Source organism: Lactuca virosa, chromosome 8 (assembly GCF_052849685.1).
Source record: "Lactuca virosa cultivar CGN04683 chromosome 8, Lactuca_virosa_CGN04683_v6, whole genome shotgun sequence".
Lineage (NCBI taxonomy): Eukaryota > Viridiplantae > Streptophyta > Magnoliopsida > Asterales > Asteraceae > Lactuca > Lactuca virosa.
The window spans coordinates 125,639,522-125,711,610 of record NC_136433.1 but is presented as its reverse complement, the minus strand read 5'-3'; the positions used below and the strand labels follow the sequence as shown (position 1 = coordinate 125,711,610).

Sequence of the window (72,089 nt, the reverse complement as noted above, 5' to 3'; positions counted from 1 at the left end):
TTGTTCCAATTCCCTCTTTATTTTTATGTTTTCTTATTCATGCATAATATGCAATGGGGACATTGCATAAATTAAGTGTGGGGTAGGGGGTTGATTATATTAGTTACATTAGAATCCTAATTTAGGCTTAATTTTTTTCAAAAATCTTGCATAAAAAATTGCTTAGGACTTAACTTAGAAAACTATGGTAAAAGTAATTAGGATTCCATGTTAGAATTATGTTGATGATTGCATGAAGACCCAAATGTTTAGTTGAGCCTATATACATTTTAGTGCATTTATGGCCTCCTTATTCTAGTGAAATCATGGGACAAAAACATGACCTCGCTTAGTTTGAGGGATGCAATATGTTTAGCATCGTGTACCAGAAATGTATCCAGGAAAATTTTATTTTTAACCAATAAAGGTTGAAGTTGAGCGCCCCTGCTTAAACATGTAGGTTTTTGAGTGATAAAAAAAAGTGAGGTACATGTAAAAATATAAAAAAAGAGAGAGAATTACAAGGAAAAGTTTGAAGAATTTTTTGGAGCATAAAAGTCAAAGTATGAAGATCAAAGATAAAAAAAATTCTGAAGAAATTCAAAAATTGAAGATACCCAAAAATCAAAGATCAAGTTGTCAAAGAAGTGAAGAACTCCAAAGAGCTTCATAGTGGTATCATAAATTGTAATTTTCTAGATTATGTATGCTTGGGTTGCTCAACCAAAAATACCTTGAGGATTAGGAAGTTTTCTGCGGATGGGTTCGGAGGGATGCATAAAATGAGCATTTTTCGGAATAAGTGGGCGAATGTTTATGAGGATTGTGAGTATTTAGAGTATTGGGAGGTCGTTAGGAAAATTTTAGACACAATGCATGCGTTGCGGTCTTGGCATAATGGTTGGGTTCAATTGGAATTGTCTTATGTGATTCTAGTGTGCTAAAATTCGGTTTTGCTTGGGGGCAAGCAAAAGTCAAGTGTGGGGTATTTTGATATGTGCATATTTAGCCATGTGTTTAGTATAGATTTTATCAATTATTTGCATAATATGGACAAAAGGTACTTAATAATGTCTAAATTATATTTTCAGTCCAGAAGACATGCTTGGAAGCGAAAAGGAAGAAGGAGAAGCAATCAGAAGCTGGAGAATGAAGAAAGAAGAACAAACCTGGAGCTACTCGGCGAGTCCAGAAGCTACTCGGCGAGTTCCAATGAATGTTCGCGAAGTAATGTCCAGGAATCCTTGCCGTACACGTATTTCTCAAAGGAACTCGGCGAGTTGGATACCTACTCGCCGAGTTGCCCCTGTTTTGAGATAATTATAAATAGAGGATCTAATTCCGAATTAGGGAGTTTTTTGGCATCTCTGGAGAATTACTTGCGACTAAGGAAACCCTTGGAGACCAGAAGAACCCTACTCTTTGATCTTTAGAAGACTCAAGGCGAATTAGGTTAAATTTTCCACTTATTCTTAGAAGTGAATCATGTTTAGATCAACTAAATTCGTTTTTATCTTTTCTTTTACTGTAATCATGAGCTGAATTTTCGTAGTTTCTGTTTAGGAAAGACCAAATTACTCCTATGGTTTGATTTATACTTTGATTGATTGATTATTGGTGATTTATTAAGTTAAATTTGTTAAAGACCCTTATGCATTAACCATAACTATTTTCTGTTAATAGGAAGACAATTAGGCTGCATGAACATCTCTTAATTGTTTACGTCATATGATTTATGTGAACACTTCATTATATGCCTAGGATTAGTGAATATGAAACTAGGATTAATTAGAGAATGGGTAAATTAATGTGTGAGCTTGTTTGAGACACCAACAAACAAGAGGTTAGTTGAATTACTAATTTGATTAACCAATTACAAATCTTATTTAATCCAAATAATTGAACTAGGAAGTTAATTAGTTTAAACACTTGATCACTGCTTGAATTGATTAATTTCCTAAGGGTTGGTAATAGCGAATGCGAATCTAATCACTATAGTTGGTAACCAATAACAACTAATTTATTACTTTACCATAAAATTAACCATAGGAGTGAATTGGTTGGACCTAAACAGAAACCCTTTTATCAAATTTGATGAATTTTTACTTGTTTTAGTTGATTAGTTAATTACGTGTTAGGTGGTGTGTTTAAGTTTCTAGTCTTGTAAAACTAGAGAAAACCCTTTACTTTTATTACTTGTTTAGTTAAAATTAGTTATTAGTTTAATTTCCATTCCCTGAGTTCGACACCCTACTTATTCAACTATACCACTAAAAGATAGGTTCACTGCCTTTGTGTGCTAAATCTATATTTTTAGAGTAGGAATAAAACCAGTGCATTTTACGCACATCAGGCTTCTTACATAAAGGAGTGTGATGCTTGCCAAAGAACGGGTAATATATCGGCAATGAATGAAATGCCCTAAGTGAATATTCAAGTTTGTGAAATCTTTGATGTATGGGGTGTAGATTTCATGGGAACATTTCCTTCATCCAAAGGCAACAAATATATACTAGTGGCGGTGGATTATGTGTCAAAGTGGGCGGAAGCACAAGCATTACCCACTAATGATGCAAGAGTGGTGGTGAAATTCTTAAAGAAATTATTTTCAAGATTTGGAGTGCCTAAAGTGTTAATTAGTGATCGGGGAACCCACTTTGCTAATGATCAACTAGCAAAGGTGTTGCACAAATATGGGGTACACCATAGATTTTCAACACCTTACCATCCACAATCAATTGGGCAAACCGAAATTACAAATAGGGCACTAAAACAAATATTGGAAAAATCGGTGGGGAATAATAGAAAAGATTGGGCGGACAAGTTGGATGACGCACTTTGGGCGTTTAGAACCACATTCAAAACACCCATTGGAACCATATCTTATAAACTAGTGGATGGTAAAAATTGCCATCTACTCGTGGAACTTGAACATAAAGCCTATTGGGCTTTGAAAACATGCAATTTTGAGCCACATGAGTTGCGTGCAAATCGACATTTGCAAATGAATGCCTTGGAAGAATTGAGGAATGAGTCTTATTATAACTCATTAATTTATAAGGATAAGACCAAAAGATGGCATGATGCAAGGTTGAAAGGAAATAAAGAGTTTGAGGAAGAAAAAAAAGTGCTATTATACAATTCAGAACTTAAACTTTTTCCGGGAAAATTACGCACTCGTTGGACCGGGCCTTTTTCAGTTAAGCATTTCTATCCTTATGGTGTGATTGAGTTATGGAGCAAAGACGGATCGAGCTTTAAAGTCAATGGGCATCGGGTTAAGAGATACGAAGAAAGAATGCCACAAGACGAGAGAATTGAAGAAGAGTTGGACTTGGAAGAAACCGCACCAACATAGAGCGGAAAGGAGTCCAGCTAAAGACTCCTCAAAAAGAAGTGCTTGGCGGGAGGCAACCCATTACGAGAGTTTACTTTCTTTTCCTTTTCCCATTCTATTTTTCGTTTTTTATTTTTCGATATTCTTAGGATTTTTCTATCCAATTCTTCCTAATTGTCTACAAATGATTGCTTGAGGACAAGCTAGGCATGAGTGTGGGGTGTGGTGTTAATATTTTAAGAAAAGTTTTTAAGACAAGTTTTTAAGAAAAGTGAAGTTTTTAGAAAAATTTTCAAACACATTAACAGACTTGCCGAGTTAGGCCACCTACTCGACGAGTCCTTACGTATCCAGAAAAATGGACCCGCGACATGACACAACGAGTCGGTACCCTTACTCGACGTGTCGGTCTTATTTACTGAAAAAAATAATTTTACAATTCGGTAAAATTAGGGTTTTAACCCTAATTGAAACATCATTCTCATTCCACACAACAGCCGTCTCTACACGCCGTTATAAACTCTCTCAAGCTTTCATCTTCATTCTTCTCTTGATTTCTCCAAAATCTTCACACAAGGTAACAATTTTCACTCCTAATTCTGTTAAAGGCTCAACCTTTAGATGTTATATGGTCCTAATTTCTGGAAAAAAAACCCGTTTTTGAAAGTACATGATTTCTAGGGTTCTTAAATTTGACATGTTTTGTTAGTTGTTGATCGAAATGGTTATGAATTAGTGTTTAGGATACCTTCGTGGACAAACTGTTGGATAAGGTGTCTAAGTCCATAACTATTTCTGGTATGTACTTGACCCGACCCGGCATGGTCCATTTAGGTTGCATGGCATCATGCAAGTGGATAGACTAAATGAGAGAAATAACACTTGTGGTTTATTAATATATTATAAGTTCTAATATATTAATAATATTATTTAATTAGTATTGATCAAGAATTAATCTAGAATTAATTAAGTGATCAAAAAGGAGACTAATTAAATATATGGGTTGATTATGTAAATCATCCATAACTTGTATAGTGGGCTAAAAGGCTCCATGGATTAGCAAGTTAGGTTAAACCCATTGGAGGCTCCATGGGAGTTACAAACCCATGGGTCATGAAAATGAAGAGTCATGTCACATTAGGGTTTACATGGTGTAACTCTAGATGTGACACACTATATAAGGAACATGATACTCACCAAAATCGGCTACACACTAAGAGCAAGAGAGGGCAAGCCGATTTTTACAAGTGTTATACATTCTCAAAGTCATTCCAAGAGCATTTGGTGTTGTGTGAAACATTTGAGGCATCACACTTGGGGTGCTAGGCTCTCAAGGTTTGCAAGGAATCAAATCAACAACAAGGTATGTAATTCTAGCTATCTTTTATGATTAAAGTTCCCCATGTATGCTAGATAGGATTATGAACCTTGGAAAAAGTATTTTGCATGTATTTTAGACAAACATAGATCCAAGGTTTTCTAGGGTTGCATGTACACTTAGGAGTGTTAGAAATGCTCAAAACCCTTCAGTGGTACCAGAGCCTAGGTTTGTTTGTTTTGATACTTGATAAAAAATTGTGAAAAAAAACTCGTTTTTATGCATTCTGACGCATGAACTCGCCGAGTCCATGGGGGGACTCGACGATTCCATGACCAAACTCATCCTACTCGTCGATTAGGTTCTCGCACTCGACGAGTAGAAGCCCTTGAGTGCAGTTTTTCGAGTTTTGCTGCTGGAAATGGACTAGAAACATTACCCTAAACTGTTTTGGTGTTTTAAAACTTGTTTTAGTTGGTGTAATGGTTGTTCTAATCCATTTACAATGGCTAATATCAAAATTACATGATTATATGTGTTCATATGTTCTTGAAATTTTGATATGATTAATTCATGTTCTTATGAGTTCTTGATAGATCATAGGAATTACTTGTTTAATGCTGAATTCATGATCTTTATGTGTTTTAATGGAGTCCATAACTTGTCCTCAAGTTATGGATAACCAAAGGTCTTTTTGTATTAATTCCATTAAAAGAACACACAAGTTACAAAAATGAAGAGTCTTCATTTTAATAACTCATAAGTTATGAATTGAAAGGTTTTGTTAAGTTACAAAACTTGCCCTCAAGTTTTGGAACATGTAAAGTCATCTTAATAAACTTTAGTTCCAACCCCTAGGTCTTTAAAAGTTAAAATTCAACCCTTATACTTTATAATATTATAAGTTTAATAATATATATATATATATATATATATATATATATATATATATGTATAAGATCAAGTCGTTTTACCATTAGTAGGCCTCATTCACGAAGCCGGTCTATAAGGGGGGTATAAGGTTGTTGCCTATAAAATGGCAGCTTAATGGGTGTCCACTCTCACCCACCGCTTCCCTGACTGGTGGAGGGTCGTTAGCCAAACGGGTAGGACAATGACTTAAAATTCTCATTAAAAGTATAATGATTATTATAAAGTAACTAAATGTTTTATAAATTCCCAATCTTAGTTACTTTAGGAAAATGTGAATAAGGTGCTAACCCATGAAATTACACTTTGCACTTTGATTAAGTCGTTAGTGGAGCGTGTGTGGTTAACCGGCACACTAACTTGGACTTAACAAGGTAGGCAAAGGGTGACTTAAGGTTTTTCATAGGTCGGTGGAGCGCCTGTGGTTAACCGGCACATCGATTAAGTGAAAAACATTAAGGGTACCAAGTAATTTGTATGGTTACTTCACACCTTGTTTTATGATCCTCGGTATCCCAGTCACAGAACCTGAAGGGCACACTCGAGATTGAAACATGCCATTGAAAAGTTCAATGAATCTCAAAAGAATCTAGGAGTTTCTAAAAAACCAAATAAAACCTAATAATTTATATTTCGTTTTCATGGTTGAAATTGGTGAATCGTCATTCACCTACCTTTCAAATATCTTTTAGCTTAGATTACGGCATCCCTCTTCTAAGTTATAATATATTGTGATTGGATCCTAGCCTTAATATTACATTTGGGTGTTTTATTAAGGACTATCTTTATATCTAAACTAAACTTGTCTTTTCTTCTTTTCATATGTCTACCAACAATGTTGCTCCTGGCTCAAACCCTACTGGCTCCTTCTCTCTCATGAACCTTTGTGGGAGAGTCATCTTTGATGGATCCAACTTTACAGATTGGATCAGGAACATCAGGATGGTCACTCGGTATGAGAAAAAAGAATATGTTCTTGACAAGGAACTTAAGGTACATGAGCCAACTGCTACTCCTGAGGAGTTTCCTGAATATGAGGCACATGAAAGAGATGCTACCAAAGTGGCATGCATCATGATGGCCACTATGACAGCCGAGCTCCAAAAGTCCTATGAGGACTACTATCCTTTTGAGATGCACCAGGATTTGATGGACCGCTACCATCAGAGTGCTCGTCAAGAGCGATATGAAATCAATTCCTCCATGATAACAACCAGGATGAAGGATAGTGAACCCATCACGGGCCACATGCAGAAAATGCAAAGGTATGTGGACCGTTTGCTGAAACTTAATGTGAACTTTCCAGAGGAGTTAGCAATAGATATCATTTTGCACTCCTTACCATCGTGTTATGATCAATTCCGCATGACATACCACATGAACAAGGAAGAAGTCACCCTCAACAAACTTCAAGGACTCCTGAAGACCGCAGAATCAGGTCTTAAAGGTAAGTCAGTTGTTACCACTCCTACTCCTACTCAAAACTCCGCACCTGTCCTGGCAATAGGGAAAGGTAGAGGGAAGAAGAGGAAGAACCCTTCGAATGGTACCAAGGGTAAGACCCTTGATGGCTCCTCTTCAAGCGGAACCAAGAAAGGTTTCGTCACTCCTTCTGTTGACCCAAAAGAGGTTGAATGCTTCTATTGCCATGAAAAGGCACACTGGAAGCGGAACTGCCCGAAGTACCAGCAAGATTTGAAGGATGGGAAAGTGAAACCCAACCATGCAGGTATTTACACTATATTATCTAATAACTCACCTTATTCTAACTCTTGGGTCCTTGATACCGGTTGTGGTATTCATATTTGTTCTGATTTGCAGGGACTAAGAAGAAGTGAGAATGTGGAGCATAGAAAGATAAACTTGATTATGGGAAATAGGAAAGTTTCACCTGTCACCAAGATTGGAGTTTATACTTTGTTGCTAAGTAGTGGGTTTACTTTAGATTTGAATAAATGTTGTTATTCGCCTGAAATGGCAAGAAATGTTATTTCCTTTCACGCTTTGTACAAACAAGGGTTTACCTTTTCTTTTGATAATGAAGTTGGTGGAATAAATGCTTTCTTTAATAATGTGTTTTATTTTAAAGCATTACCTTGTGATGGTGTGTATGAAGTTGTGTCTGTTGTAGATAATTTAGGAAATAATGTGTTGTGCATTGATTCTACTAATGATAATAACTTGGATAAAGCATCATTATGGCATTGTCGTCTTGGACATGTAAGCAAGAAACGCATAGGCCAACTCCAAAAAGATGGAGTCTTGGAGTCATTTGACCTAAATTCAGATGATAGTTGTGAATCATGCTTACTTGGAAAAATGACAAAGTCACCCTTCACAGGTTCTTGTGCTAGGGGTGAAGGTTTGTTGGATCTAGTACACACGGATGTGTGTGGACCCTTCAAAACTGCCACAAGGGATACTAATCGTTATTATGTGACTTTTACAGATGATTATAGTAGATATGGATATGTCTACTTAATCAAGCATAAGTTAGAGACTTTCGATAGGTTTAAAGAGTTTAAACAGGAAGTAGAGAATCAATTGGGCAGGAACATTAAGATGCTTCGATCCGATCGTGGTGGTGAGTATCTTAGTACAGAGCTCCTCGACTATCCCAGGGAATGTGGGGTTGTCTCACAATTGACACCTCCCATGACACCACAATTGAATGGTGTAGCTGAGAGGCGTAATCGAACCTTGTTAGACATGGTTCGTTCCATGATGAGTCGAGCTATGCTACCAATCTCATTCTGGGGGTATGCCTTAGAGACTGTCGCCCATATCCTTAATCTGGTCCCTACAAAGAAGGTTGTCAAAACACCTCACGAGATGTGGACTGGAAACGTTCCTAGTCTAGTCCACATCAAGATTTAGGGTTGCGAAGCTTTCGTGAGACGCGAGACTCACGACAAGCTCGAACCTCGAAGTGAGAGGTGTATTTTCATCGGCTACCCACAGAAATCCTTTGGTTACCTCTTCTACAGACCTAGTGAGAATGTGGTCTTTGTAGCAAGGAGGGGTGTCTTTCGAGAGAGAGAGTTCATAAGCCAAGGAAACAGTGGGAGGCAAATTGACCTTGAAGAAATTCAGGAGTCAAGTGGTGAAGGAACCTCAAACCCTAGCAGTCAACTTGAGGAGGAAACTCCTGTTGATCCAATTGACGAGTCTGTACCTCTGAGGCGTTCCACAAGGGCTAGGAATACACCTGAGCACTACTATGGTTTCCATATTACTGCGGAAGGTGAGACACTTATCAGTGATGAGACATTGGTAAGTCTGGATGAACCTAACAGCTATGCGGAAGCCATGGCAGGCCCCGAGTCTGCTAAATGGAAAGAGGCAATGGACAGCTAGATACAGTCCATGTATGACAATCAAGTCTGGGACTTGGTTGACAATGTACCAGGTCGCAACATAGTTGGGTGCAAATGGATCTTCAAGAAGAAGACCGACATGGATGGTAATGTACACACTTATAAGGCACGACTGGTTGCAAAGGGCTTTTCTCAAACTCCAGGAGTTTATTATGATGAGACTTTTTCACCAGTAGCCAAGATTAAGTCTATTAGGGTATTGTTAGCCATTGCTGCATTTCATGACTATGAAATATGGCAAATGGATGTCAAAACCGCTTTCCTTAATGGAAAGTTGGCTGAGGATGTTTACATGAATCAGCCAGAGGGTTTTGTCAGTACAGAGTGTGGAATCTTTGTTTCGATGAGAAAGTCAAAGAGTTTGGCTTTTCGAGGAGTGAAGATGAATCTTGTGTGTATGTCAAGGCTAGTGGGAGTATAGTTAGCTTTTTGGTACTGTATGTGGATGACATACTACTCATAGGGAATGGCATCCCAACCCTGCAGGAAGTGAAGTCCTGGCTTGGGAAGTGTTTCTCTATGAAAGACCTAGGAGAAGCTGCCTATATTCTAGGGATAAGGATTCTGAGAGACCGGAGTAAAAGACTAATTGGACTTAGTCAGAGTACATACTTGGATAAAGTGCTGAAGAGATTCAGCATGCAAGATTCCAAGAAAGGAGAGTTACCCATCCAGAGTAACGCTAGATTGAGTAAGACTCAGAGCCCGAGTACCGAGGTTGAGATAGCAGAAATGAGTCGAGTACCTTATGCTTCTGCAGTAGGCTCGATCATGTATGCTATGACCTGCACTCGTCCTGATGTAGCCTTTGCTTTGTGCATGGTTAGCAGGTATCAGGGGAACCCTGGTAAGGCTCACTCGACTGCGGTAAAGAACATTCTCAAGTACCTGCGGAGGACTAAGGACTGGGTCCTTACCCTTGGTGGGAGTGATGACTTGAGAGTTGTAGGGTATAGTGATGCTAGTTTCCAGACTGATAGGGATAATTTCCGCTCTCAGTCGGGCTGGGTATTTACCTTAAACGGAGGAGCAATCTCTTGGAAAAGTTCCAAGCAGGAGACAATGGTTGATTCAACTTTCGAATCAGAGTATATAGCGGCAAGCGAGGCAGCAAAGGAGGCGATATGGCTAAAGAACTTCATTGGAGACCTTGGAGTTGTACCAGCTATAAAGGAGCCCATAAAGATTTTCTGTGATAGTGAAAGTGTTGTTGCCTTATCAAAGGAACCAAGGGATCACGGGAGATCCAGACACATTGACAGAAAATACCATTTCATCAGACATCGTATAGAAGAAGGACTCCTCGTGGCAAAGAGGGTATCATCGAATGAGAACCCGGCAGATCCCCTCACGAAGGGACTGGGTAGGGTTAAGCATCTCCAGCATGCAAGGAGCATAGGGTTGAAGGATGATATTAGTTTTAGTAGTTAGATAATTTTGAAATTTGTAAAGTGTAATTGACATTTGATGATGAATAAAAGTTGTGTTTATTTATGAGTAAAGTGTTGCTATCTTTTGTCGATCGTTTACTATTATTTCATTTGCATGTTTTGACTTCCAGAATATTTATGTTGTGTTTTACATATTATTCAAATTATCCACAGTCAGTCATATGTTGGAAGTAGATATGAATTAAGACAGTCATGAGTTGGTTGTAGAGGTCTAAGATGTTGGACATGGCATCAACACTCATGAGTGCTCATAAGTTCTGAGTATTGGATTCAACCCACGCTTGCTGGTATCACTTCATGGAATTTATCTCGAGTGATCGCGAGATGGTAATATCATATAAGTTTTCAAACCTAGAGATATGACTTGTTGTCTATGAGTTGGTTATGCATTGATCGTGCGAAAACGCATTGGTAACTCGATGTTATAAAACGTGCGTTTGTGTGTGATTCAACAAGTAGTAAAACAAGCATATGAGTCGAAGTTTATCTGTTCCTTCTTGGATTAGAAGCGATATATGGGCCCCTCGATGATTTTGTTTTGACCTATGTACCGGGCCCGGTCAGAACTAAGTTGATGTGTTCAATTAAGTTCTATGTCAAACAAATCGGAAATCGGGAAACAAACTGCTGGAGAAAAGTAAGACATTGTTCCATGTATTTGTCTGGCTGATATCTAGAACAAAGGATTATATGATCACTTATCTGAAATGGCGTATCATCATCTTCTCGGTTCCGAGAGACCTTGAAAAGAGATACGATTGTTGATCGGTTCCTGAAGTCATACTTGTAGTTATAGTTATTAGACTTATCCAAGTGGGAGACTGTTGGATAAGGTGTCTAAGTCCATAACTATTTCTGGTATGTACTTGACCCGACCCGGCATGGTCCATTTGGGTTGCATGGCATCATGCAATTGGATAGACTAAATGAGAAACACTTCTGGTTTATTAATATATTATAAGTTCTAATATATTAATAATATTATTTAATTAGTATCGATCAAGAATTAATCTAGAATTAATTAAGTGATCAAAAAGGAGACTAATTAAATATATGGGTTGATTATGTAAATCATCCATAACTTGTATAGTGGGCTAAAAGGCTCCATGGATTATCAAGTTAGGTTAAACCCATTGGAGGCTCCATGGGAGTTACAAACCCATGGGTCATGAAAATGAAGAATCATGTCACATTAGGGTTTACATGGTGTAACTCTAGATGTGACACACTATATAAGGAACATGATACTCACCAAAATCGGCTACACACTAAGAGCAAGAGAGGGCAAGCCGATTTTTACAAGTGTTATACATTCTCAAAGTCATTCCAAGAGCATTTGGTGTTGTGTGAAACATTTGAGGCATCACACTTGGGGTGCTAGGCTCTCAAGGTTTGCAAGGAATCAAATCAACAACAAGGTATGTAATTCTAGCTATATTTTATGATTAAAGTTCCCCATGTATGCTAGATAGGATTATGAACCTTGGAAAAAGTATTTTGCATGTATTTTAGACAAACATAGATCCATGGTTTTCTAGCGTTGCATGTACACTTAGGAGTGTTAGAAATGCTCAAAACCCATCACAAATCCCTGAGATAAATTTAGAGTTTACATGACTCAATACAGATCGAACCACAGCAGAATCTGATTTGTTCATCGGACACGCCGTGTCTGTCACTGACTCGACGAGTCGAGTCGTGTTTGTCAGAATTTATGTTTTGATATTTTCTGTATTTCGTGGTTTGTTTGTGTTGTTTGTGTTATTTTGCAGGAACATGTCTTTCAGAAGGGGTCAAAGCTCCCGTGGGAACCAAAAATCCCATCCTTGGTTAAACTTTCCACGGATCAATTCCGAATCGACTATGAGGAAGTGGAGGAAGAGGTTGGAAGAGCTGAAAAAGAAGGAAATCAATGTCACGAATGCAATTGATTGGGAGTGGCTTGGACGAGTGCGTTATGAGGAAGAATTAGCCCTTTATTTGGTCAAGACATTCACACATAATGGGGTGTCAATAACCTGTGACGGATGGAACCGGTTATTCAGAATTTAAGAGCCGGTGTACCAGGAATTGTGCTGTGAATTTTTCTCCACCATTTCTTTTTGTGGAGGAAATGATTATTATAGTCTGGGGAACATTGCATTTTGTCTTGGTGGGGAATACCACCATTGTAGTATGGTGGAGCTGGCTTGGAGGCTGGGAATTTATGACCAACAATTGGTCAACACTGGTGCATTTGGTACTTTTCTTGAACATTGTCACCAAGTTTTTCCGGATGGTGTTAGGGGTCCTATTTGGTGGAGCACTATTGCTAACAAGGTTTACATCCCCAAGTCTGCTCAAGAGGGGAGTATCAGATCACCCACCCACCGACTAATTCATCGCCTCATCGCAAGAACGATCAACATGCGGAAAGACGACGATAAGGTTCCTAACCTTGATGTGTTTTATTTGTGGAGTATTATTACTCCAAATACTTTTTGCAATCTCCCGTATTGCATGGCATCCTATTTATCCGAGGGAGCAGTCAAGGACAGGAAGACTTCCAAAATCAATGGCGGGATGTTTGTGACCCGCCTAGCAAGGTCGTATGGATTGATAAACGCAGGGGCGTGGGATATGTTGACAGTGGTTCCGACTCCTCCTTTTAATCCCATTCTTTTTAGAAGAGCAAGAATTATTGAAGATTATGGAGGGGGCCACTATGCTATTCCTCATGATGATCCGGTGATAGAACCCGAGGAGCCGGGTAGGCGAGTGAGAAGACGCCAAAGAGAAGACCATGATGAGCCACTGGTGATCCCGGTTGATGATGAAGTACCAATGGATTGGTACAATGTTGAGATGCGCCGGTTACAAGATGATTTGGCTAGGGGGATCAATTTTAGTAACCAATCACACATTCAATTGTTTAATCATTTCCAACTTCCGCATATTGATGGAGGAAATTATCCGCATATTCACACATGGGAGGAGCGGATAGAGGCAAGAAGAAGTGGAGCAAGCGGAAGCGGAGCACGTGATGATGATGGAGACGATGATGAGGAAGAAGAAGAATATTGAATGATCCTTTTTATTTTTATTTGGTTGTGTTGAAAACAATTTTTATTTGTTTGTTTTTGTTTGATTTTGTTTGGACAAGTAGCTTAGGATTTGCTTTTGGTGTGTTTTCCTTTTATTACATGGTTTGTTTTAGTCTTTTCAGAACTTGGAAAAAGGGTTTGCACACAAAGGGTCTCGAGAGTGATAGAAGTATCGAGTCTAGGCGAGAGAGAGAGAATGGAGTCCGAGTTTAGAGTCCGGTCAAGAAAAGAGTTGGAAATTGTCTAAAAACTGAAGGAAAAAAATTGGAGAGTCTCAAGTGATCAGTTTCCAAACACATCAGAATCGACTTTTGAGCAGAATATAAAATTTTTCACCCAGCGATGGACTCGCCGAGTGCATTTACTGACTCGACGAGTCTCAGCGTAATTTTACGGATTCTGCCTTTTCGCGCTACTACTCGGCGAGTCACATACCGCACTCGACGAGTTGATACGTATTTTACCTCTCAAGCTTATGATTTGATAATTATTTCACACGGCAATTAGATGAACTTATAAAGATCAATTCCTAAAGATTTCCAAGAGTCTTTCCTGCATTTATTTTTAAGAGCCATGAACCACACAAGAGATGACGCCCAGGGCATGGATGAGTTGTTCCCATACCAAAGTCAGCTGAAGATGGAACTCAAAAGAAGAAATTTCAACCTCGCCACTACTATCCCAGGGGAGTTTGTTCCAATTCCCTTTTTACTTTTGTTTTCTTTATCATGTATAGCATGCAATGGGGACATTGCATGAATTAAGTGTGGGGTAGGGGGTTGGTGACATTAGATAACTTAGGATCTTAATTTAGGCTTAATTTTTAAAAAAAAAATTGCATTAATATTGCTAGGATTAATTTAGAAAATTTTGGTAAAGCAATTAGGATCCATGCTAGTATTATGATTCTATGAAGACCCAAATGTTTAATTGAGCCAATATATGTTATAATGCATTTGTGGCCTCCCTTATTCTAGTGAAATCATGGGACAAAAACACAACCTCGCTTAGTTTGAGGGATGCAATATGTTTAGCATCGTGTACCAGAGATCTATCCAGGAAGATTTGTATCTTAACCAATAAGGGTTAAAGTTAAGCACCCCTGCTTAAGCATGTAGGATTTGAGTGAAAAGAAAAAAAAGTGAGATATACATGTAAAAAGAAGAGAGAAAAATTACAAAAAAAATTGAAGAATTTTTGGAGCTATCAAGTTTAAAGTTTGAAGATCAAAAATCAAAAATTCTGAAGAAATTCAAAAATTGAGGATACCAAAAATCACACAAAAAGGTGATGAATTCAAAGTACAAATTGAAGATCAAAGATCAAAGAAAGTGAAGAATTCAAAAGCTCCATTGTGGTATCTAAAAGTTGTAATTCTCTAGATTATGTATGCTTGGGTAGCTTTACAAAAATACCTTGAGGATTAAAAAAGTTTTCTGAGGATTGATTCGGAGGGATGCATAAAATGAGCGTTGTTCAAAAGAAGTGGGCGAGTGTTTATGAGGATTGTGAGTATTTAGAGTATGGGGTGGTTCCTTAGGAAAAATTTAGACACAAATGCATGCATTGAGGTCTTGGCATAATGGATGGGTTTGATTAGGATTGTTTTATGTGATTAAAATTCAGTTACGCTTAAGGGCAAGCAAAAGTCAAGTGTGGGGTAATTTGATATGTGCATATTTAGTCATATATTTTGTATCAGAATATTAATACGTTTTGACTATTTTAATGCAATTATGGAACAAAAGATGCTTAATTACGTTTAAATTATATTTTCAGTTCATAAGAAGTGCTCGGAAGCAAAAGAAGCTATCAGGAGCTTGGGAATGAAAGAAAGAAGAAAAGAGCCAAAAACCAAGAAGGACTCGGCGAGTTGACCCTTGACTCGACGAGTTCCCACGAACATTCTTGAAGCAGAAGAGTCATTGCCTTGCCGTACACGGGGATTTAATGAGGGACTCGACGAGTCAGTCCCTGGACTCGACGAGTCGCCTCTAATCTATAAAAAGGGGCTTTCAGATCGATACCCGGTTTTTCTAAGAAATCCCTGGAGGAGAAGCTACGATTAGAAGACCTGCTAAGGTGCTAGAAGCCAGAGAATCAACCCTAGATCCAATTTTGAGAGGAATCAAGGCAAATTCAAGTCTATTCTTACTTATTCTTTAAGTTGAACTATGTTTGAGTTACTTGACTTCGTTTTTTATCTTAGTTTTACTGTAATTATGAGCTAAAACTATTATCTTCTGTTTAGGATAGATGACTTTATGATTATGGTAAGATTTTATGGTTGGATTGATTTAATTTGGTGATTATGTTTTGCTAACCTTGTTAAAGAACCTTATGTGTTAACTACAACTATTTTTTTGTTAATTAACTAGTATATTAAGTTGCATGACCATCTCTTAATTGCTAATCTCATATGATTTGTGTGAAAACATTGTTATATGCCTAGGAATAGCGAACATGAAACTAGGGTTAATAGAGAATAGGTAAGTTAATGTGTAAGCTTGTGTGACGAACCATCAGCAAGAGGTTAATTGGACGACCAATTTAATTAACCACTACAAGTCTTACTTAACCCGAATCAATAAACTAGAAAACCTATTAATTTAACCAATTGGCCACTGTTTGAATTTATTTGTCTTCTAAGGATTAGTAATAGGGAACATGAACCTAATCACATTAATCGGTAGCCAATGAAAAGTTAATCCATTGCACTTGCCATAAAATCAGCCATAGGAATAAAGGATTCAAAACCTAAACAGAAGTCTTCTTTATTATTGAATTTAGTTGATCTTTGCTTGCTTAGTTGGTAGTTTAAGTTTTAGTTAATTGTTTAAGTTTCTAGTCTTGCAAAACTAGAGAAAACCCTTCCTTTTATTATTTGTTTTTTAGATAATTCTAGTAGTTAGTTCAATTTGTCGTTCCTTGTGTTCGATACCCTGCTTGCTTAATTATACCACCAATTGAGAGGTACACTGCCTTTTGTGTGTTAAATTTATATTTAAAATGTAGGATTAAAACTAGTTGGTTTTACACACATCAATAGATCTATATGGGACTGACAATCCTGCACCTAAGTTGTTAGCTACAGCTAGACCAGCAGGTCTGGGGTGACAATTGTCTAACATTCGGATGCCTGAAGAACGTCGCAGCAGGCTAACTACGCTTTTAGCATGGTTGTAATAACTCACATGGAGTATTAATAATACATTTGGTTTACGGGGCTAACATACATTCAAATTCTTTTGTATAATAATAAAACTACATGATACTATTTTTGAAGTACAACAATACTTACCTTTTTGGTCTTAGGGTTTTAAGACTACAACTCATTTTTAAGAAAATATTAGATTTTATGGAAACATACACTATCATTTTACAAGGAAAGGTTACAAATTTTCTTGCATACAAAACTCTTATGAACTCACCAACTTAATTGTTGACACTTTTTCAAAACTGTTTGTATTCTCAGGGAATCGTTAAACAAGGTAATTACAAGGTTGTGAGGATGGACGTTACAGCATCACACTATTCATTTTGTCGTAATGTAATTGGAATTGAAACAAACAACATTTGGGTACAATGTAATTTTCCCAATTTTAATTATGATGGTTGTGTTGCTTTGATCACTATTATTCATTATGTTATGATAATGTTCGTGAAGTCATCCACCCTCAGAAGTTTCTGCCATTCTGGTTTGGAGGTGTGACAGATTGGTATTAGAACATTGTTTATAGTGAACTAAGTATATCAAACCATGTAAGATATCCAACTATAAATACAATGGGGCTAAAACACTCTGACTAAAAAGTATACTTTTAAAATATAAAGATATTTTAGTAAAGTACTAGTGCATACCTACATACTAGAACTGTTTCATAACAAGAACCATATAAAAGTATTAAGATAAGTTGAAAACTACGGGTAGGCCTAGGTATTATGCAATCAGATTTTGGATAAATAGACCCTGATCAACTATATTTATCCAAGATGTGAGTAACATGTGCTTGGGAATAGTCGTGGTGAACAACAATTCTAAAACTTACCAACACCCCATAGAAAGAAACTCTATGAACCAAACATAAAGTTTAAAATACTATAAGAGTATTTTATGATACTATAGAACCATACACCTAGATTCTTTATGTGTCTCTTACACCTCTATTCTTGCACAATTGACATAACCAAACATATAGTTGAGACATTCTATTTCGATAATACCCGATTCATAACCATTATCGAGTACTTACCATCGTTCCACCTTTAAACTTTATGGCAGAAGAATGCCACCATGCAGGAGTAACAGACGTGTCGGCGACACACCAGTACCCACACCAACACCAACTCCACCAATGGACCCTGCTATGTTCCAAGCCGCTGTGACAGCCGTAGTGGCAGCCGCCATAGCACAAATCAACGGAAATGGGACGAATGGGAATGGAAATGGAAATGGGAGCGGGAACGGTGCCAACTGCTTCAATCTAGGTGAAAGTCAAGGGCACCAGCAGATGTACTCCTACAAAGAATTTATGAACTTCAAGCCTGGAACTTTTCACGGCGACGGCGGTGTTGTCACCTTGACAAGATGGTTCGAGAAAATCGAATTCGTGTTTGAAATTTGTTCATGCCCGGACGAACATAAAGTCAAATATACGGCTTGTACCTTCGGTGAATCGGCCTTATCCTAGTGGAATGTCCATTTTAAAACTCTGACCCTCGTTGTGCCCAACTCCATGAGTTGGGAAGACCTGAAAGTCATGATGCTGGGAGAGTACTGCCCACAAAGCGAAGTACAAAAACTGGAGCAAGAACTTTGGAACCACACCATGACGGGCTCTGATTTGGCCACTTACACCGCCAGGTTCAACGATTTGGCAGTTCTGTGCCCCGGGATGGTCACCCCGGAAGCCAAAAAGGTGGAACGCTACATCTGGGGACTATCCCCCAGATTCAAGGAATGGTAATATCTGCCAACCGAAGCACCTACAACAGTGCCAAGCGTTTGGAACAAACTCTTGTCGACTAGGGAGTCCGCCAGGGCATCATGCCCCCACACCTGAACAAAAAAATATGGGAGATAACAAGCGAAAGTTCAGGAATAAGAAAAAGGGGCAACCTGCTCAAGAGCCTAGCAAAAGACAACAAACCATGGTCGTCCATGCCGTCACCATCCCTGCTACCCCAGCACCAGCCAAACAATATGATGGGAATCTGCCAAAATGCAACAAGTGCAACTTCCATCACAAAGGATCCTGCTGAGAGATGCACTACAACAATTGCAACAAGAAGGGGCATACCGCCCGTGTCTGTAGGGCGCCAGCACAACAGACCGCCCAAGCCACTAATGCTGGGGTGATCCAGGTGTGTTATGGATGTGCTGAGACGGGGCATTTCAAGAGGGAGTGCCCGAAGGCAAAGAACAAAAATGTCGGGGGGTGTGCGAGGGGTTTTGGCAATAGGGCATGAGTAAGCAATGAAATAGCCCACTATGTTTACCGGTACGTTTCTCTTCAATAACTCATATGCATTCATACTTCTCGATAGTGGTGCGGAGAGGAGCACAGTCAACACCTACGACAGGTCTTAGAGACGCTAAGGGTGGAGAAATTGTATGCAAAGTTTTCGAAGTGTGAATTTTGGATTCGAAAGGTGGACTTTTTGGGGGCACGTGGTCGGCGAAGAAGGGATACATGTGGATCCCTCCAAAATCAAGGCAATTGAAAATTGGGCAGCACCGAGGACACGGACTGAAATTCGCCAGTTTTTGGGTCCCGCTGGCTACTACCTAAGATTCATACAAAATTTTTTCAAAACTGCAAAGCCACTTACTAGCCTAACCCAGAAAGGAGTGACCTTCAGCTGGGAGGATAAACAAGAAACTGCCTTCCAGACACTAAAGTAAGCTTTATGCAGTGCTCCGATCTTGTCACTTCAAGAAGGGACGAAAGACTTTGTAGTCTATTGCGACGCATCCAAACAGGGTTTAGGTTGTATACTCATGCAACGGGGAAAGGTCATTGCCTATGCCTCGAGACAACTCAAGACTCACGAGGTCAATTACACCACACACGACCTAGAATTAGGATCAGTAGTATTTGCCCTAAAAATCTGGAGACACTACCTTTACGGTACAAAGTGCACAATCTTCACTGACCATAAGAGTCTCCAGCACATTCTCAATAAAAAAGAACTCAATATGAGACAACGAAGATGGGTAGACCTGCTAAATGATTACGCATGCGAAATTCGCTATCATCCCGACAAGGCCAACGTAGTAGCAGATGCTCTAAGTCGAAAGGAGTACTCGGTTCGCCGAGTAAAATCATTAACAATGACTATCCATTCACATCTGACCACCCACATCAAGGAGGTGCAATTTGAAGCCTTGAAACCTGAGAATGTTGCAAGTGAAGCCTTGCAGGGAATGGATAAAAACCTTGAGGTCAAGGATGACGGAGCTCGTTACCTCATTCACCGAATCTGGACACCGAGATTCGGCGGGTACAGAGACATTATCATGAACAAGAACCACAAGACCAATTACTATGTTCTTCCCGGGTCTGACAAGATGTATCTAGACCTCAAGAAACTTTATTGGTGGCCAAACATGAAGGCGGATATCGTTACTTATGTGGGCAAGTGTTTGACTTGCGCCAAGGTCAAAATAGAATACCAAAAGCCCTCGGGTTTACTACAATAGCCAGATATACCCGAGTGGAAGTGGGAGCGGATAACCATGGACTTCATAACTAAACTGGCCAAGACAACTGGTGGGCATGACACCATTTGGGTAGTCGTCAATAGGTTAACCAAATCCGCGCACTTCTTGCCAATAAAAGAGACAGACAAAATGGAGAAACTAACAAGGATGTACATCAAGGAGATTGTATGACTATATGGTGTGCCAATATCCATTATCTTTGATAGAGATAGCAGGTTCACCTCACGATTTTGGCAATCACTACAAAAGTCCTTGGGGACCAGGCTTGACATGAGTACAACCTATCACCCACAAACCGACAGGCAAAATGAGAGAACAATTCAAACATTGGAAGATATTTTGAGAGCTTGTGTGGTAGACTTCGTTAAAGCTTGGGATACCTATTTACCACATATCGAGTTCTCATACAACAACAGTTATCACTCGAGCTTTAAAGTTGCTCCATTTGAAGCCCTCTATGGGCGCAAGTGCAGATCACCTCTGTGTTGGGCTGAGGTGGGTGACACGCAGCTAACAATAGGACAAGTGCCTAATAGCACACTCACCGGCCCTGAGATCATACGGGAAACGACAGAGAAGATCGTTCAGATCCGTGAACGACTAAAGGCATCTCAGGACCGAAAAAAGAGTTATACGGATAAAAGACGCAAACCCTTGGAACTTCAGGTTGGTGATCGTGTGTTCTTGAAGGTATCACCTTGGAAGGGAATGATACGTTTTGGAAAACATGGAAAACTAAATCCAAGATACATAGGGTCATTCGAGATTCTTGCCAGGATCGGCCCGGTAGCGTACAGACTTCGGCTACCACAGGAACTCAGCAACATGCATCCCACCTTTCATGTGTCCAACTTAAAGAAGTGCCTATTTGATGAGACCCTCGTCATTCCACTTGATGAGACAAGGTAAACGAGAGTCTCCACTTCATCGAGGAACTTGTGGAAATCATGGACAGGAGGTCAAAAGAATAAAGCAAAGTCGCATACCAATAGTAAATGTCCGTTGGAATGCCAAGCGAGGACCTGAATTTACTTAGGAACGAGAGGACCAGATGAAACAGAAATACCCACATCTTTTCCCCAACTCTTGATAACCTACTCGGAATGCTAATTTCGAGACGAAATTCCTTCTAACGTGGGGATGATGTGACAACCGTCAATTTTTGGTCAAACAAAGTTAATAAAAGTCAACCAGGTCAACTCGAATCGTGTTAGAATTTTAGGAAAAATGTGATATTCTCTAATGTTTATAATGTACCATTAACAAGTTATAATACAAAGTACCACTCTGGTTTCCAATTATCGAATATAAACCCTAAATAAGGTTAGTATCGTAACAATTCGGTAATTCAATTTTATATTATTTAGGTATAATTAATATTCATAACTCTATGTAGTGGAGTTCATAAATCTTATACTACATGGCAAATTCATAACAAAGGCCACAAACACAAATTTTTTGTGAAGTCGTCACCAAATGCGACAAAGTCTATACCCAGCTAAACACCCTAATTTTTTTTAAAGGTAAGAACTTTGGAATCCAACCTAACTTTCATGTAACACATTATTATTTTTAATAATAATGATTTTTATAATAATTTGAGTTTTTATAATTCAAATTAAATATTTATACATCCTTTATACCATATTTTTATTTATAAAAAATCATCATTTTTATAAAAGATGCCAAGTGCTATATAAGTTTGACTTTTTTTTTTATAAAAATCACTAGTTACAATGATGTTCCCCACCAGAATCTCAGTAAGAGAGCATGATACTTGTGTATAGATCTATACGGGACTGACAATCTCACACCTAAGCTATTAGCTACAGCTAGACCGGCAAGTCTGGGGTGACAATTATCTAACATTCTGAAGCCTGAAGAACGTCGCAACAGGCCAACTACGGTTTTAGCATGATTGTAATAACTCACATAGGGTATTAACAATACATTTGGTTTACGAGGCTAACATACATTCAAATGGTTTTGTATAATAATAAAACTACATGATACTATTTTCAAGTACAGCAATACTTACATTTTTGGTCTTAGGGTTTTAAGACTACAGCTCATTTTTAAGAAAATATTGGATTTTCTGGAAACATACAGTATCATTTTACAAGGAAAAGTTACAGATTTTCTTGCATACAAAACTCTTATGAACTCGCCAACTTAATTGTTGACACTTTTTCAAAACTACTTGTATTCTCAGGGAATCGTTAAGCAAGGTAATTACAAGGTTGTGAGGATGGACGTTACAACGTCACACTATTCATTTTGTCGTAATGTAATTGGAATTGAAACATACAACATTTGGGTACAATGTAATTTTCCGAATTTTAATTATGATGGTTGTGTTGCTTTGATCACTATTATTCATTATGTTATGATACTGTTCGTGAAGTCATCCACCCTCATACGTTTCTGCCATTCTGGTTTGGGGGTGTGACAAAAACCAACCATTTATATGAACACAACATAATGAAAATGAGCTCAAATCCTAGATCTATTAAGAATGAACCATAAAGGTGAGAACTTGGAGACATACAAAAGTCTAAAAGATGCATCAAGAGATGGAAATGAGTTTGCTAGCTGATCCTTTGCTCAACAAAGCATTTCTTCTACCTTTAAATGACTAAAACACCAACAAAAGCTCAAAAGACAAGAGGAGAGGCTAGGGTTCGATAGAGTATCTTTTGGAGGTGATGGAGACTGAGGGTGGTCAAAACCCTAGCCCTTGTATTCCTTATATAGGGTCCAAAGCCTGAAACTTAGGGTTTTATGTACACAGTGGTGGCATGCCAAGGCAAACAAAACACCACGTCAGGGCACTATTTAACCAACACGCCTTGGTAAACAATGATCCACATTGTGGTCAGGACTAAACACTCCCGCATATTCACTCAATAAACATAAGAATAAAGTACCTGAGGTACGGATGTTACATGTGGTGAACGAAAAAAATGTTTCGTTTATATATATATATATATATATATATATATATATATATATATTAGGTGCATGTCCGTGCGTTGTGCATGAGTAAAAGTTGGTTATCATAGATGAAATTGAAAACTTTAGATCTAATCTGAATATACAAAATTATTTTTAGATCGTTCATCACCATACATATCATATATTAATAGTTATCATATATTAATAATAAAGTTTACAATCACAAAATCGAGCACAATAACAAAATAATATTTTTGAAATAAGTTATATGAATATACTAATAATAAATCCATGATTAGGTTCCAAGTATGCCACTTTTAAAATAATATACATGGATACGATTTTGAAAATGAAAAGTAACTAAAAACCACATAAATGGTATATGATTCTAAATAAGTAATAAAATAAATCTTCAAATAAGTATAACTAGGGAAGGATCTCCCGTTGCGAGAGTTAGAATTAAAAATTAGAAAGTCTTCCCAGAAATACATAATAGTTTACAATTCGGAATATTTTTTTTGTTTGGTGCATTACTAATAATGCAATTGTGAGGGATAGAAAGTTTTATAAAGAAATTATGACATCAACCTTCTTGAAGATCTCCAAGTGGTAGCACATAATCTTGTGCCTGCATTTTTGAAAATACCTCGTTAAAGCGAAAAATAGGTATATACTTCCATTTAGCCAAATCATGGACTTACAAAAAAAAATAAAAAATTGCATTTTGCCCAAACATGGGCTTTATAAAAGCAAAATGCCCATTGTGGACATTTTTGCCCTTTTGTCCCATAAGGTACGCTCAATGATCCGATCCAAATGATTTTACTTAATTTCTTTGTTTAGCAACCTCTCTCTGCAAACCTGACTCCAAGTGTTTCTAAATGACAAACCATAAAACTTCCCATCAGAACATGTCTGTTTATAGCAAAGTTACTTACAATATGGATTTCTTCTAAACAGTCTTACTTTCATCTTTAACATCCCGATTTGCACTAAATTTACAACTCATTGCTGTTTCCTATCCAAAACAAAAGCCAAAAAAGAAAAAAAAAGAAAAAAAAATTGTCAATTCATAATTGAGCGCAATACACAATCAGAATTGACTCTCATCTCTCTGTTGACTCTGATGACAGCCCCACACAAATTGCAAAAAACAACAAAATTCACATTCAATTGTTCATCTTCATCCAATATTGCTATCATGAGTTAGTCAGCAGCTGAACGTTCCAGGATTTTGGGAATTGAATGATAATATGATGAATATAATTGTCCTGCTCTATCAAATGCATCTTCAAGCCACACACTATGCTGCATGGCGATGGAAAGTATATAAATATGATAAATTTTACAAAAAAAAAAGTAGTAATTTGAATAAAATATATGTACCTCAAGTACCATATGGAGCAACTGGAATGCAGCACGCATCCCATTGTCTCTTGTGGTGAATCAGAACTCAATAGAAAGAAATTCTTCTGTGGACTCCAATGAACAGTTGATCAAATGATTCGTACAGATATGATACGTAATTTTGTAGATGTGATGAGTCAAACCCCTTTACAAACACACACTCAAAATTAATATTTTAACTTGTTAACAATATCCAAGCAAGAAGATGGCACAAAGAAACAATACAAACAGACCAAAAAATACAACTACCAGCTACAAAACATAAACTTGCACCTAAATAGAAAAAAAAAACAATTATAGCCACAAACTTTAGGAGGGGACTTTTTCAAGAGGTTTAACTTGATTCGGGATGTTTTTAGTTTTAGTTTATGCATATGATGCCCCAAAGTTCCTCTTTGATTCCAACCCAGCATAAAAAAATGATGTTGATATGTCAAACAAAAGAACAACAAAATATGTGGGTGTGTAACTGTAATTACAGCAAATCTCCCAATAGATACTTAACAGAAACTTCTCATAATGGCCTAAAGTAAGAAAAAAAAATAACTGTGAAAAAAAATATGATAAATTTTGACAAATGAACTTTGTAATTGCCACCTGCAACATTGAAAATGAATTAGTAATTTAGAATAAAAAAAAGCCAACAAACATATGAACCATGAGTCTTGTTGAAATGTCGTAGTAACATGTTGTGAGCAATATCTTGGGAGAGCAGACATGGCTTGCTTAAAGTAACATCAACGAATACAATAACAGTAGAAGAGCATTTAGTGGAGAAAACTTTCGTTACCCACCTGAAGAAGATGGTGAATTGGGCGAACCATTGAGATTTTTTGAATTGTCTCCACCTTTAACATCTTCTTTGTTGTACGAATCACCAAAATCTGCTATAAAAATCAGTAAAAACAACGAACTTAAGTCAACTTGGATATAAACAAGCCTGACATTAAATTATCATTATTTCAAGCTTAGATTTTCATGATCTTTGATGAATCTAAATTTGAATTTCCAAACAAAATTGGGGCGGGAGCTAAAACTGTAGGTATCCATTCCAATAAATCACTCACTCCTCCAATCCAATGACTCACACAAGTTAAGAGCAGAACAATAAGTAATTAATTAATCTTCTTCGCAATCTCAACAACTAAACTTGTACGCTACCTATATACATAATCAACAATAGAAGGTGAAATAAACAAACAGTTAGAAGGAGCATATGGCACAATTACCAGGCGATTCCACATAAACAACTGATATAAAACTACAAATACAAAATTTCCAGTTTTAATTCCAATCCTATGCAAATAGCAAGAAAGTTACGACTGCCAATTCTGAGGGACCCTCGCTACCCATGATTTCGTCAAGATATAATAACTTAAGCAAGCCTTAAAAATGGAAAACCCTGATGAAATAAGAAGAAAGGAATCAATCAAAATAGATAAGATAAACCCTTTTGATTCAAATTTCTGATAATCAGGTGCCTAAACTAACGAAAATTAAACCGAGTTATCTCCATCTATTATGAAAATTTACCTTCTGAGTACTTTTTTTACCTCTGGATAGTACTCAAGACCATAAAAGCATCTTCAAATGTTTTTTTTGTTGATGATGCTTATTGATTACCGGATAATACTGGAGACCATAAGGAGTAATTTAACATCCCAACCCAAAGTTAATTTACCTCTGGATAGTACTGGAGACCATAAAAGCTTGAAAGCAAGAGATAAATATAATCTTTCCATGCTTCTCTTGATGACCTTCTAATCTTCACAGCCACCATTTTTCCATCAGGAAACATCCCTTTATATACACGATGACAACCACATTTCCCAATCAAATTCTCTGTAATTAAAAAGACGACTTTTAATCACTTTTGCTAACTTTCTTGAAAATCTACACTGAAAATCAAGAAACTCAGTAAAATTACCTGACGCAAAGTTAGATGTTGAGGAGATTCCGACCTAGAATCTGACGCCATGCTTTTAGGGCTAATTTCACTATCCAACGACGTTGTTCTTGGAGTCCCCGGTTTCGAACTGTTCGGCAGGTTCATCGCCCACTTCACCACCGACATCTTTCTGGTCTCCATTGCCGACAGCGTTAACACGGTGTTTGCTCGGAGAAAAGGCCATCCGGATCTTTGATGGGAAAATCGACAGTGTTGTTTAGGTCGAACCGTTAATCGGGGAGAATACATTGAAATCGAGAATTCGACCCTTTTCAACGCTTTTGTGTTGTTGGAACAACTCGATCCCTAAATAGAAGGCGGGGCTAGGGAGAATACGATAAGGGGAAGCAGTGCCATAACGTATCCTGTTGTTCACCTCGTAATTGATATATAGCCATTGATAGATTGATAGAGGGTACACAGGTAATGATTAAAGGTGAGTGATCTGGGCAACTCCAATTTAGCGATTTTGGTGTCTCTGTCGACGTTCTTATGAAGAAGGTGAGCAGTGGGGAAGGCAAGAAGTAGATATAAACCCTTGCAATCAACAAACGTTTATCAATTTAGAACCACCGGGGAAGAAATTATACGACTTCTTGATTTAGGGCTTTTGGAAGTCGATGGAGAACGGGAGCCGGTGGGTTTTTGGGAAAATGGGAATCGGTGGATGATAGAATGAAAAGTGGAAGAATGGTGGAAGCAGCTAATGTAATTACCACACACAGACATTGACCTGATGGAAGGTAGAAGAAGGTTTGAGGAGGGTTAGCGGTGGATCGGTGGAGTTCTGATTATAAGTTGAATTACCTGGAGCCAAACGAATGTGCGGTTGAAACGGTGAATGGAGAAGAGCCCACCAAGGTATCATAGCTCAAGGTGAATAGAACCAAATTAGTCCACCAAGGTATCATATAATAGGACATCTACTCCCCTATAGGGAAGGTACCACCCAATACATTCCTCAATTGACACTTCTGAGGTATCATGGTCTAGAAAATGTTCATTATTTCTTTACTTTCTTTCCATTTTACTTTCTTTTTAGCTTTTAATTTCCACGATATCTCATATCATCATTTATAATAGAATAGGTTAATAGTAGGATATAGTTTGAAAAGTCACATTTCATATATCAAACATTAGTTTTTCCAAAACATTCTTTGCTTTCAAAAACATTATTGCTTTCAAGTCATTCTTTCAAAACATCATTTACGAAAGCATTTGATGCTTTAATTTCAAAACATTTCATATATCAAATCATTGGTGTTTCATTATCATAAAATCATTTTTCCATGTACCCCAAAATCGGAAAATGCCAACACTTACTCACCTTAATCACAAGAAGGCTAGCTAGTCCTCTTCTAGTTCTTTTCCTTAGAGCAACACTCTTCGAACACTACTTATACAATATACAGACATAACTAATTAAAGTTACAAAATTCCCCTCATAGGTTCCATTACTAAATTTTATTACTTCAAACTATTCCTCATGTAAAACTATGAATGTAGGCGAAAACCATGCATAAATCTAAGTCCATAGGAAAAAGTTATAAAGAAATGAGTGGCAGTCTCTCAAAAAGAAACATGGCCCGTGTGATGGTTTTCCTTGCCAAAACATGACCATGTTTTGGGTTCTTGACACACACAATGCAATTTTTCTCAAAATAACACTCTACTTTGCATAACTCTTGAAGACCCTTTTTCCATTCGCTTTGCACCACTTGTATGGGCTCTCACACATGATCATGATGCATTTTCTCATCCTAAAACACCTCATTCAATTCATTAAGTTCTCACTGAAACCATTTAAGAAAATAGGTTCTCAAATTCCATAATAAGGGTTAAGCAACCAAATGTTAAATTGAAACCATTTCCCAAATTGGCCTTTTAGGCCAAAACAATAACTAGAGTTAGAACCTTACTAGCATCCATTCATGTTTGTGTTCCAATATCATTTCTAGAGTGTCCATTCATGTTCATGAATGCCATTCACTTATTAGATGTCAACCATTATGTAGTTACCCGTAGATTTCCCAAAATGCCCTTATGCCCAATTATTTCATAAATTCAACTATAGATCACTCAAGCCTTCATTGTCTTGCATTCAAGTCATATTTTTAGTATCAAATCATGTTTATGAGTATCATATGTTCATCAAATGCTCATATACAAAGGATTCCACTATTTTCATTCCAATTCTCTCTCTCTCTCTCCCCCCCCCCCCCCCCCAAAAAAAAAATACAAATTCATGCTTATACTTGATTCTAACATCATGGATGAATTTGAGCATTCTAATTGGATTTTTTGCTATCAAAATATCAAATAGGTCACATAATCCAAACCCATTTCATCATCAATTTCAATGTCCCCAATTTGGCTTTTCTAGGGTTCATAACGGTTTTCACCCAAATCCTCAAAACCAACAATGGGATGATTGGATTGAGATTGAGATCATCAAAATTAACAAAAGTAGGTTAGAAACCCAAACTCTAACCATAAGAAGTAGCTAATTTAGACATTAGGGTTTTCCCTAAACCTTGAATTTTAATTTTAGAGATGGAAGAGGATAGATTATACCTAGCAAGCTTTTGATTCCTCTTTCCTTTGCTAGAATGCTTAAATCTTGACTTGAATCAATTATTGGATGCAAAAAAGAAGATAAATGTAACACCCAAAAAATCATAGTAAAAAATTTCATTTTCAACACTATTTAATAATCCATAAATCATACAAAACATTGTTTCCAAAAATATAGTCATCAATCAGAGTATCCCAAAATCATTTGTCAATAAAATATCCAAGGATGATGTGCAGAATCATGCCTTCGCCTTGCCCCGATCATCTGATGTATCTGAAACCATGAAATCAATATGTAAGCCTAGGTTAGTGAGTTCCTCCAAAATACCCCCACATAAAAATACATATACAAACATGCATGTTGGTCCACAGTCTCCCGACTGGATTAGTCCCTAGCCTATAGTCTCCTGACTGGATTTCCCTTGGCTAATATTCTCCCGACTTGATTGCCCTTGGCCTACAGTCTCTCGACTGGATTGCCCCTGGTTTGTTGGCCTACAACATAAAGCAGTACAACCTTAACCACCCACACTATGTCGACATATGCAACAGATAAACGTATAACCAGCAAATATAGGTAATCATATATATCTATCAATCTAACATATCACTACAACATAGCATCTTCATATATACCAAGATACATATCACAACGTCGTGGGTTGACGTTGGTGCCTTCGACCCACGAGTACAATGAAGAAAACTCACCTTAAAACCGAAAAGATAGTTGAACTGATCACTGTTCCAAATATCGGGTATGCAGGTCACTTATACAACAAATGGGGACCAAGCCTCAATCTACTATACAAGTTACACCATTTGACCTAAAGTTAAACTTGGTCAAAGTCAACCATCAGCTTCCAGTTGACCTACGCCATGCGTACAAGATGCTCTACCCCCGCGTAGAGCATAAGGCAATAAAACGGGCAGAAAGGAGGCTACACGCTGCGTAGCCTGATTTATGCCATACGTAGGGCGCTGATGCCCAATCCTTCCATTAAGTGCTTAATATAGAAACACACCATGTCCAACTCTCAGATCTGGACCTAAAAAATGTCCTAAATGATAAAGTTCCAATCTTTATGAAATTGCATGGCTTACAAGGACTCAAGGGCAAACCCTAATCTCATTACAACTTCTAAATGCCAAAAACTTATGCATGGATGGTTGGAAATAGCCAAGATCTCATTTTTATGACTTAATATCATCAAATACATCTACTCAAATGGACCAAAGTAACGGGACAAAAAGGGCATAAACTTTTGCAGCCTAGCTAGATTTAACAAAGGAAGCATAAAGGTACAACTTTATACCTTCTGGAGATGAATGGAAGCCAAAAGTGTTGGATTAGTGTCTAAGCCTGTAACCATATTTGGTAAGTACTTGACCCGATTGTGCATGGTCCTTTTGGGTTGCCTTCACCAAAGCAACTTGACTGGAGAAATAATAGAGAAAGAGGTTATTATGATTTATTAATATGTTATAAGAATAATATATTAAAGGAGAAATCATATTTGTTTAATTAATATCGGTCAATAATTAATTAAGAATTAATTTTGTGATCAAGTGTAATTAATTAAACTAGAGGGGCTGAATTGTAATTATGTGATAGTTACAAAATATGGTAATGGTTATCCTAAATATGGGTTGAACGAATTCAAGGAGATAAGGATCCTTGAAATCGTCCAAAGGATAAAGGATAAGGGATTTCAAGTCTTATCTTATTGTTACTTGGTGGGCAAGCAACTAGATAAGGATAAGGACTGAAACCTTAATCTCTACACCTATATAAAGACCCCTAAGGCTCATGAATTCGTCCATGCCTTCACAAGGGGTCCTAGGGACGAAATTCTATACCTCTTCCCTCTCTCTATTACCTCTCCATTTGCTCTTGGTGTTTGTGAGCCATTAGAGGCACTACACTTGTGGTGCTTGCTTTCAAAGACAAGAAGATTCAAGATTTAAGTTGTTATTACAATATAACAACAAGAGGTATGTAATCTAACCTTTTTGGTTAATTTCGAAAATAGTAAGCATCATTAGGGTTTTATTATGTGTTCATAATGTTGTATAACTAATAGTGATAACATAGATCCAACTCTAGGGTTGCATGCACACATAGGATTGTTTGTACAAAACCCATCAGTGGTATCAGAGCCTTTGGTTAACTTGTTTTCAATTAGTATTATTCAATTGTATGAACTTGACATATTAGGGTTTATTGCCAATAAACCCTAGGAGGCTAGGATTTTCGAGATTAGGGTTTGCAAACCCTAATTTGCAAAAGTTTGAATAAGATTTTCAAACCCTTTCCTTAAACCTTTAAATTTCGAAATCTAGGGTTTGTCTTAATCCCTTGATTTTCGAAATTGGCCTCCTCCCCAAGATAAGATCCTAAATTTTAGGGATTTGGATTATCCTATATCTTGTAATTATCCTTTAATGGTTATATATGGTAATTAAAGATTTTGAATTATCCTATCCCATGAATTTCGAATTTTAGAGGGATTAAAAGGATTAGGATAAATTAATTGTTTAATTGGTAATTATCCTTCATGATTTAGATAATCCCTTATGATTTAATAATTTAAATGAATAGTTTAATTCAAGATAATTATTAAATCAAGAGTTTTAATATTTAAAATTTTAATTTAAATAGTATTAAATTTCGAAAATTTTAAAGTGAAATTAAAACCTAATTGTTTTGAAAAGTTTCAAATCTTGCCCTCAAGTTTTGGAATTTAAATTGTTTGATTAAAAGGTTTAATTTTGAAAAAGTCTAAATTCTAAAACCCTAATTTTGAAAAGTTCATATTACACCCTTATGGTTTTATTAAATTAGTTAAGTGTATAACTAAAAGAGAGTTAATAAATCCATAATGATATGGTTTATATTTAATTAAATTAAAAGTGTAATTTATAAAATTAAACCACCTAGTATTTTAAAAGTGTAAAATACACCCTTACACTATATATATAACATTGAAAGTCTAATATTATATATGTATAACTAAAAAGCTAGTCTTACCGTTAGTAGGCCTCATTCACAAAGCCGATCTATAAGGGGGGTATAAGGTTATGGCCTATAAAATGGCCGTTTAATGGGTGTCCACTCTCACCCACCGCTTCCTTGATTGGTGGAGGGTCGTTAGCCGAACGGGTAGGATAGGGCAAACCCTTTCCATTAAAAGTATAATGAAGTATAAAGTAACTAAATGTTTTTACAAAATTCCCAATCTTAGTTACTTTAGGCAAAAGTGAATTGATGCAATCCCATGAAATTACACTTTGTGTCCTTGCGAAGACGTTAGTGGAGCGCGTATGGTTAACCGGCACACTAAATGGTTCTAAGCAAAGGTAGCAAAGGATGACTCATTGTTTGTCATAGTTCGGTGGAGCGTGTGTGGTTAACCGGCACATCGAATAGGTGACTGTAACATTGGGGGCACCATGTAAGTTTGCATGGTTATTCACACCCTGTTTTGTGATCCTCGGCATCCCAGTCACAAATCGAGGGGCATATCGAGATTTAAACATGCCATTGAAAAGTTCAATGAATCTCAAAAGATCTAGGAATTTTCAATAGATTTAAAACTTAAATTTCTTTTTCGTTTTTCAAGGTGGAAATTAGTGAATCGTCATTCACTTACCTTCAAATGTTCTGCAATTTGGGTTACGGCATCCCTCTCCCAAATTGTAGAGTATTGTGTTGGGTCCTAGCCTTAATATCTCATTTGGGTGATTTATTAAGGATTCAATCAATCAACTAACTTGAATTTTTCTCCCGTTTTGTAGATGTCAAAGTATGACAACTATGGTCTTCCCAAATCCCGTGAAACAAGCTTTTCACATGAAAATGATATTCCATGATTCGATCGGGGAACAAGAGATCATGCTTCACTTCCTCCACCTCCTCCTATTATTCTCCCTAACCCACAAGTTCAAAAGATTGAAAAGTTCAAACTCACTCAAGTCCTTTTGGCAAGTAAACATGAAGAAGGAAAATCAGTGTGTGCACACGTCCTAGAGATGAAGTCACACATTGATAAGTTAAGAATGTTGGGATCGGTTGTCTGTGAGGAGCTGGCTGTTGACTGGGTCCTTCAGTCACTTCCTGAATCATGTAGTGAGTTCGTTAGAGAGTACTATATGATGCATCACAACGTGACCCTCATTGATCTCACCTATTTGCTTATAGCTGTTGAATCAGCAATGATTTGGCGTGCTGGTCAAGCAAATTTGTCTGGTGAGTCAAACTCCCAAACTGCAATGGGCACTGGCAACATCGGAAGTCTAGAAAGAACTAAGTCTATGATTGTCCGATGTGCTGTGCCAAAGGAGTCCATTTGATTTTATCGCCAAGAGAAGGGACATTGGAGACGAAGCTGCCCTAACTACCTGAGAAATCTAAGAGATGGGAGAGTCAAGATGCATGGCTCTACTTCAGGTAAAATCCATTAACTAACTCTTTTAAGTTCCTATTCTAGATTCTTAATACATGATGTAATAAGATTACATTTTGATGTTTTATAGGATCGAAGAAAAGAGAGGAAGCTTAAGGGAAGAAGTGAGCTGAATCTAATCGTGAAGAAATGGATTTCGATCGCATTGCTTGAAGATTAGAATTTTGAGCTACTACTTGGAGTTAGAATAGATTGCTATGAAATATGTATTAACATAGTTTTTCAATTAAATTGCATTGTAAGGACAAATTTTTCCGCAATAAAATAAATTTTGATTTTATATTATTTATTTATCCTTGCAATGGCGTGTATGAAAAAATTGATGTTTGTAAGTTTCTATTATTAGCAATAATGGATTTGATTCTTAATTGTATTATTTGTGGAAAGGTCAAGAATTTACCAAATAGGGAAAGTTTCTCATCGCCCAAGTTTCAATTGGATAGAAACTTGGAATCATACAACTTGATTGCATGATGAATGAGAAATTTCATATTTGGAAATTTAGACAAATTCTTTGACAAAGTGTCAAGTGTAGGACTAGGAGATCGAGTACACAAAGTTGTGTATTGATCAAATCCACCACAAGAGTAACAAAGATATTCGTCATGATTTACTAAGGTTTAAGTAAATATGATTATACTCATAAGATTAAGTGTAATTCTGAGTTGATTGAAAGAGCTTCAATCAATAGCAGAACGAATAAGAAGAATCAAGTAAGCAGAAAGATAAAAGTTTCTCTATTCTAAGAAGAAGGGAGAGTACCTTTTATTATGTTTTATGATAGGTCTTAATGATGAAGAACCATATCTCAATTAATCCTCTAAGTGAGTCTTAGTGCAATTGTATGTCTGAGAAGAGGAATCAAGAATTGAAGAAATGGTTAAATCAAGAAGTCAATCATACTTCGTTCCAAAAAAAAAAAAAAAAAAAAAACAAGTCTTAGAGTTAAGATTGTGACATTGAGTGACAAGTCTTAAGAAGGTTTATAACATTCATCAAATGTGGAAAGTTGTGATGTCTTAGATAAGACAAAGACCAACTAGGACCAATTTTGTGAAGTGTTTTGTCTTGATAAAAGCTACACTAACTCTTGAATATTTGTTTGTCGAGAAATGTTTATTGACAAGAGAATCTTATATGTCAAGGAGTCAGTGGGAGTCTTAATGGTCTTGAAAGGTTTCAAGAACAAATCAAGAATAAACCTTATCATTCATCACTAGCATACGACTTGAGGTTTACAACCTATCGTGTTGACACTAATTTTATTTCTGTGCCATTCCAATCGAGTTAATTATGCATGTGAGTTCTACGAGTTCTCAATGGATTGTATAGGCGCAAGACACCTTGTTCAATGGAAAGTACATTGAAACGAAGGGGTGAGCTGCTCAATAACTTGGAAGTAATGGTGGGACCCTTGATGGCAAGAAATTAAGAAGAACAAGTTCTATCCATAAGAGTTTGGATTTGTCACTAACATTATCTTGTGATTATGGTTATGACAAATTCACATGGATAAGAACGAATACACCACAAAATCTAAGTGTCATAAGGTTTCTTTCATTCATAAGAATGATTGTAAGGAAACGCTTTCACTAAGAGAGATTTTGAAGATAGCATTATGTAATTTCGGTTTCTCAAATTCAACTATGATTACGACATTCCTCTTCATAGTTCGAATTGTGGGAAATGGCAAATGGGTCTGAACATTTTAGACTTGTTGATATGAGTCCTAGAATCGTTTAGACATATACATATGAGTTGTCCAAGGAAAAGTGTATGAGTTTGAGAAGCTTAGATAAAGTCTTATCAAAGCATCTAGTATTAGAAATATGAACTTAAGAAATTGTTTTCTAGAAGTTCAGCTAATTTCTGAATACATGTCGAAGCTAGTGGGAGCATAAGTGTTATGCTGGTAAAGAAATAATCATCATGTAAGTGGGAGCATGATTATTATGGTAAGTATTGCCAGTTAGCAATATTAATTATAGAAAACAAGAGTTATACTTTGCAAAGTTGTAAGGGTTGAAAAGTTGTTTTGCTATAATTAAGGGAGAGAATATTGTGCTTCATTTCAAATCTAAAGCTTAGATTGAGAAATTTTAATAAATTTAGTCAAAGGATACATAGTGTCTTCTTAAACTTCGATTATGATTACGGTATCCCTCTTCATAGTTCGAATTGTAAGAACGTGACACATAAAATATTATGGCAGAAGATTGATAGAGTATCGTATCTTTATGTAAGACATTATGCATCGTGTCCCATACGCTTCGGGTAAAGGATCGATTGCAATTGCTATAATATTTGACCATTCTAAAATTTTCCAAATGTCTAGCGCATTAAGAAGGGAAAAGGACAAGAATTGGTATTGACTAAGATAATTAAACAACTATCAAAGGACGACCCAAAAGTTCGCTGAGGATTGGTCGCTTGTGAGTAGTTGGAAGTATGGTATTGAATGGACCATATCGACATTATTATGAATAGATAAGATTCTATTAAGAATGAGTTGTCACATGGTAAATATGGAAATGTTTCCATAATTGGGAGTTGGAAATTAAGAATTTACATGATTAGAAAATTTTATGCAAAAGGATGTTCAAAGGAATGTACTTTGAGTGAGAGACATCACATCTATAGAATTGTTCTGTAACAATTTTGATAGAGTACCTTATGATTTCGTTGGCCGAGTCTTTGTGATTTTTGTGCCGTGACTTCACAAGAGGATCATTGCATAAAATATTAAAATTTGACATATTCTAAAAGGTGGCAAGAATTTGGTATTCTTACACTAATTATAAGGATTGGGGATTGTGAAATGAGTTGCATTTGAAAAGTTTCAATTAATCTATTTCACAAAGTATGGACCATAGGAAACCAAAGTGTGCATGTTTTGAGCATGGGACAATTGTGGTTATGATTCGAGTTATAAAGTTGATTATCTGAAACATTAAACAATGGATAATGAGTAATCGATATGGTGATAAATAAAAGGTGTTTTATTTATACTCAAAGGTTTGAGACCATATAGGATTAGTATTATTCTTGTGTTTCTCTTTGCATGTTTTGACTTCCAGAATAATTGAGTTTATTAAGAATAATCGAATTATTCAAACGGTCCGCAGTCGTTCATATGTTGGAAGTAGGTATGAATGAAGACTGTCATGAATTGGTTTGTAGATTGTCTAAAGTGTATTAGACATAGCAAAGGTTTGCTGCAACGTTCATGAGTGCTTATGAATATGATTTTGAGCATTGGATTAAACCCACGCTCACTTGGATCGCTTCATGGATTTTATCACGAGCGATTGGTGAGACGATAATATCTTGTATTCTTGAAACCGAGATGTGTGAGTTGTATCTTGCGAATCGGTTACACATTGATAATATGTAAACGCACCAGTAACTTGGTGTTATAAAACTTATTGTTGTGTGTGATTTGGTGAGTGAGTGCAAGCAAACATTGAGTCGAAGTTTATCCGTTCCTTTTATCCAAAGTGGGATAAAAGCGATATTTGTGGGCCCCTCGATGATTTAGTGATGACAAACGTAAATGCTCGGCCGGGCTAGGGCTAATTTGATTTGTTCAATTAGTCAGTCGTCGTAAATCAGAAATCGGGAAACAACACATAGACTGAGAGAATGATTTCAATCCATGTCTCACGTCTATACGATATCTAGAATGGAGGAATATATGATCCCTTATCTAAAGGACAGGTTACTGATAAGATCAGAGTTTGACAGCGTCTTTGAGAGCTACGATTGCTAATCGAGTTGTACTTACATTTGTGGTTACTAGACTTATCCAAGTGGGAGACTGTTGGATTAGTGTCTAAGCCTGTAACCATATTTGGTAAGTACTTGACCCGATTGTGCATGGTCCTTTTGGGTTGCCTTCACCAAAGCAACTTGACTGGAGAAATAATAGAGAAAGAGGTTATTATGATTTATTAATATGTTATAAGAATAATATATTAAAGGAGAAATCATATTTGTTTAATTAATATCGGTCAATAATTAATTAAGAATTAATTTTGTGATCAAGTGTAATTAATTAAACTAGAGGGGCTGAATTGTAATTATGTGATAGTTATAAAATATGGTAATGGTTATCCTAAATATGGGTTGAACGAATTCAAGGAGATAAGGATCCTTGAAATCGTCCAAAGGATAAAGGATAAGGGATTTCAAGTCTTATCTTATTGTTACTTGGTGGGCAAGCAACTAGATAAGGATAAGGACTGAAACCTTAATCTCTACACCTATATAAAGACCCCTAAGGCTCATGAATTCGTCCATGCCTTCACAAGGGGTCCTAGGGACGAAATTCTATACCTCTTCCCTCTCTCTATTACCTCTCCATTTGCTCTTGGTGTTTGTGAGCCATTAGAGGCACTACACTTGTGGTGCTTGCTTTCAAAGACAAGAAGATTCAAGATTTAAGTTGTTATTACAATATAACAACAAGAGGTATGTAATCTAACCTTTTTGGTTAATTTCGAAAATAGTAAGCATCATTAGGGTTTTATTATGTGTTCATAATGTTGTATAACTAATAGTGATAACATAGATCCAACTCTAGGGTTGCATGCACACATAGGATTGTTTGTACAAAACCCATCAAAAAGGTCCTAGATCCATAGCTTATTCAAGCATCTAAGCAACCCCACCACCTGCTTCTTTCTTCAAAAGCACACAAACACACTCTTAAGCTCACAATTACACCTAAAGGAAACGAGGGTTTCAAAGGGAACGTTTGGGGAAATGGAGGCTGAGAATAGAAGGGCCTCAAGAGAGTTAGATCCCTTCGATAGGGTTCAAAACCCCAAAATTAGGATTTTGTTTCTGGGCTGCTACGTGCTTCATAGCTTAATCTACACAGGGCGTAGATCATTAAGTCCCCGCATCAAGTTTCCCTCCTACGCGTTGCGTAGTAGTTTGCATTACGCCCTACGTAATGACTAAAACTTTATGCTTAACTTTTAAAATAAGGAGAAAAATTTACCTGAAGGATCGGGTGTTACAATAAATAACCACGGGAAACCCTTCTCCTTGTAATACATGATTTGGATGAATGATGGAGATGTGGGTGCATCTTATTTTCCAAAAAATTACCATTTGGTCCCCTAAGTTTACCTATTTTGCCCATTTCCACCATAAACTCATATTTTGTGATTTTTAACTTAAATTTTGACATAATAAGCCTTCCACCATCCATTATGTAACTTTTGTAGTCCATCTCATTAATTTAGTCAGCCCTTTGGTCAACTTACTTTCCCAATTTGACATTTTTGGCCCTTTAAGTTTTAAAATGTTGTTATTTCAACTTTTAACTTTCTAAACTTCATATCACCCAATGATATGATTATTCCATAATGACTTCTATATATAAATCACCCTTTATTTTTTAATTTAGTAATCTAGTCTTAAATTTAGGATGTTACAGTTTTCAACTTCCTTTTGGATCTCTTTGAACCCTTCAAACGTGTTTGACTTATGCTTCATTAAGTAGATATAGTCATATCTACTAAAATCATTAGTCAGCATCTAGTGGTGGATTTAAATGTCCAACATACATTAGTGTACATTAGTTACAATAGATCCTTGCCTCGTTCACGATTCCCGTGAAAGGTGATTTTGTCATCTTTCAAAGTAAGCAAGACTCACATACATCATTTGAATCAAATTAAAATGATTCCAAGATTCCATCCTTTTGGAGATTGGAGATGCATTTCTTGTTTATATGCCCAAGTCAAAAAATTCCATAAACATGATTTGTCCAACACATTACAACATTGTACTTATGATTTTTGTTACTTAGGCATTGTACTTTGACAATTACCCAATTATATAATTAATATTAAAAAAATATTATTACATCAATGAATATGGTTTGTATTTGGATGACATTGCTATAATTTGGTAGGTTTTTCCAAAGTACAATGATGTAATAGGAAGAGATTTGAGGTAGGATACCATAATTAGCAAATTAGTTAAAGTACATTGCTATTTTAAGCATTTAAACCTAAATAATTAACTAACCACTTGCTTGTACAGTTCTTCAAGCTTTCTTGATTTGTTTATATCAGGTCATGCACTTGGGTTTCTTTCTGTATGTTATTCGTAAGTTTTCCCAAACCTGCCAAAAGATCACAATATGTCAAAATTTGCCCACATTTAGGGGTTTCGAGTTTTAAAATGTTCTTTAAGACCTTTGTTCTTTCATATATTTACCCCGACATCACCCCCATCATCCTCATCACTAACCCACCTCTACCGTACCTACCCTACCCCACATCTATCACCCCTACCCCACCCTACCATGCATCCACCCCACCACCCTAACCTACCCTATCCATCCACCCTACACCCATCCCACTGTAACCCTACCCAAACCCACCTCACCCTACTACACCCCATGTACCCACCACCCCACCCTAGTCTAACATCCACCAACCCTACCCCTACTCTAACCAGGCCCACCTCACCACTCATAGCCCTACTGATATAAAGTTATAAGATAAAATTGAATTTTTTTAGAAAGCAAGCATCGTGTCTCTTAATTCTGAGATAAAATTGTTGATATGGTGCATTAGATTGAATTTAAAGAATGTATCGTCCAAACAATTTTTTTCTTATTAGATTCCTCAACTCCCTGTTTCTGGCATTATCATGTTCATTCCTCCACTATCGTCTTATCTTTTGGCAAACATGAAGTGCTTCATTTTCATGGGTGGTGATGGCTTCCAAGAAAGTCGGTATATGGTGATTTGTAGTGGGTGTTCAAATGATTCAGGCACTTGATAGTTGAATGCCCCACAGTTAATCACCATCTTTTGCATCCCTTATATCATGTAAATGGAATCAAAATCTCATGCTTCCCTTATACCTTTTGCTAAGTGATAATGAATCAAACAAATTATGAGGAACATTAGGGGTTCTTAGGCGAGGAAACCTAATTCATGGGAAAATGATTATTCACAGAAGCACTTTAAGACTAGGAGGTCCATGAAGTATGGTGGCTTGTGTCTCTAGTTTTATCAACTTAAGAATAATTAGGAATTGTATCAATAATAGTGAATAGTAGGTTTTAGATGGAAACCCTCATGGCACTTCGATGAAGTTTTCATTGCATTTTTTTCAAAAAAAAAATTATTTTTATATAAACCACTATGTTTTCATAAGTAAATATAAAATTACATAGTTTTGGTAAGTAGTTTTTGAGAAATCTACTATAAAGCCCCTATATTCTGACCTCATGTTCAGTTAAGTTCCAATTTTTTTTTTCTGATTAAGTCCCGAATACCGGCAATATATTTATTTTCATCATTATTCCCGGTTATTAGGTCATCCCACTTTCAAATTCTACACTTTTGGCCCAAATTTCAAATTTTGTTACAAATTCATCATAAATTTAGTTTTTTTACATATTTTTTTTCCAAAATTTTGTTTCAATTATGTTAATTTTTCTTTATAAAATCATATTTATACAAAAAACATATTTTCACATAAAAAGCCTTTTTTTCTATATAAAAACCTTTTTTTTACAAAACATTTTTGTTAAAAAAAGGTTTTTATATGTGGAAAACATGTTTTTCTTGTATAAATTTGTTCAAAAAGGTTTTTCACATATAATGTTTTTTATGTGGAAAAATGTTTTTATACAAAAAAAACATATTTTCACATAAAAAACTTTTTTAAAAAAATATTTTTGTTTGTGCACCTATATAATTCGAAAACGAATAACATGTCAAAAATTATTTTCATATAGGATGAAAAAATTAATTACACATATTTTCACATAGGATGAAAAAACTATTTTTTGTGCACATATGTAATTCGAAAATGAATAACATGTCAAAAAATATTTTTGTAAAAATTTTGGTTTTTTATATGTGAAAATTTGTTTTTCATTTTAGCAAATATCTTTGTTTTTTTATTCGAAAATATGTTTTTTAGTTTTTATGCAAAATCTAGTAGATATAACCAACTTCAACGTTATTCTTATTGTTCATGCATGGTTTTCAATTTTTTTTTAAATTTTAATATAAACCAATAAATTGTAAGACCCATTTTCACTTATAAAAGTTAATAAATATAAACATTTGTTTATAAAAATTAAAGTGAAAATATAGTGTTATTTTTGCTAAAATGATCAACATGAAAGTTGTAGTAGTCGTCAAGACGAACAGATGGATATAAAGAACGTCGAAAATGAAGTTCGTATGAAGAAGTTATGATTTTTATAAGTTTTGGCGAAAATAACAACACATATAATGATGTTAATAAAATAGCATGTGACCATTGTTTCTTGCTTATGTTTTTTTTAATATTTTAACATACTTTTCACATATAAAAACCTTTTTTTAACAAAAATGTTTTTTAGAAAAAAAAATTGTTTAGAAAAAAGAAGGTTTTTTACATGAAAATAATTTTTTTATAAAAAAATTATTTTATAAAGCAAAAAAGACATATTCGAAACTAAATTTTGAAAAATAAATGTAAAATACTAGATTTAGGATGAATTTGTAATAATATTTTAAAGTTTGGGCCAAAAGTATAAATTTTAGACCAAATTTGTAATAAATTTTAAAAACTGGACCAAAAGTGTAAATTATAAAAGTGGATGATTTGTTGACCGGATAAAAATGGTCAAAGTGAATACAATTGCTGGTAGTTGGGACTTAATCAGAAAAAAAGTATATATGTACTTAATTGAATATGAGATCAAAATGTAGGGACTTGATAGTAGATTTCCCGTAGTTTTTCGAGAAATCTACAGAAAAGTCCCAAATTTTTGGGAAATGTTTCTATAAAGTCCTAAATTTTTTTTTTTAACAGAAAAGTCCCGATTATTTAACATTTTGCCTAAATTAACGAAAAGTCATTTTTTATATTTGAACAACAAATGACAGATTATATGATTTTCTCAAAATAATAGGACTTTTCTCTTCAAAAAAAACTTTTAGGACTTTATTGAAACTTTTCCCAAAAGTTCGGAACTTTTCTATAGATTTCCCTATTTTTTCTAAGTACTAACCTCTTGTAGAAAACTCTTTAATTATGATATCTAATCCCGTGGAAAAGTGATTGTGAAATCTGTTATGGAGAATAGGTCATGAGTTGTTCGAAGTATGCCTAATTTTTAGGAGTTTGAATAAACCAGTCTTTGCATATGGCTTAACCATATACATGCTCCTTAGAATTATCCTCTATTGGTTTGATTGTTTCATCTACTTTTACTTTTTTTTTGCTCTACTCAAAGAGCCAAATTTCTTCAAAAAAGTGTCAATTTCTTATCCATTTCCGTGAGTATTGTTCCAGTTTAACAAAATCTAACAATAGAAAATAGGAGAACATATGATGTGTGTTATTTAATGGGATAAAAACAATTTTTAATTTACTATTATGCTAAGAATCATCGGTTTAAGATGTAACATTTTAAGATACATATTTTTAAAATCAATTATTTAATTGCTAAAGGGGAAATTATAATAAACAAAAGTAGCAACTTAAAGTGTTACAAAACAAAATGTTGGTTTAAAAATTAAAAGTATAATTTACAAACATGAAATGAGCTTACAGTTTCGTTGCTAAACTAGGATATTTCCAATGACAGAGGATGATAAGGCCATACATGTCTTTTGCGTAGATGACATATCGATGGAGAGCTATTCAATGTATCACCTTGTTGCATCATTTTTCGGTGGGAAAAAATGCACCTTTTTGTCTTATTGACACCCGTCCAACGCAAGACATCGTATTTTGTGTAGTCTTATGTGGTGACCCAATTAAAGTAAGTTACAGGTCAATGTAATTTCACTTGTTTACCTCTTACAAACACATAAAATAAAACCAAAAACTCCTACAATCAAACTTGTATTATTTCATTAATTAATGCATATCGGTTTATCAAAATTCATGTGGTATGTCCACACATTTCAAGTGCACAATGTTCTAGTATTGTAATAAGATAAAGATTGTCTTACTTTCTAGAATATTTTTTTCTAGATTCCTATGGATTTTTCTCAATACAACCTTATGCAACAATAAACAATTATGATAGAAGCAAATATGATAGCCCCGACTATGCATTTTGCCAACACATTACTCTCCTCATTCTTGTAAAAATAAGGAGAAGTTGCCTGTAGAATGAATCATAATTGAGAGAGATTCTTGTGTGATATTGAATAGTGCAGGAAGAATGTATCCTCTTCCTACAATTGATCAATTTTAATAATTCAGCATAAACAATAAAAATTGTATTGACATGAAAAAAAATACTAAATAAAACAGAATGTATTATACCTAGAAAAATATCTACATTGATATGTAACCAATAAAAACAATATCTATATTCTCTATATACATAACCATAATGTACTTACAAATCCTTGCATAAAACTTATGATGCTCATATCATAGCAAGATGCAAGTATTTTGCTTGTATAGGTAAAAAATAAAGTACTCTTCAATATTATCTAGTAATTATAATTACTTTTATATAATGGGTGAAAAACAAAGTACATTGTACATATTGTCACCAAAGGTAAAGTACATTCTTTTCACCATACTTTAAATTGGATTAGTAAGAAAATGTTCTAACATGAAGAAACTAAAGTGCAACGCCATAATAAACAAAAAATGAAAGTGTTTCCATTTCTTGAATTTAGAATATGGCTATGGCTCTATACCTTGGCATAGATGTCAACCATTAAGGAGAACCCAAAGTTATCCACCAATGATATGTCCGAAGGAAGCTCTAAAATCCCTTTCGACTGCTTTCTCAGTAGCTCCCTAGTTTAAAAAAAATCATGTGATATTAACTAAAAGTCTTCCACAGAGTCATTTAGGTGAAATGCAAGAAATAAAACATGCATTTGTGTTTATTATAACATTATAATTTCATTTCTTTCTATTGCAACATTATATTTTGAAAAATCTCTCAAATTATAGGAAAGTCATTTAAATACAAAACAATTTTTTCGCTTACAACGACAAGACATTTTCAAAGTATAATCGCTTAATAAGAAAAATTGAAAGGTACAATCCTATAATTGAGTAGATTTTGTCAAGTACAAAAGAGAATAAAGGAGGATGCTATAGTTCACAAATAAATGAAGTAATTTGCTATTTCTTTCAACTAGCCCATAGAAAACTATAATTGGTATTGTTTAAAAAAATACAAGCCTTACTTGAAGTATGAGTTATCAAATCTTAGTGGCTTTCTAGTCCAACGGACATCATAGTCTGGCCTAGTTGCATGGGTTCTTAGCTGATGACAAAAAATGGTAAATACAAGTGACAAAAATGTAAATTCTTTCATATAATGAATTGAACATCATGTTAGGTTCCTTTGAGAAAAACAAAAACTTTGGTAGGCATAAATCAAATGATTAAATGCAAAAGATAACATGTACTTTGAAAAAAAAATTATTATAGCATTGTATTTTTATTTTATTTTTTTCTTATTACACCATTGTTTTTATTTTTTGGAGCATTAAGTTTTAAAAACGAGAAGTATTTTTCATAGCATAATTCCCTAATATGAATATGTTTAAAATTACAATGCTGTAATAAGATAGAAAATAGAAGTGCAATGTTATGATAAAAAAAACTTGGAAGTTATCTATTTTATGCAACCCAGAAACAAACAACTACGATGCAAATTACCAAAGTATGAGCTCCTGCAAGAACCACAATGTCTCGTTGCGTTAAGCCCATGCGCTTAAACTTTTCCTTAAGATCTAATGTTCCTGCAATAAGTTTAAGAATTTCAACAGCAGAATAAAATTAATGGTTTACAGTTGTGTGATCAATAGTATGAATGTGAAATTAACTCGGTAACCCATTTATGTAGCATCACACTTTCACTTCTTTCTATTAGCATTGCAATCCAACTATTTTTTAATAAGTCATTATACTTTGAAAACACTACACAATTATAACCTTGTACGTTAAAAAAATATTATTAAGATAATGTATATTTAAAAATCTACCCAATCATAACAATGGAAATTGTTTTGTATTTTGTTGATATTTCCATATTTGGATAGATTTATGAAAGTACAATTATATTATAGAAAATTATGAAAGTGAAATGCTATAATAAACAAATCAATGGAAGTATGATGCTATTTCTCGTATATAACCCTTCTTTTGGTCATGAAAATATAACTTTCTTTGCTAATCTAAAATTTACATTCTTCCAAAACAAGAGTTTGCAAGATTCCAAAATTCATTATATTTATCTCTCTATCAATTTGATAGTATGACACATAGTCGTAAATACATCTTTCGGAACCAATGACAAACAACCAAAATCGTTACATGAAATGTAGAATGAGTGTACATAAATAAAGGATTCAAACCATCTCCATCATCTGGGAGTCTGCCTTCCATGGTGCATTCGTCTGAATCCTAAATGAAACACAAAAGATATAAAATAGAAGTAAACTTGTGCCATAAAATAATTTCCCATGTCATTTTTATTTTACAATATATATATATATATATATATATATATATATGTATGTGTGTGTGTGTGTTAAATTTGGTGTCCAAGGTCATTAACTAATTGGTAATATTTCTAATATTAGTAGGGTCCTTTTGGGTTGTCCTCATGACCCAATTAAGCAATAAGGAATTAAGAGAAAACAAGTTGTTAATTTATTATGAAATAATAAATTAAATGGAATGTATTTTCGAATTACTTCAATAATTTTTAATTAATTAAATAGGTTGAATATTAATTAATTTATTAGTAATTAATTGGAATATTCCAGAACCTTTCGAAATATATATGGGGTCGAATTTATCTTGATGGATAAAAGAAATGGACTAATTCAAATAAGGATAATGATTATCCTTGGAGATTTAAATTAAATTGGAGACTATAAATAGGATGTTAGGGGTTAGACCCTGACGCTTCTTTGTGTCTCTAAAATTTTGTCGAGTCCTCTTTCCTTCTCTCTCTCTCTCTCCATATGGACAAAAATTATAACCCTTCTAGGTTTATTGAAATTTTTGTTCCAAACCTCCTCTATCCTAAAGTTCTTTTTGCTAGTTGGTGTTTAATGTGTGATTCCACTAAAGGGATTCCTGGTTTGGGTTCTTTCGTCCTTGCAATTGTTGCCATCACGAGATGTCAATCGAGAAATCAAGAGATCAAAAGGTTAGTAATTCCATCTTTTGCTTAATCTTAAAGTAGGTTGTTATAATTAGTAAAATCTAGATCATTAGAGTGCATGTACACATAGGATTTTTTTATTATGTTGCGTAGATCTAGTGTAGAAAACCTTAATTCCCAACAGTGGTATCAGAGACAATATATTTTAATTATGCACTGTTAAACAAGAAAAACAAAAAAAATGAATATGTTCGTCAAACACGACGTGCCTCGACGGGTTTCCTGCTGGATTTTCGACTTAGATAAACACATTAATTTTAAATGTCACTTAAATAAGATTTTATCTAGAAATTTAAGTTAATTCAAATATTTAAATATTATTTAAATAGAGAGTTGAATATTTAACATATATCTAAATTGACAAATCCATTAATTTTAATATCATTTAAATAATATTTACTTTGTATTTTAATATTATTTCAGTTAGATTTAAATTTAAATATTTAAAATTAAAAGTTTAAATAATATTTAATAGAGAATTGAATTTGAATATTTACTAAGACATAAATTTTAAATATTTATTTTTTTATATTGAATGATTACAATATGTATGACTTATTTACGACATGTGCATTCACATGTTTAATTAAAACATTATCAGTTGAACCATGATTAACTTTACCCACTCTACTATTATAAGAGAGGTCTAAGGGGGCCTGTTAGATTCCTAATGAGGTCAGTGTAACATTTCGTCAATAAGGTACTTCTAATTTTATCCCTTGTGAATTTATTATTTGATAATTTGGACCTTAGGGGATTGAATGTGTTCAATTAACCCATTGTGGCATTTCTGTCATTTAGAGGATGTGGGAGTAAGCCATGCGCACGTGAGTACGCTGGGCGTACGTGACCAGACCCCAAACCCTAGTTTTAAGGGTTTTGTACCTATTTAAGCAACATTAAGCCTCAATTCTCTTATCATTTCCAGCCTCCATCAGCATACTCGTGTTCTATTTCAAACTCTAACCTCATTTGAGATCTTAGAAGATTTAGTGTGAGTTTTTGTGTGTTCCAAATGGAGAGGAAGGTAGTGCTGAAGCTTGGAAGCTAGAAGCAAGCTTGGATCTAGGAGTTTTGCATCCTTCTCCAACGTTTGAAGGTATAAAGTTCAAACTTTGATGGCTAGTTCACTAGATCTTTCTTGTGTGTTGATTTTATGTCCATTTTAGGCCCAAATTGTTGAATCTTGAACATGTCATGTTCTTGACTCATTAAGTTCTATTTTCAGACTCTAGTAGTGGAGTTAAGTCATAAAAATGGAGCTTTGATGGCTAGTTTTGTTCCATGCATGATAATGAGAGTCTTAAGGCTTTAAGGTGTTAGGTCTTTAGGGATTAAGCACTTTGTGTGCATACAAGGTCATAAAGTTCCCAACTTTATGACTCTTTATGACATTTGGACATTGGATCTGCATTTGGGTAGATTAAGTTAGCGCATTAAGCTCTTAATGAGGGGAGTAAGTTGTCTGGGGTTACGCGCCGCGTACCTGGGAGTATGCCCAGCGTACACGGTCAAAGGTCCCGATCAGGTTAAGGAGGAGTAGCCCAGTGTACCTCCAGAGTACGCCCCACGTACCTCCAGAGTACGCCCCACATACTCTTTCTAGGTCGACTCAACTAGGTTAACTCGGCTGGGTTGACTAAGTTGACTTAGTGGGTTTGACCAGTTGACTTTGACCAAGTTTGACCTTGAGGGTATTTTGGGATTTTAATGGAATTGGTCATTTGGTGGGAATAGGTACCAGTTAGAGAGCTGAGATTCGGAGTCCGACCTTATCACAGTTTTCCTCACTGTACTTTTGGGTCGAAGGCACCAAGGTTGGCCCATTGGATTGTTATCTTGGTTTATTGCATGATAGTATGATGTAGTGATCTGTTAGATCTATATCCTGGTATATAGGTTGATGTTATGCTTAGTGATCTGTTAGATTTTTATGACTGTCTGTATATGCTAGTTAGGGTTTGATATGGTATATGTTGATATGTGATGCTATGTCGGGTTGAGGCGGTCTTGCTATGTGCTGAAGGCCGAGAGACCTAGGGCGTCTCGAATAGACTGTAGGCCCGAGAGGCATACCAGTCAGGCCAAAAGCCCAGAGAACGTTCCGGATAGGCTGAAGGCCCGGTGAAGCGTACCGATCATGTTGAAGGTTCTATGAGTGTACCAGATAGACTGTAGGCCAGTAGGGCATTCCAGTCAGACTGAAGGCTCTGTATGCATGCTATTTGCTGTTGTTATTATGATTATGTGTTATGTTGATACTTTGTAGGAACTCACTAAACGTTGGCTTACAGTTTTGGGTTATGTTTCATGTTCTTCAGATGATCGTGGGATAGCGAAGGCGTGACCATACACATCCTCGTGTTTTGGACTTATGATTTTGGGAAGCTCTGATATTGAACATGTTTTGAAAACTATGCTATAAACAATTTATGATTTTTGGTTGGTTTTAAAAGTTTTAATTTTTCATGATTTTTATGGATGTTATAAGTTGGTATCAGAGCCTTGGTTTGAGTGAATTGGAGGAACACTCGTGTGAATCCAGTCTCAAACTAAGGAAAAAGGATTTTAAAACGATTTTTAAATGGTTTTCAAAATAATCAAAGAGGATGCTATGTGTACGATCAGTCGGAGCCAATAAGTAGACCCCAAATTACCACATAGTTATTTGAGAATATGTTATGGTATGTTAGAACAACATGCTAGTAATAGGATAGGATCTTTAGGAACTATATGATAGAATTTCCTGATATATGTTGCCTTATCTCTTATAAAATACTTGATTGATTGTTGTATGACTCTTTCGCGTGTGAACTGACTATCGAGTGAATACGCTAAGTCAGATGCCACACAGGTTAAATGATTTTAGGGTAAAGGATTTGGTCCTGCTGCGCAGCTCTTGTCTGAGTCCAAGCATTGTAGGATTAAATCTTTTAGCCTAAGACTATTTAAGTTGTGTGGCATGTGATTGTATTCATGCGATAGTTATCTGACACCAATGGAGGGTTGTGTGGCAGTTGGTGGTAGGATAACTTATGTGGGGTCAGCCAACCAGTTGCGATATGTTTAGCTTTCCTCTAGGATGTGAGCATATAGTGCATAAGTATGATAGAGTACATTGTATTGTTAGGGTTGTTGTGATGATCCTCTAGGACAAATATGAGTAGGTTTGGAAGGTATTATGGGCCCATACTACTGAAAGCACACGACCTCTACGCGCAACAGGGAAATCACAACCCCTAGGGATTTGTTGGGAGATGGTTCCCTGATATGATATGCATGTTATCTGATATCTACCTAGTTTATTTTCAGTATGGTGATAACGAGACGATTTGAGGTTGGATCCGGATCGGGATCGGGAGCTAGCAGTCAGGGTGGGCCAGCTGTATCCGAGGACAGGATCAGGGAGATCCTGCAGGAGGAGGTTGTTGCCCACTTCCAAGTTCAGTTGCCAGAGAAGTTTAGGTCTATCAAGACCACCATGGTGAAGTACTTTTATGAGCGTTATGCTGCTTTGACTAAGGTTACTAGTGTTGCAGCCATCGTAGCAGTCGCGGCTGCAAGGATTGGTGTTGGACGGGTTTTTCAGTATCGGGACTTCGACAATACGAAGACTCAGACTTTTAATGGAGTTCAGGACCCGATCATAGCCATGAGGTGGCTATCTGACATTGATGGATGCTTGTTCACCTGCTCTTGCCCAGCTGGCCAGAAGGTCAGGTGCGCTCTGAACCTTTTGAGGTCCGGAGCGAAGGATTGATGAAGATTGGTTACGGGATCGTATTCTACTGAGCAGAGAGCTGTTGTATCTTGTGAGCAGTTCTCGAAGATGTTCCGTACTAGATATGTGTCGCTGGTGGAGTGTGAGAGGTTGGCCCTGGAGTATTTGGACCTGAGGCAGGGGACTGAGTCGGTGACGAAGATCACCAAGATGTTCATGAAGAGGGTCATGTTTTGTACTGAGTTTACTGCTTCTGAGTAGGCTCAGATGACCCGTTACTTCAACATGATCAAGACAGATATCAGGCAGTTTGTTTCCACCCAGCATTTTGATACTCTGTTGGAGATGCACGAGGCCGCCAGGCGGCGTGAGATTGAGATAGAGCTTCAGAAGAGGGAGCAGAGACTGGCATTGGCGCAGTCGCAGCCAGCACCAAAGCGGTTCAAGGCTGATGATTCTAGATTTGGGAGTCAGAGGGGTCGCACTTGTGGGAAGTGAAGCAAGAGTCATGAGGGGGTCTGTCGATCGGGCGGTGTATGCCACAAATGTGGCAATGAGGGGAATTATGCAAGGGATTGTCGTCAGACGGCCCCAGCTCTAAGTTCCAAGATTTGCTATCATTGTGATCAGGTTGGCCATGTGAAGGTCAACTGTCCTTTGCTCACAGCCAAGCCGATACAGGTCCCGACGCTAGCTACTTTGAGGATCACCGATGGGCGCCAGGGGAGGACAGAGCCCCCGAGGGCTCGATGTCGCACTTTTCAGCTCTCTGCTGAGGAGGCCCGAGCAGCTCCAGATGTGTGGCTGGTATGATTCTGTTCATTATCTTGTTGATTATGTTTTATGTTGTGCTTATATATATATATATATATATATATATATATATATATATATATATATATATATATATATATATATATATATATATATATACATCCCGGATAGGTACGTTCCTAGTGAACTTTATGTCTGCTCCTATTTTGTTTGACTCGGGTGTGAGTCGGTATTTTGTATCTCGATCATTTTGTAGTGAGTTTGATATGCCTATTGGGGAGTTAGAGTGTCCGTTGCGGGTTTCAATCGCCAACGAACATGGGGTTTCTGCATCTACGGTGTTTCAGGGTTGTGTGCTAGAGATCTTCGTGGTGCCTTATCCTATTGATTTGATCCATATCCCAAGGGGGATGTCTGCATGATAGTGGGTATGAACTGGTTGAGCAGGTTTGGTGCCATGATTGATTGTGAGGGCCATTGGGTGGTAGTTCGAACCCCAAGTGGGGGAGAACTGGTTATTTAAGGTGAAAAGTTCAATGTATCTCAAAGGATCTAGGAATTTCATTTAAAAACCAAATTCATTCAAACTTCGTTTTTCAATGATGAAATTAGTAAATCGTCATTTAGCTACCTTTATATAATTTACAATTAGATTATGGAATCCATTTCTAAGTTGTGAATTATTTAGTTGGATCCTAGCCTTGATATTTCATTTTGGGTGTTATATTGAGGATTACTCATATCTAACTAAAAACTATATTTCTTTTATATATGTCTACTCCAACTGATGCTTCTGGTTCCTCCTTCAACAACAACAACAACTTCTCCTTATTGAACATCTACTCGAAGGTGTAATTGGATGGAACCAACTATAACGATTGGATGCGCAATATTAAAATGGACCTTCATTTTGAGGACAAGGAATATGTCCACGAGAAACCTTTGGATGAAATCGATGAAGAGAAGGCCACTCCTGTTGGATTGGTCGCCCACAAGAAACACTATAATGATGCCACAAAATTTGTGTGCATCATGGTGGCCACAATGACTCCAGAATTGAAAAGGCACTATGAGGATTACTGGTCGTACGAGATGAACAAGGACCTTATGGAGAAATACCATAAGCGAGCTCGTCAAGAAAAGTAGGAGGTGGTAAATTCTCTCATTGCTAGCAAGATGAAGCAGAGTGAGTCCTGTTAGTAGCCACTTTCAAAGAATGCATTGATACGTGGACAGGCTAATCAAGCTCAATGTGAATTTTGATGAAGAGTTGGCAATTGACATAGTGTTGAACTCTCGGCCAAGTTGTTATGATCGTTCATATTGACCTATCATTTGAACAACAAGGAAACAAATTTGTCACAATTGCACAACCTCCTGCGAACAACTGAACCATGAATTAAGGGAAAAGGTATTGCCTCCACTCCTACTAGTGATCTTGTTCTGGCCATAGGGTAAGGGAAATGGAAGAAGAGGAAAGGTCTTCTTAAGAAAAACTGGAAGCGAAAGTCCCAGGCGGGGTTGTCAAGTACAAGACCCAAAGGAAAATCCAGTTCAGATACTCCCCATATTTCTGACCCCAAAGAGGCGATTTGCTTCTATTACAATGACAAGGGGCATTGGAAACGAATCTGCCCAAACTACTTGCAGGATATCAAGGATGGCAAAGTGAAGCCAACATCAACATGTATTTACACTATCTTATCTAATAACTCATCACATTCTCGTTCTTGGGTCCTTAATACAGGATGCGGATTTCACATTTGTTCTGATTTTCAGGGGCTAAAAAGAAGTGAGGATGTGGAGCATAGAAGGATGAACTTGATCATAAGTAATATGTGATCTTCACCTGTGCCCAAGATTGGAGTTTATAGCTTAGTGCTTAGTAGTGGGTTAGGATCATATTTAATAAATTGTTGCTACTCGTCAGAGATGACACGAAACATCATTTCATTTCATGCTTTATTTAAACAAGGTATTGGATACTCTTTTAATGACGAGAATGGTTCTATTTTTGCTCTTAAAAATGATGTTTTTATTTTTTATTTTGAAGCTTTACCTTGTGATGGTGTGTATGAAACTGTGATGATTGTAGACAATTTAGGAAATAGTGTTTTTCAAAATTATTTGTCTAATGGTATAGACAAAGTGTGCTTGTGGCATTGTCCTCTTAGACACGTAAATAAGAAACGCATTGCTCAACTCCAGAAGGATGGAGTGTTGGAATCATTTGACTTAAGGTCAGATGATACATGCGAGTCTTGTTTATTTGGAAAGATGAAAAAGTCACCTTTCACTGGTTCTTGTCAGATAGGTGAAGGATCGTTGGATCTCATACACACAAATGTGTGTGGGCCCTACAAAAATCCACCACAAGGGATGCAAATCGATTTTATGTGACTTTCACAGATGATTATAGAAGATATGGCTATATTGTAACAATTCATTATTTCACGTCAAACATGACCTTTCGATAAAGGATTATTTAGAATAAATAATCTTATCTAAGTTTTAGTACATGTCACAAGGTTTCCATACATATAAAGAACGTTGAAATCCGAGTTATAACGAAGAAATTATGACCATTCGAAGATTCGCGACAGAACCGACACAATGTTGTGTGACGTAAAAAGTGAGTTTACAATTGAATGCTTTTTAGCCTTAACAATCAAAATAAAAGTCGTAGAATATGTTAAACCGAGAGTTTACATAAAAAGAACGTCCAAATCTGACTTCGTATGAGGAAGTTATGATTTTTCTAAGAATCGGCATAGCAGTACACAACCCGAAACTCGAAATAAAGATCAAGTGATTTTTAGCCAAAACAACCTAAATGAGAATTGAAGATCTTGTCATTTGTAGTTCAACGGTAAAAAGACAGACGAAAACGGATATTAGATGAAGAAGTTATGAATTTTTAACGGACTTTTCCTGTCCCGACCTGTTAAAAATATAACTTTAAAAATAAGGTCAAAATTAGCCAACGAAATCTAAAAGAAAGTTGTAGAGCTTGATCTCACCTACGCGTGGATATAAATACCGTCAAAAACGAAGCTCGTATGCAACAGATATGAAAATTTTGAAGTTTTTAAATAAAAATTCGAGACTTATTCGAGGAGGTACGCCCCGCGTAGAGGCTTACACCCAGCGTACTTCACTTCGTACGCCCATCGTACTTCGCATGTATACGACCCGGATCCAGCCACGTCGACCCTCCGTCATCAAATCCTCGCATGCATGCCATGCAGGCTCACTAGCTCCGACGCGTAACCCATAGGTTGGGCACGTACGCTACGCCCAGCGTACGTACGTACGCTCAGCGTACGGGGAGGCTTCAGCCTCCTATAAATAGAAACCGAGACCTCTGGTTTTAGGGCCAATTTTCCAACCTATCTCCTATACTTTCTCACTTTTAAGCCTCTCGATACTATCTCGATGCCCCGGTGACATATCCAAGCTCAGACGAAGGCCCGAGCCCCGAAATTCTCGAGAAGCTAACCTCTTTCCAGTCGAAGTGCTGCCCGCGTAAAGCCCAATTTTCATCAAAAACTCGCGGTTTCTTCGAGAAAGATCATTTATAGAAACGAAACGCTGCCCAAATCACCACTTATCAAGTGACTTCATACCCCTATAATTTATCTTTTAAATGATTTTAAATGCTTTTTAGGGGGGATACAAGTTGAACACAATTAAATTGTGTTAGTAAATATACGTGACATCAATCACATAAAAGATTTCCTTATGCTTTGAATCTTTATTTATACAATAAAGGATTACCCAATACTTCCATAATAACTTAAAGTCATGTGAACTTTTTTCAAAATCACATAAACTCTTTTAAGATACCGTTAAACTCTTTAAAATGTATTTATAATTCTTTTAATTTATAATTGTCAAAATCATGTTTATATATGTATAGATATATAAATAAGACTTAAAGGGCTTACGACTAATGAATTGCCTTATTTCCTTTTTCTTTGTCTGGATGTGGACCTAAGGTGGTGTTATTTGAAGGTCATTTCCTTCTTAATTATGTATATTATACATATATGGATATAAAAGGTTACTTTAGTCGGTATCATTACCTTTGTATCATGCTGAGCAAAGGGTTACACTCATGAGAAGATCATGCTAATCAGATAGAACGTATAAATTATAATAGGTATAACTTATGAGACAAACGAGAAATCTATTTTCTAGATAAGTATACGAGGTCTAAATTACTTTGTCACGAAAAGGGTATAATTCGATCTTTACTCAAACTAAAATGTGATGGTACGTATTCAGGACATAGCAATACTTGCTATGTTACATTCTTGTAACCAGAGTCTCCTGGAGGGAGAGCGGGCATTGTGTGCATAGATCTATACGGGACCGACAATCCCACATCCCGACTGCTAGCTACAGTCCGGCAGACCAGCCATGGGGTGACAAATGTCACATATTCAGTTTCGACACCAGTAGGTCGTTGTGTTCATTCTAGTCCAGCATGGTTACAACTTTATCACATTTTAAACCCTAATTAACCAGGTTAATATTAGGGTAGTTATTCACCAGTAGTTTATTCTTTTTAAAAAATACTACTGTAGTAATCACTTTCCATACACAAAACGGAACGGTTTTATAGGGATTTAAAACTACTTTACGGAACGGTTTTATGGGGATTTAAAACTACTTTACAGAACGGTTTTATGGGGATTTAAAACCACTTTTCACCATCAAAACGGAAAACATTCTTCTCATAATTTTATGGATGGTTAAAATTATGTTAAACCTTATTATAAGTACAATAATACTTAAATGGAACGATTTTATGGAATTAAAACTACTTATCAGTTGTAAAGCAGAAAATATAGGATTTTCTGGAACGTCATCAGTCATTTTTTTAAAACTAGTATAACATAAAGGACCTTAAATGGTTAATTCTATATTTCCTTAGTTTATACACCAAAGTTATACATAATTAATATCCGACTGGCAGTGGAATGTGTGACTTCCGCCTTACTTCCTGTTCCTTATTTGGTTGTGGGCTTAGGGCAGATTCACACATTTAACTGTCAGTTCGATATTAGGTTATTTATAACTAGTATAAACTAAGTAATTGCATAAGCAACTATTGTGGTCATCATATTATCACATCAGAAAATATAGGATTTTCTGGAGGAACCGGTGAACTTTTCCAAGAACTTAGAGTATTCTTTATATAACTAAAATACTTATGAACTCACCAGCTTAAATGATGATCTACTCTTTCAAAATAACTTGTATTCTCAGGAATCCAGTAGACAGGTACACTCCCGAAGCTTTTGAGAAGACAACCTAGTACCGTGCTGCGTATTTTGTCTTTTACCATATCTACTTTGATGTTTGAATATGTAATGTTTAAACACTTATGTAAAACTTATACTTATTAATGCAATGGTTGGCTGTACTTTGATTACTATAATGCATGTGTTGTGATACTTACATGACGTCCTCCGCCCCCGAACGTTTCCTCCGTTCAGGTTTGGGGGTGTGACATATATCTACTTAATAAAGCATAAGTCAGAAACCTGTGAAAAGTTCAAAGAGTTTATACATGATGTCGAGAATCAATTGGGCAGGAAGATAAAGATGCTTAGATCCGATAGAGGTGGTGAGTATCTTAGTATCGAGTTCCACGACTACCTCAATGAATGTGAAATAGTTGCACAATTGACACCTCCTAGGACACCACAACTTAATGGTGTGGCTGAGTGGCACAATCGAACCTTGTTAGACATGGTTCGTTCCATGATGAGTCGAGCTTCACTTCCAATCTCATACCAGGGGTATGCCTTAGAGACTTCCACCCATATTCTTAATTTTGTCCCAACAAAGAAAGTTGCCAAAATACCTCACGAGATGTGGAAAGGGAAGTTTGGGGTTGTGAAGCTTTTGTTAGACGAGAGTCTCACAACAAGCTTGAACCTAGAAGTGAGAGATGTATTTTCATCGGCTACCCATAAAAGTCCTTTGGATATTTGTTCAACAGACCTAGTGAGAACGTGGTCTTCGTAGCACGAAGGGGAGTCTTTTGCGAGAGAGAGCTCATATGCAAATAGGACAGTGGGAGTACCATTGGTCTTGAAGAAAATCAAGAGTCAAAGCAATGAAGGAACTTTTGAATATGCTAGGGCTCAACCCGTGGAAGAAATTCCAGTTGAACCAATTGACGAGTCATTACCTCTTAGACGTTCCAATAGAGTTATAATGCCACCTGAGTTTTATGGTTTCCATATTGCTACAGATGGTGATACATTTGTTAGTGATAGTACACTGGTAAATTTCGATGAACCAGCTAACTACAAGGAAGTTGTGGTAAGCTCCAAGTCAGCCAAGTGGAAATAGGCAATGGATAACGAGATCAAGTCCATGTATGACAATCAAGTTTGTAATTTGGTTGATAATGTACCAAGTCGTAAGACAGTTGGGTGTAAATGGATCTTCAAGAAGAAGACCGACATGGATGGAAAGGTACACACCTTCAAGGCTCGACTGGTTGCGAATAGCTTTACTCAAACCCCAGGGGTTGACTATGATGAAACCTTCTCACCAGTAGATAAGATAAAACCTATTAGGGCAATGCTAGCCATAGCTGCATTTCATTACTATGAAATTTGGCAGATGGATGTCAAAACCGCTTTCCTTAATGGGAAGTTGGCTGAGGACGTTTACATGAGTTAGCCGGAGGGTTTTATGGATGAAAAGTATCCAAATAGAGTGTGTAAGCTAGAGAAATCAGTCTATAGATTGAAACAAGCTTCTCGCAGATGGAATCTTTTTTTTTTGACGAGAATGTCAAAGAGTTTGGTTTCTCTAGAAGTGAAGATGAATCTTGTGTATATGTCAAAGCTAGTGGGAGTATAGTAACCTTCCTAGTTTTGTATGTTGATGACATACTTCTTATAGGAAACGACATTCCAACTTTGCAAGAGGTTAAGTCTTGGCTTGGAAGGTGTTTCGCTATGAAGGATCTGGGAGAGGCTGACTATATTCTGGGGATAAGGATTTTGAGAGACAGGAGTAAAAGGCTAACTGGACTTATTCAAAATACATACTTGGAAAAAGTACTAAAGCATTTTAGTATGGAGAATTCCAAGAAAGGAGAACTGCCCATACAGAGTAATACCAAACTGAGTAAGACTCAGAGTACGAGTACTGACACAGAGATAGTAGAAATGAGTAGATTCCCATATGCTTCCGCCTTTGGATCAATCATGTATGCTATGACATGTACTTGCCCTGATGTGGCTTTTTCTTTGACCATGGTCAATCGTTATCAGGGAAATCCACGTAGAGCTCACTTGATAGCAGTTAAGAATATTCTTAAGTATCTGCGAAGAACTAAGGACTGGGTCCTTGCGCTTGGTGGAAGTGATAATTGAAGAGTATCTTGGTATAGTGACGCCAACTTTCAGACAGACAGAGACAACTTCCATTCTCAATCTGGATGGGTGTTTACCCTGAATAGAGGAGTGGTAACCTGGAAGAGTTCCAAACAGGAGACAGTGGTTGATTTTACTTGTGAATCGGAGTACATAGCGGAAAGCGAAGTATCAAAGGAGGCTATTTGGTTGAAGAACTTCATCGGAGACCTTGGAGTTGTTCCAGCCATCAAGGAGCCAATGGAGATTTTTTATGATAATGAAGGGGTGGCTGCCTTAACAAAGGAACCAAGAGATCATGGTAGATTAGGACACATTGACAGAAAATACCATTTCATCAGACATAGAGTAGAAGAAGGTCACCTCATCATGAAGAGGGTATCGTCAGAAAAGAATCCTACAGATCCCCTCACAAAGGGTCTGAGTAGGGTCAAGCACGTTCAACATGCTAGGAGCATTGGTCTGAATGATGATATTAGTTTTAGTAGTTAGATAGTTAGTTTCGAAACTTGTAACGAAATAAATGTAATTGACTTTTGGTAATTAAATAAAGGAGATTTATTTATGAGTTGGATTATTACCTTCTGTCTATTATTTATTTTGTATTTCATTTTACATGTTTTACTTCCTGAATAATTAGATTGTTCAAGCATCCACAGTCGATCATAATTTTGGAAGTAAGTAGTGAATCAAGACTGTCATGAATTGTATTGTAGATTGTCTAAAGAGTTTTGGACATGGAAATAGTGTTGCTGCAATATTCATGAGTACTTTGAAATGGAGATTTAAGTATTGGATTAACCCACGCTCAGAGAATTACTTCATGGAACTTATCATTAGTATTTCTGAGACGATAATATCATATAATCTTTAAACAGAGATATATGAGTTGTTGTTTACGAGTTGATTGTCCATTGATGATACGTAAAGGCATCAGTAACTTAATGTTATAAAATGTATTGTTGTGTATGATTTGATGAGTAAATAGTGCAAGCATATAAGTCAAAGTTTATTTGTTCCTTTTTACCTTTTGGGGGAAAAAGCAATATCTTTGGGCCCCTCAATGATTTGGTGTTGACTTATAGTGTCGGGCCCGACCAGGCCTAAATTGATGTGTTCGATTCGTAGTTCTTTGTCATTACATATCAGAAATCGGGAAACAAAGTTTTGGACAATGCGATTGATTATGTTCCATGTCGTTTGTCAGCATGATATCTTGTAGAACGGAGGATTATATGATCACTTATCTTAGGACACGTGACTGACTAGGTCAGAGTTCAACATCAGCTTTGAGAACTACAATTTGCTGATCAGCTTAGAAGAATATGCTTGCAATTATAGTTATTAGACTTATCCAAGTGGGAGACTGTTGGATTAGGTGTCTAAGCCCATAACTATAATTGGTATATACTTGAATTGATAGTATCACAGTCCCTTTGAGTTGCCCTCAAGACTAGCAACTAGACATGATGATTTTTGGAGAGGGAGGTTGATTTATTATTTGATTAATAAATTGAAATAAATAATTTGTTAATGTATTATGAGAATAATATATTAATTAGAAATAATAATGATTAATTAATATTTAATTAAAAACTAATTATAATTAATTTTGGGATTAAAAGAATTAATTAAAAGTGCGGGGACTGAAGTGAAATTGTTCGATAGTTAACCAAGAGGCATTCTAGAACCCTCCATGCGGCATGGACGGTTTCTTGAAGCCTAAGGATTTCTAGAATTATCCTGGGTGGATAATCAGGAAGGTGGATAATTACCTGGTTTAAGATAATCTTGGATTTGGTTTTATCTAGGGTTTCCTGCGTAACATCCCGTTTAGAATAAGATAATTAATAATAAACCCGGGACCCCGAGAAGTAAATTCTAATTATTATTTAATATTATAATAATTTGAAACCAAATAATAATTAGCTGGGAGTTGGTTTCGGGAAGCCAAATGACAAGATTTGAATCTCCAGGGGTTAAAGTGTAATTTTGGAACTTAATTTGTAAAGATTTTCATAAGTAAAGTGGTGTTTGGTATTATTTGGACTTGATTTGTAAGGGTTTTCAGAATGAGGGGTTGAAATGGTAAATTTTGGATCGAAATTGAAAGAAAAGGGTGAAGGAGGGACCAAATGTGTTGTTATGGAATGAAGTTTGAAGGGATTGGGTATATAACATGTCACCTACTCTAACCTAAACCCTAACCCTAAAAAGAATGCAGCCGCCACCTTATGTCTCCCACCGGCCACCCTCCTTCCTCTACCTCCGGCGCCGCCAGTCGCTGAAACACCACCCTTGTACCCTGCTGTCAGCGACGACGAAGACTCCCCGACGAAGCTGTGAGCGTCGATGCTACCTCTCCGTCGTTCCCTTCTTCTTCTTCTCTTTTTTGTCACTATTCGCAGCCACACCCGACTGTTGGCGGTATCGTTCCGATCACCGGTCGCTTTGGAGCTCGTCCCACAGCAACTAGTCGCCACCTTTCTCCGTCCTATGCTCACAGCGCCTCAGCCACGACCACCGCCGCCATCGGTTGAAAACGCACCTGCATCCGCTGCCGCCAGTCGTCGCTGTTTCTATTGTGGCTGAAGAAGAAGATCGGCAGTGGGACGTCGGGAGTGAAGAGGGGAAAGCCATTGCCTCCGTTAACTGATGTTGTTTCCGCTCCGTTTGCCTCCCGTTAACTGATGGTAGCTGAGATGGGTTCGTGTTCTGCAATAGCTTAAGTATTCGTGTGGGTGGTCGTTTATTGGCCGAAAACCAAGGAAAAGAACCACCATGGCCGCCGCCTGCTGCCTTTTTCCGTCACCACCAGCCACCGTCGAAGGTGGCTGTGTGTGTGCTTTTCTATGTTCCTAGGTGTGTGTGTGTGTGAGTGTACTGCTGCTGTATTTCATTAAGAGAGTGTGTGTGGTTTGTGTAAACTGGAAGCAAAAGTGAGCCGCCACCACCACCGTGAGGTGGTAGCTAGCACCTCCGACCACCACCTGCCGCCACAGTGCGGCTGTGTGTGTGTGTGGTTACCTTAGTGTGTGTGTGTGTGTTTATTCGGGATTTTGGGTTGTAAATTGTATTGTAATCGGCCGGAATAATAATAGAAAAATCCAAAACCACCACCGTGAGGTGGTGGCTGCCACCTCCTGCCGCCACCAGCCGCCGTGTTGGGTGGCGGTGTGCTTTGCTGTGTTTTGGACCCGTTTGGACAAAGTGAGCCCAATGAAACCCTAGTGGGCCCAATGAAGCCCTAATGGGCCCAATGAAGCCCTAATTGACCTAAAAGCCCAACCATTTGAGTAATGGGCTGGTAATTGGGTTGGAAACCCTAATTAGGGTTTGGAAAACCCTAATGCCTTGAAACCCTAATTTTGGGAATGATCGGGATCGCGCGAGAATTATTTAATAAACCCAAAATAATAATTAATAATCATTGGCAAATTAACCAAAGGCAATATTGGACTTAATGGATTAAGTCCTTAATGGGTTAAGTAAGAAACACTTAACCCTAATCGTCATTTCATGTGGAACCCTAATTTCACTTGGGCCTTGAGGTGGGCCTTTCTATTGGGCTTTGATGATTGGATTATTGGTGGGCCATCCAAGAATAACCAAATGGAATAAATAATTGTATGGGTTTTAGGATAAGGCCCATGTGAGAGTCTTCGGCCCAATTTGGAAAATTGGGCCTTTATGATTATGTGATATTGGGCCATGGGAATACCAAGAGTTTGTACTAAAATAAATAGATAGGCCTTGAGGAAAGACAATGTAGAGGTCTAGGCCCAATTTGGAAAATTGGGCCATATGTTGGGCTTTGGCCCATTACTTGACTTTTGGGCCTTTGGAGTGTGATTTGGACCTTGGGCTTGGAACCTAATTATTAATTGGGTGTTGTTTGATGCTGACAGTTCGGGAATCTGTCAACCAGCAGCTGGAGTTTTATCTGCAGGGCTTCAGCAGTGTCAGGTGAGTTCTCCTTACTATATCAACAGGGTCTAAGGCACCAATGCCGACCCTAATCGGATTCGTATCCGGGTTTAGTGCATGTTATGCTTATTGATTTACATCCTGGTAATTAGGATGGTGATATACTTAGTGACATGGTAGGTCTGTATCCTGGTTTATAGGATTATGCTATGTTAGTGATCTGTTAGATCGCTATCCTGATTATAGGATGGTTGATATGTTATTGATCGGTTAGATCTGTATCCTGGTTATAGAATGTTGTTATGATTATTGATCTGTTAGACCGGTATCCTTCTTATAGGATGATTGATATGTTATTGATCAGTTAGATCTGTATCCTGATTATAGGATGTTGTTATGATTATTGATCTGTTAGATCGGTTGACTGTTATATATGCTAGCGTATGATATTTATGTGCACATGTTGGTTTAATTTGGGGATGGGTTGAGGCGGTCCTGCTTTGTGGTGAAGGCCAACATACCCAGGGTGGTCCGGGTAACCTGAAGGCCCTGCAAAGGGATTCAGTTAGGCCGAAGGCCCGACGAGCGGTCCGGATATGTTGTAGGCCCTGCGAGGCGGTCCAGTCATGCCGAAGGCTCGGGAGCGGTCCAGATAGGCTATAGGCCCTGTGAGGCGGTCCAGTCAGGCTGAAGGCTCGTTATGCATGTTGTTTGTTCTGTATTTGTTATATGATATGGTTACATTTGTATGGCGTTGGTATTTTGGGGAAACTCACTAAGCTTCGGGCTTACAATTGTTGATTTTGTTTCAGGTACTTATGATGATCGCGGGAAGGCGAATGCGTGATCGTGCACCTCCTCATATTTTCATGATTGATTCTGGGGATACTCTGATGCTTAAACTACTTTGAAATCAAATTGTAATAACTAATGGTTTTTAAATGTTTTAACAAAGTTTTAAATTGGCTTGAAAATTATGGGTGTTACATCCTGACTACACTATAAATAGAGCCTCAACCCTAGAATTTTCGCTCATCGTTAATTATGAAGAGCTAGCCGAATTTTCTAAGCCTCCATCCCGTCTCTCAATCTTCTTACTTTGCTAATGTTCGGTGTGAACCACTAGAAGCACGCCATTGTGGCGCTTGCTCTAAAGGTTTCAACAACACAAAGATTTTCATTATTATTACTAAATAGCAATCAAGGTATGTTACTCCTAACCCTATTTGGTATTTTCGAAAATATGCTAGTTGTTCTAGGGTTTCTGTTTTTTGTTCAAAGTTGTATGTTCAATTAGAGAAAACGTAGATCAAGTATTAGGGTTGCATGTATACATAGGAATTTATATGTTTTGCATAATACCCATCACCATATATATATATATATATATATATATATATATATATATATATATATATGTCAAAGCAAATAGGAATAATTGGAATCTTTTTTTCAATGATAGAATCCAGGAGTTTGATTTTCAAGAAGTGTGGATTAGCCATATACATGTCAATGCTAGTGGGAGCACTGTCTTAACCTTTGTAAGATACATAAATTATGTACGAATTCATAGGAAACAATGTTCTAACTTAGAAAGTTTAAAAGCTTGGCTTGGGTTTTGGATTTTTTTGCTATGATATACATGGGATACGCAACACACATATATAATATAAGGATATATAGAGATAGATCTAAGTGATTCATTGGATTAAGATAAAGTACATAAAGTCTTGATAAAACTCAAGATGCAAAACTCCAATAGAGTTTGTGCTTATAAAGTATGACATGCCATTAAGCAATACTAATGTACTAGTTCCACTGTTGAGCTAGAGAAAATAAGTCAAGCCCCACATGTTTCTTCTATTGGATTGATCATATATGATGTAACATGTGTTAGATCTAATGACTCGTATGCCTTGTACATGACAGGTCAGATTAGACCCATTTAACAAGAATGAACGAATCGAAATCAAGAACATTCCTAAGTTTCCTAGAAGGACAAAGGAAAATATATTGTTAGTATGGAAGAGATCAATGTAAATGTTATATTGATGCTAAGTTCCACACTAATAAAGACGATTTTATTCGTAGTCAGAATTCATGATTTTGTTGAATGGTGAAGTATTAGCTTGGATGAGTACCAAGTAATACACCATAGTGGATTTAACAAGAAACTTAGAGTATATTTCAGCTAGTTAGACTGCAAAAGAAAACTATATGACTAAAAGAGATTCATTAGTGATATCGATATTGAAACTCAATCATTGATGGTCCTTTTGAAGTTTTTTTGCGACTATAAGGGTGAATTCACCTTAATTATGGATGTTAATTCATAAAAGCTCACATAACACATACTCAGTAAGTACAATCATATTTGATAGTTGTTTGAATGTGAAGACATCATAGTTAATAGAGTCGTATCGGAAGATAATCTTGTCCATCGATTCCCAAAGCCAATGTCACTGACCAAGTCTGACAGCCAGACAAAGTCAAGGGGCAACAAATTGGCTTGAGCACACTTAGTTTAGTTTGTTTAAAATTTTGAGAACTTAAGCAATATAAGTCTTAATCTGATTGGTGATTATTATGTGGAGATCTTAATATATATGATGGAAATCAGTCATTTTATTTAGCTTATCACCGTGTTCTCCTTTTGAATGTTTGGAAACCACTTCCCGAGTATTAATCTATTCAAACCTCCGCAGTCGGTTATACTCTTAGAAGAAAGTAGTTATTTAAGGCAGTCATGAGCGTTAGTGTATTGTCTATAGAGTTTAGACATAGCATAGAGATTGTGTTAACATTAATGAGTACGTAAATAAAGATTGAAGTATTTAATCAACCTGCACTTAGAGATTACTTCATTGATGAAGGCATGACTAATTCTATGATAATAATATCTCTCATTCTTCAAATTTAGATGCATGTGGGGGTTTTTATTTAAAAATATGTTGTGCATTTGTTTACTCCATTGTTATCCGTAATTGGTAGTAATAAAGGGTATGTATATGTATGATATGGTGAGTAGACAAAAACTATGAAGTTAAAGTTTATGTGTTCCTTCTGACTTAACAAGAGAAGTGATATCTATAGGTCCCTTGATGATTTGGTGTTGACATCTAAAGTGCTTGGCCGAGACCTGACCTAAATTGATGTGTTCAATTTAGTAGTCAAATATAGTCGTCACAAATCTTTATCCATAACATAATCTTGAACACTGAGATTGACCCTTTTCCATGTCTCAGCTTCATACAGATATCTAGAACAAAGGAATAAATGATCACTTATCTAAGGATTGAATCTTGATTAGATTAGAGTTCGGCAGTTGCATTGTATGATATATGATGTTTATTATGGAAGGATTGGACCACATATGGTTGATGACTTGTCCAAGTGGGAAACTGTTGGATTGAGTGTCCAATGTCATTAACTAAATGGTAATATTTCTAATATTAGTAGGGTCCTTTTGAGTTTCCCTCGTGACCCAATTAAACAATAAGGAATTAAGATAAAATAACTTGTTAATTTATTATGAATTACTAAATTAATTGAAAATTATTTTGAAATTAATTAAATGGGTTTAATATTAATTAACTCATTAGTAACTAATTGAAATATTCTAGAACCTTCTAGAATATATATGAGATCGAATTTATCTTTATGGATAAAAGATATAAATTGATTCAAATAAGGATAAAGATTATCCTTTGGGATTTAAATTAAACCGGAGACTATAAATAGGATGCTAGGGGTCAGACCCCGACACTTCTTTTTGTCTCAGAAAATTCATCCAATCCTCCCTCCCTCTCTCTCATATGTACAAAAATTATAACCTTTCTATGGTTATTGGAATTTTTGTTCCAAGTCCCATCTCTCTTAAAGTTCCTTTTGCAAGTTGGTGATTGGGGTGTGATTCTAGTATAAGGATTCATGGTTAGGATCTTTGTCATCCTTGCAATTGTTGTTGTCACGAGATCTCAATCGCGAAGTCAAGAGATCAAAAGGTTAGTAATTCCATCGTTTGTTTAATCTCAAAATAGATTGCTATAACTAGTAAAACCTAGATCCTTAGAGTGTATGTACACATAAGGATTGTTTTGATTATTTCGTTGCGTAGATCTAGTGCATTAAGAATGCCTTAATTCCCAACAATATATATATATATATATATATATATATATATATATATATATATATATATATATATATATAGGGCTAGGTTATTTTGTTTTTTACATTTATTGTGTGCTACAATGCACCAATAGAAATTTAGTAAATTAAATAATTATTTAATTAAATAAATATAGATATTAAATGATTTCCATAATTATATGTATATTAAATGATATCCATAATTATAATTCTCTTTTTATGGAAACTAATTAAATCTGTCATTAATGTCAGCAATAACATTCTTTCAGAATAAATTCGCATCTAGGTTTTTATATATGAGTTCGTATTTTGTTTCAGGACTCAATCACTTAAAATACAATAAAATTGAATGGAATATGAAGAACGAGAGTATATTCTACTAGAATACACTCTCATTCTGCTAGAATACACTATCATTCTTCTAGATATGAATTCATTCTGAAAGAATATTATTGTTGGCATTAATGACGAATTTAATTAGTTTCCATAAAAATGAGTTATAAGTATGGATAGCATTTAATATACATATAATTAAATACTAAATTCATATTGGTGCATTCTAGCACACTATAGATGTGAAAAACATTTGAACCTACCTATATAGAGTTTAATGACCTACTAATAGCTCTTGTTACACCATGTTCATTTTTATTTTCATTTGTAATTAATATAAGATTTTACTCCAACTTATTATTATTTTTATATAAATGTATTTTTGTAAAGAAACATATATGCATATAGAATATATTTTGATTAAAATATTGAGTTAAGGTGCTAATGTATCAACACCACCGGTGATGTAACTGTCATTCAAAGCCTTCTAGTATGGGAGTAAAAGGACTGGTAGGAATCCTATGTGGAGGAGATTCTTACAGGTGAACATCTCCCCCAAGGTTCGTAGTCGTGGTATGGAATCGCTAGCTTAACGAATATCACCAAACTATTACATAGATGCAAAGGAAAATGTACATGTTTAAGCATGGATATTTTACATGTCAAAACGAACTTGTAGAATCTAGAGTTCATAAGTGAGTCATTCAATTAGGCTCATTGGTCCTCCCTCTTCTAAGACATAACTATAAATACATTTTATTTTTATTAGATGAAGAGATCGAGCAATTATATATCCTCCTATAAATGTGTTTAAAGGATACATGGCAGAAAATCGAAATTCAATGCCCACCACAAAAATCCAAATAGCAGGAGGATATATAATTACTCAAACATATTACTAAGACTGCACGGAGTAGAGCGGGAAAGTTTCCCGCAGGGCCGGCCCATGGGCCTGGGCAAGCTGGGTGACTGTCCCGAGCCCCCAAATACCAAAGGGCCCCATATTTATACCGATTATATTAGTGACAACCTAAAATTTTTAAGCCTTATTGACTAGTTTTGGCCCAATATTATCACTTCTCAGGCGCCAATCCATCAATCCAAATTGAAGAAGCGGGAGTAAGACTAAACGGTGTGGGCAACGTCGTGTGCGCTTTTGTCGACGTGGCAGGCTGGTAATGACGTTACTATAAAGATTGCAGAGAAAGAAGAAGATGAGTAGGAATTATATTTGTATTGTATATTGATTGAAGTACATAGGATTACAATTAGGGTGTATATATTGAAAGAGGAGGCTAACTAATGGAGATATCTACGGAAACAATATTTAACAAAGTAATATACATGTGGGCTAAATATATGCATCTAAATATGTGAATAGATATAACCGGGTTATATCTTAATATGCCCCCGCAAGATGGACGATTCAGTGAGAAGACCAATCTTGGAAATGAGATAATGAAACCGTGGTCTTGGTAAAGGTTTAGTGAGGGCATCAGCTAGTTGATCATCACCTGCTATGTGTTGTACCCGTATAGACCCTTGCTGGACTTTTTCTCTTACAAAGTGGAAGTCTAATGCAAGATGTTTCATTCTTGAGTGGAAGACTGGGTTTGCTGAATATGAAGTGGCACTTAGGTTGTCACAATATATAGCAGGTATGGTAGAAGATGAAATGTCTATTTCACTTAGCAATGAGATGAGCCATTGAACTTCAGTGGTTGTGGATGCAACAACTCTAAATTCAGCTTCTGTGGAACTTCGAGCAAGAGTGCTTTGGCGTTTGGAGCTCCACGAGATGGGATTTGAACCAAGGTAAACAATATATCCAGTAGTACTTCTATAGTTATCTTTGTCTCCTGCCCAGTCAGCATCAGTGAAAACATGAAGTTGAAGTGGTGATTTCCGATGTAGAACTATGCCATGATGAAGAGTGCCATGCAAATATCGTATTAAACGTTTCAGAGTTGTCCAATGTATAGAAGTTGGAGCCTGCATAAATTGAGACAAACGATTTACAGTAAAAGATATCTCTGGCCTCGTCAAGGATAAGTATTGCAGGGCGCCAACTAGAGTGCGATACTCAGTTGGGACTGGATGTGGTGTGCCGCCTTTTAATGTGAGTGTTTCTGAACTGATCATTGGTGTGGAGACAGGCTTACAATTTGTCATTTTGGGTCTAGTGATAATATCAAGAATATATTTTCGTTGAGAGAGTAGGATTCCATTTGAGTGGGGAAGAACTTCAACACCTAGGAAGTAGGATAAGGAACCAAGATCTTTTAGAGAAAATTTAGATGAAAGGTGAGTGATGAATTTAGATAAGTGGATGGGAGATGGACCGATGACTATAATGTCATCAACATAGACAAGTACTAGAATGAAAATTTGGTTGTTTTTGAGAATAAAGACAGATGGATCAGAAATTGTGGCTTTGAATCCAAGAGAGATGAGGTATGTTTTGAGTTCATCATACCAGGCACGCGATGCTTGTTGAAGCCCATATAGGGCTTTGTTTAATTTGCAAACATGGTGAGGATAAGATGGGTTGACAAAGCCTTGGGGTTGGGACATGTAAACGTCTTCGCTTAGGGTACCTTGTAAGAAGGCATTGTTTATATCCAATTGCCGAAGATCCCAATCGTTGGAGACAGCAAGAGAGAGTATGAGTCGTAAAGTAGCTGGTTTAAGAACAGGGCTGAAGGTTTCTCAGTAATCAATGCCAGGGCGTTGGTGGAAGCCCTTGGCAACAAGACGTGCCTTAAGACGATCGATTGATCCATCAGGTTTGTATTTTGTTCTATAGACCCCTTGCATCCGACAAGATTTTGAGCTTGGGAAGATGGTACAAGAGACCAGGTATGGTTGCGTTGGAGGGCATTAAATTGTTCTTGCATGGCGTTGCGCCATGATGGGTGTTTTAGAGCTTGAGAGATTGTAGAAGGTTCAGTTGGATATGAAGGAAAGGTCGTGTATATTTGAAAATCAGAATTGTAATAACGAGTATTTGGTTTAGGGTGAGGACGTGTGTTCATTGTAGAGGAAGGGAGAGGATTAGGGGATTGAGGAGGAGAGTTGTTTGGGACAGGAGGCTGATTATTGATGATGACAGGGGGATTTTCAGGAATAGAAATGTTAGTAGTGGTGGAGGATGCAGGTGGTGATGGTTGATTTGTGGAAAGAGTAGCAGAATTTTCGAGTGGAAGGGAGATGGGAATCCAGTGATCAAGGTTGATAGAAGGCTCAGTAGTGGGTGAGTTGGTGAGTTTATGGAAAGGAAATTCAGTTTCAATGAAGACAACATGACGAGATGTATAAATCTTGGAGGATTTTGGATCATAAGCATAGTATGCACTTTGAGTGGGAGAGTAACCAACAAAAATGCAAGGGGTGGATCTGTAGAAACAAAGAATCGAGTAATGAATTAATCAGAGTATGAATTAAAGTAATGATGCGAGATTTAGACACAGTATGTAAATATGATCTGTTATGCTCAATTACGCTTCCAAGTTTTACAGAGTACAATATGTAAATCTGTAAAGACTTCGTTACTATGACCCTAGTAAACCCTCCTATTTATAGGAGAGGAAAGTGTACAAAAAATATACTAAGGACTAAGCATTAAGCTTCGAATACAATGCCCTAGTAAAATAAATTACAGAATGTTCGAAGACACCAAAACATACTTCGACTAATTACAACACTTCGACTCTAACAATCTCCCCCTTTGTAATCATAGTCGAAGTCTTCAGTTCGTAAGAAGTGTGATGGAGTACATCAAAACTCTTCGAACCTCTGTATACCATGAAATAATCTTCTTCAACTCCTTCTTGTCTCCTTCATTGTTTTTCTTGCAATGATTCATACGAACAATTAAGTTCGTATATTGAGACGTAGAGTACCTTTCTACTTCACTTGCCTGGAACAAGAATCGTTTAGCTTTTCCTGTTTTGTCTTTTCCAGCAAAAACTATTCCAAATGGCTTAAGATAAATTTCTCCATCAGCATATTTCTTCAATTCAGTCTGAGTCTTCGAAGGAGCCATTGGAGCTTTTATTTCCATTCCCTTGGCAGTTGCTAACTCCACATCGGTCATTGCCAAACACTCATAATAATTTTCGATGAAGATTTTGATGTGAGCAACTCCAATCTTGAATTCTTCTGGATCTGTGTTTTGTAGGAATGAAAAAGATTTGTCTTTTAAAAGCAATGCAACTTGTATGAGATCATACAAGTTCATCAATGGAAAATCTGCAACAGTGAATTCACAAATCTTTCCATCTGCCCTGGCAACCACATATTTAAAATTTTGGACTGTGTTTTCGAAAACCATATCCTTTTTCATGTTGATCACTTTCTTTATTTTGATCAAGACCAAACATCTTCAGGGGATTTTCCAAGAACAGCATGAAAACATATTTTCATGTGTGTACCATCATCTTTGTTTTTAAAGTTCCCTTCTGCCTTGAACTGTGGCATGATAAACATCATCTCATGTATTGGGAAATCCAACTGACATGCATCTGTATTCGTGACCAGGTAACTCTGCTTTGGCTTCTTTTCAAATGTATACATGTGATTAAAAGCAACCTTGGCTTCGATTGTCTCGTAGTTATAGTGTTTCGTTGGATCACCTTTATCCATCCCCTTTGGATCATTTGCTCTCTGTACCATTATACTCTGAACAATTCTGAGCTTTTCAATCTCAGCTTCTGCTTCCGCCTTCTTTTCTTCCTTCGATTTTTCAACAAGAATCGATTTCCCTTTGTCTTTTGAAGCAGGTTTTTCAGTTACTTCTTTTGGCTTCGATCCACTCCCACCAGTTTCCAAAGGTTTACCAATTACAATTCCTTTCGAAATTGGTCTTGTAGTTGGCATCGTTGTTATGATAGTTGAAGTCACTGGTTCAGCAGATACAATCACCGGTTTTCTTGAAGGGATGTTCGTAGAAAATACTTTGCCCACCACTTTCGCATTTTCTCCTCCTGACTTCCTTTCTCCCTCTTGCACCCCTGTGAAAACAGGAGGGGCAGTTGTTGTT

General features: G+C 36.5%; 2 protein-coding genes across 13 annotated transcripts; one reads left to right on the top strand and one right to left on the bottom strand.

Moving 5' to 3' along the window:
* The first annotated feature begins 2,452 nt into the window (after window positions 1–2,452).
* Window positions 2,453–3,337, top strand: LOC145130818 (uncharacterized). The gene has a single exon (XM_079065578.1). It carries the CDS (start codon window positions 2,453–2,455, stop codon window positions 3,335–3,337), a length of 885 nt encoding a protein of 294 aa, XP_078921704.1.
* Window positions 3,338–23,960: 20,623 nt separating this feature from the next.
* On the bottom strand, window positions 23,961–27,412 carry LOC145132037 (uncharacterized). Of its 12 annotated transcripts, XM_079066676.1 has the most exons (6): window positions 27,317–27,412; window positions 26,489–27,242; window positions 26,243–26,403; window positions 25,356–25,448; window positions 24,541–24,706; window positions 24,029–24,462 (listed from the first exon to the last, which is right to left on the bottom strand). In XM_079066676.1, exons 3-5 carry the CDS (start codon window positions 26,357–26,359, stop codon window positions 24,608–24,610), a joined length of 309 nt encoding a protein of 102 aa, XP_078922802.1. In that variant the 5' UTR covers window positions 26,360–26,403; window positions 26,489–27,242; window positions 27,317–27,412; the 3' UTR covers window positions 24,029–24,462; window positions 24,541–24,607. The 12 variants fall into 12 exon arrangements, 3 of the variants coding, with proteins under 3 accessions (XP_078922802.1, XP_078922801.1, XP_078922803.1); XR_013717854.1 differs by having other exon boundaries at window positions 23,961–24,462; window positions 25,356–25,963; window positions 26,095–26,403; window positions 26,489–27,409; XR_013717855.1 differs by having other exon boundaries at window positions 23,961–24,462; window positions 25,356–25,963; window positions 26,115–26,403; window positions 26,489–27,408.
* Window positions 27,413–72,089: the final 44,677 nt, after the last annotated feature.

Excerpts from the sequence above, each read along its gene's own strand:
- LOC145130818 (XM_079065578.1), top strand. The coding sequence starts at position 2,453 with ATGGGAACATTTCCTTCATCCAAAGGCAACAAATATATACTAGTGGCG.
- LOC145132037 (XM_079066676.1), bottom strand. The coding sequence starts at position 26,359 with ATGTTTCCTGATGGAAAAATGGTGGCTGTGAAGATTAGAAGGTCATCA. Across the intron at positions 25,449-26,242 it reads GTCTCCAGTACTATCCAGAG|CAGATTTTGGTGATTCGTAC; the intron begins GTAAATTAACTT and ends TGATTTTTATAG. Across the intron at positions 24,707-25,355 it reads CAATTCACCATCTTCTTCAG|GGGTTTGACTCATCACATCT; the intron begins GTGGGTAACGAA and ends GTGTTTGTAAAG.